General features: G+C 42.2%; 1 long non-coding RNA gene across 1 annotated transcript; it reads right to left on the reverse strand.

Annotated features, from left to right (window-relative positions):
* Positions 1–24,973: 24,973 nt before the first annotated feature.
* Positions 24,974–32,151, reverse strand: LOC115828404 (uncharacterized). Its single transcript, XR_004025950.1, has 6 exons — positions 31,655–32,151; positions 31,380–31,455; positions 30,819–30,941; positions 29,528–30,411; positions 26,204–26,277; positions 24,974–25,646 (listed from the first exon to the last, which is right to left on the reverse strand). It is a non-coding gene; the product is annotated as an uncharacterized LOC115828404 (long non-coding RNA).
* Positions 32,152–72,089: the final 39,938 nt, after the last annotated feature.

The raw sequence follows: 72,089 nt of genomic DNA on the forward strand, positions 1-72,089 counted from the left end.
GGGCAAACACAATAAAAACAAGAACCTTTCAAATAATTGATGAGAGATTGTTTGCCAGTGTTATCAGTAGCATCATCTGCAGCACTGTTGATTAAAATGGCACAGCCCATACTATTGATGTATTAAACAAAATATACGTACAGTAGGCACACTTAATGATATTGTAGACCATTGCATTAGGGAATACATTCAGCAAGCACTTTTACTTTTAATACTACAATTATATTTAAAAGCAGGTACTTACTTACTTTCACTCAAGAAAAAAGGTTAATGTGGTACTTTTACTAGAGTACATTTTTGTCTGTTTATTTGTACTTTTACTTAAGTACGGTGTTTGAGCACTTCCTTCACCGCTGAACTTTGGTCATGTTACTGCCGTAGCCACGTGAATAACGGGGAAGATGAAGACCCGTAGTTATGAGTCGCAAACGAATCACTCATTCCTACACTGAGCCTGCACAGCGGTTATGTGACAGGTGAGCGGAGGACACAGAGCCGAAAGACCCCTTTGTGAACGAAGCTGAACGTGCAGCCAAATAGTAAAAAAAAAAAAAACGTTCTAAGTCGTAATCATGCGACGGCGGATGTTACTGACGTAGATCTGCCGTGGTGAAACTACAATGTTCCGAAGATGGACCGCTAAAAGTAATCTTAAGATACTTCGCCCCGTGCGTTCTTGTCCTGTTTTTCACGGCATATAGATTTACACAACCTGGTACCAAGGTTGGAATTGAATTAATAAAAAAAGGCATATAGGCTACCAAATACAAAAGTGAATCGAATGGTTGCTCATGCTCACCCTTCTATCCACTCACATTTGTCGACATGAATCCCAGTATGATTGTAGGAAAATAATTGTTACATTTATGCAAGATAGGCATAACATGTTAGGCTTACAAATCTACATATCATCGCTCTTAAGTTTCAAACACGTTGAATCTGGCTATAAACGTTTCATATCCCTTATCAGTCATGTTGATCTGATCCATTTTTAGAAAATAGAATTTAATTTGTTTTGCCATTACTAGTGTTTGTATTTCAGTGCCAAGACTTACTTTTCATCCGAAATAGCTGGAAAATTGTACGTAAATTATTTAAGTTCATGTTGTGAATTTGAATTGTTTTCTGTTAAGAATTTAAGTAAGAATGCACGGGCAAGACGCGGTTTGCGCGAGAAGCCCTTTTATAGTCAGAAATCGTTAGAAACTGTATAGAAACTGTTATATTTTGGAGAGCGTCTTTTGACCGACACCTGGGGGCGGCACAGGTGTCCGATGGGCGTGACTGACTTTTGGGTGATGAGACTTGTGAGGACTTAGACCCAGTTAAAAGATTTTACTGTATCAACAGCTCCAATGATCAGAGCTATAGTATGGGTGTAATTGTGCAGAGATTTCCAGACGTCTTTAAAGGATTTGGTACTCTAGTCTAAAGAAAGAGTTGGACAGAATGGTGTCTCTAGGAGTGAAAAAGAAAGTGGAAGAGCCCACAGAATGGGTGAATTCAATGGTCTGTGTCACAAAAGCAAATGGTGATCTCCACGTGTGCATGGACCCAAAAGATTTAAATTAGGGCTGAACGATTTGGGGAAATGATCTAATTGCGATTTTTCTGACAGATATTGTGATTGTGATTTGATTTGCGATATGATTGCTTAAAGTCAAGCTTCGGTTCAATATTCACTGTGTAGTATATTTAAAACATGTGATGGAGCATTACCACACGAGATACCATCAAAATGTTAACTACTCTAGATTCTCTATATTCTAATATAAGGATGAGAACTTAAAGATATGAATTGCTTCCAACATGTGTTTATTACATTTTTGTAATTGGCATAAAACATAGAACAATGAGCGGAGGAGGCCATTGTTCCGCACCACGAATGTAACGCTTTCCTTAGGTTTCACGTGTTTGTTGCTGGTGGGCGTATACGCAGTCGCCTTGGGTCACTTCTGATTGGTGAACATGACTGGTACACGAGGAGCACGGCGATCGTGATTGGTGAGCATGACTGTCACACAAGGTGTACGGCATGAATTTGTAAAATCATTAACACGACAGTTTAAACCCTGGGTCAGACGCGCTGAACAATGAATAGCATGAATTGCAGCCTTTGCCATTTTGCTAATGGCATTGTTTCAAATCGCGATTTGTACATCAAACATAATGCAAACATGATCATATTCCTACAAGTGAAGAACACAAAGTACAGCACAAAGTCACTGTGCCATGGGCCATATTATTGAGTGCATAGACGGTGTGTGTGTTTATGAAGACAACACTGTGCTATTGTAACGGGGTTAATCAGTTCTGTTACTGAATGTTAAATCCTGCATAAATGGGCTCAGTGACTTTTATGCTGTATTAGATACGTTGTGGGGAGCCCCCAGCAGGCAGTTACACTATTGCCGCGGTAGTTAGGGCAAATAGCGGGTCTACAATAAAAGTTATTGAAATCATATTTTAATCATCTTATAACATTTTCTGTATATAATTCTATATAAGTAAAATGTATAAACTACACTAGAAATCGCGTTTTGGTGACGATTTAAAATCAATTGTAACTTTTAATTACTTTTATCAGTTGACCTTAAAACTCCTTGATTACAATTTTAATTTGATGTAAATATATTTCATTTAGGCAGACCAAATTGTTTATGCCTTACTGATCCTTCTTGTGCAGGTAATCAATGTTGTTCACTATTGTATGTCTCATGTACATTTTAACTTTCATTCATTGTGTTATGACTAGTCAATATAACGGCATTCCCATGCCTTTAGATGCAGTATCTTTTTATGGCCACTAGAGTGTAGTGTTTATCTTTAAATGAGAATTGTTTTACGTTAACGCTATTGAAAATGGATTGAGTTGTAATTTATATGCTGTATTGTCAGGACGTACAACGGCGCTGGACACAAGTGCGGACAACTGAGAGATTTTAATGATAAATGAAACAAACAGAAAGAGCCTCAACATAAACAGGGTTAACAGGAGGCTAGAAGAAAGAGTACAAACGGGTTAACAGATAGTCTTGGAACTTTGGCACACGAAACACAAGACGGCTCAGTAGACACGGGGAAAGCGTAGACTTCGCACTGACTAATCCGACGGAGATGTTTAAATAGTGAGGTGTACAATCGAACTAAAGTGAGGACAGGCGTGCAGGAGGAGAGTGATCAGACCGGTGGTTAGTAAACCGGCAACGCTGGGCGTGGAATGGCTCGAGGGAGGAGGCGAGGTTGTTACATGTATATTGCATATGTATCATCTTGATTTAATATTTGACTTTTCTAGATATATATGTTATCTCTCTATACAATCACAATATAGTAATATTATAATAAAAGATGTTTTATTGGGAGTTTTTCAATAACCAAGGCAATAATAATAATAATAATAAGTTTATTTAGAGCCCAATATCGCTATTTATAGTCTCAAAGGGATTTATAATCAATTAGTATTTGGCATATCAAACTTAACATAAACTACATACACCATTGCTATATACCCATGTGCTCTAGTTAACAGCAAAATGGTTAACAAACATGCTTACACCTTTCCCCAGTAAATAAACTGTAAACAACAAACACACACACACACAACACAATACTGAACAGTGTTTCTTTCTCAAACGTAAAACTCTTTAGCAAGACTCTTTGGATGAAACTGCAAAAGACAAAGCTCTGCAAAGGGTCCTAACAAATCTTAAGAAGAACTTTGCAGAACACTACAACTTTTAACATCTGAGTTCAATACTGTTGTACGCTCAGTCAAACGGCAGAGCCGAATAAGGAGTTCATATTGTCAAACAGCTGCTGAAGGAGGTGACAGACAGTAAATCAGATCCTTCTTTAGCTCTGTTAAGTTACCGAGCTTCACCTGTGGGACATGGTGTGTCTCCTGCTGAACTTTTTTGAGTCATAAATTCCGCACCACCCACACAACAAAAATCCCCCCACCACGCAAGAGGCAAAAAGCAAATGATGACTTTCTCTCTCTCTCTCTCTCTCCCTGTGGACTTGCAATCTTTATTCTCACTTAAGTCCTGTTATACATGTTATTGTCTTCTACATTTAACTGAAGGCTATTGTTTCTGTACATCAATTAGTATCATTCCAATAATGTGTTTTGAAGTCCAGTCATTGAGGGAAAAAAAAAGAATTATTTGTGTGTTTATTTTTCCCTCAACATTTCTGACACACTCAGCGGAATGTACGTGGTTGTTTTGTAGGGCTTTCTACAGGTCAGTATGATCAGTTTGAAGAGAAGCTGTCAGATCTCGGCTCTTGTTTATTCTTGCAGCAAGGAGACAAGTCACACAACGACACAATCCAGCATCACAGTAGTGAGTTGTCTAATCTTTGTATTCTAGGGTTGACCTTTTTATGAACTAGAAAGCAAGCTGTATAATACGGGAGGGGCTTATTGGATTTCATGTTCCTCATATGAAAATACAGAAATAGGAACTTGTCTATGACACCCCATAACATTTTTGCTGACTATTTGTTAATCACAAGGCATTTTCCTGTTATGGTCACACTAGCTCTGTCCTTATTTGACATACACCAGACCTTAGCTCAGCAATTATCTAACCGTTTTCATTTAGCCTCTATCCAATGGGCACATGTAAGCATGAGATAAAGCAGTTTTCTTACAGAAGGAATAACACATTTTTCCAACGGGAACCCAAAAGGAAAGGGCCACACAGGTTCATAACAACTCAAGAGACCGGAGACGTGATTCCACCAAATGATAAATTTTATTACAATTTTATTTAAAACAAACAAATGGTCATCCCACCAATTAGTGGGGCAGTACACCTGCGGCACTGAACCTTACACACCAAACACAAGTATCTTCACACACTATCACACAAACAAACAAAAAACCAGGCGCAGGGCTGGGGCTTACCGTCTCAGTAAGGGGCAAATTGAAGGGGGAAGGGGTCCTGAGGCTAAACACCACACGTGAATACAACGCAATCCAAATCAACACCCTAAGTGCTCCACAATAAAGGGGGCCAGTGACGGGGCTCCACTACCTAGGGACTGGTCTGTCACCTGCTTGGGCCCAACAGCCCCAGTCCAACTAAAGAAAAGAAGAAAATGAAAAAAAGACAGCAGTTGTCAAAACAACGCCGTGTGTTAGACCACAATAAACAATGGGTAACTGTAACTAAATAACACACTAAATACACTAAACCAGGGGGTCAAACTCATTTTACTTCAGGGGCCACATATAGCCCAATTTGATCTTAAGTGGGCCGGATCAGTACTAATCTCAGATGGAGAGAGGTAATTGTTTAATGTGTTTGGGTGAGATCACTGTGAATGACTGGGGACGTTACTTTGTGACTCCTCCTTTAATTATTTGTCAGGGTGCACTGTCCATATTATTATCAAGACGCCGACGGGAATGTTCTTCAGGTTATCTGCTTCAACGAAGACGCAGTCCTCCGTATTAAAACTCTAGTGTATTTCCAGTCAGTTTTCTTCGCCGTTAGGCTAGACAGTTGTCAGTAAACTGAACAGTAAATGGAAGCGCCGGCAACCCCACACTGATGTACTGTTCACCATAAAGCAAAATAAAACTAAAACTAGACGAACAGGACGGGTAACACAATAACACAAAAGGAACAAATGTAAACCCTCTGTTCGAATAACCAAATACAAACAAAATGGAGAAAATAAATAGAAACAAAGCAAACAAAATAAGGATAACCAGCGATTGCTTGGCCACGTGCACGCCGGGATAACCAAAGTACAATCAATAATAATAATAATAATAATAATAATAATAATAATAATAATAAACAATAAAACACAGAAGACAAGAAAATAAATTCACCATAAAACCAACCAAACCAAAGAAAATGAAACACAAGTAACCAACGGGTTACATATCCATATTGATTGCTTGTATACAAACAAACTCAACAGCACAAACAGAACAGAGGAAAACAATCAGCAATTGCACCCAATATGACTGAAGGCTTTCTAGGTGTTGTCCTTTTTGGTAGCTTATTTCCAGTTTAAATTTTCATCAGTCTCTGCAATTTACACTGTACAGTTAATTATAACTTGCACATGTCCGGCGCCCAAAAATATCACACTGTGTGTTTGAGGAATTTAAGCAAAATTTTCACAACATTTCACACCTTTTTGTCAAACTCTATCGGTACAATTTTTAATTCTTAAATGAGTAAATGATTATGTTTTCTCTCTCTCTCTCTCTCTCTCTCTCTCTCTCTCTCTCTCTCTCTCTTTCTCTCTCTCTAGACTTAATCTCGGTAATCTCACTGAACAGTCCTGTTCATCTATAGCCTCAGTTCTACAGTCAGTAAACTGCCCCCTGAGAACTGGACCTGAGTAACAATGACCTTCAGGATTCAGGAATGAAGTTTCTCTGTGTGGGACCGAAGAATCCACACTGTAAACTGGACATACTGAGGTAAGTATTAGCCAGGAACGTAAATACAGTGTTTAGAATAACTATGTTAATATTTCAATGAGACCAGCTTGTTGTATGGTTAGTAAAGTACTGTTGTGTGTGTGAAACATACTGATCATAAAAGCAGACGAATTTCCCCCAGTATCTGTAAGGCTAATGTTAGTAACTGGTCTGTGAGTTTAGTTAATGTGACAGTTTAGCAAAGTCAACACTTATGGGAAAACAGAGTGGGACCTTTACAATGAATCACACTTCATGGCTTCAGCTCTGAGTTCAAACCCCTCGCACCTGAGAGAACTGGATCTGAGCTACAATCACCCAGGAGACTCAGGAGTGAAGCGTCTCTCTACACAGATGAATCAACACTGTCGACTTAAGTCAGTGGAGTGTGTGTGTGTGTGTGTGTGTGTGTGTGCGGTCTGAGTGTGTGTGTGTGGTCTGTGTGTGTGTTTATGTGTGAGACTCATCCGCTGTGTGATGTGTGTTTTTGTAGAGTGGACCATGGTGGAGAATTCATGATCAAACCAGGATTAAATGGATGTGAGTACATGCACATGCACACACACACACACTCTCTCTCTCTCTCATACACACACACACACACACACACACACACACAAACACTCAGTTTGGTTCACCCATGGAAAAGAGACTATTTATCTAAATTCCTATAAAATACAACTTTTATTTGTTCCATTTGATGAAAACAGAGACATAATAATATAATATGAGAGAAAATAAGATTTTTACTTAAATTCTATTTTTGATTTAAATTTATTGTATGTGAACGAAAGAAAGACAGAAAGTGAGTGAATAAAATAAGTAAAGTGGAAAGCTGGTCAGAAAGGGGTTCAGGAAACGAGAGTTCAGATACAGATTCAGATTCAGACAACTTTATTGGTCCCATGAGGGGCAATTCATTTGCAGCTTACCCAGTCTACACTTATAATAACACACACACACAATATTCAAAAATACCACATGTTTACACCCCCAGTTCCTCCCAAACCATTACCCCAAATCTCATAAAAAGAGACAGAGTGAGACAATCTGTAACACACACTAAAGACAGGACGAGAGACGGAAAGACAGACGACACCATCTTACCTGAGATTTATTATGAAATAAGTATAATATTTCATAATATAATAGTAATATAGCAACATAATACTCTCCATTTAGTATAAAACACACACGCACATACACAGAGTTGAGAGTGTGTGATATGTTTTCTCCTCTAATTTCTTTTCTTCTCTGTAGATGCCTCACACTGGACCCAAACACAGCAAACACACTCCGCTCTCTGTCTGAAGGGGAACAGAAAGGTGACACGTGTGGGACACACTCGAAGCAGTTTCATAATATAAAAAATATAAAGCTATATATAAAAATATACACCTAAATATAAATATTACCACAACTTGAAGTTGTCTGTCAATAAATATCAATAAATAAAAATGTGTACAAGGCAGAATCAGTCTAGGAACCTTCGGATTACCAGACAATTGCTGTACCTCCTGAAGCACTGTAACCTCAGCAAAAAAAATATTAATCGGAATGCAAATACAAAGTACTCTATGTCAAATGCTTTTTTGACAGCTGACCAATCACAAGTGGAGTAGTGAGACCTGTCGCCTATCATAACAACCACTAAAAATGGAGAAGGTAGCGGTGGAGAAGTTTACTGAGCGCAGTGAACTGTACGACATGACAGTCAAACTGCATCATAACATTCATCATAAAGAGGCTGTTTGGAGTCAAATTGATCAGATCCTAGGAGTGTCTGGTAAGTGTTTTTGTTTACTGCCTGTCATTGGCAAAACTAGTCTGTTAGCTGTTGTTGTTATGGCAACAAAAGACGCTCTGAACTGCTTTTTGGAATAAACGCTGCCAACGTTTCTTTCTACCTGAAAAAATGCTCTGGCCAGCGTTTTTCAACAAAAAAGACCCTATGTGTGAACACACTCTTAGACATTTCTACACTTACTATGCAACACACACTGTAGTCAAGCCTCTCAAAATACAACACACACGCGTGAGCCCAGTCTCTAGGCGTAACGTAGTGTTTTCCCTGCATGCCTCCAGACGTGTTTGTGCAACGTTACGATACACAACCAATCACCAGCATTATTAGATCTTGGTACAAGCATTCTGCATGCCTATTGGCACACTGACGCTGATAAGATTTACTTCTTAGGTATCGAAATTTGATTCCGAATGACAACGCATTTCTCAATACTCGATAGCATCAGAGCAATTCGGTCGGTGCCATAAAAGTATCGAAGTTTGTTACCCGGCCCTACACACACACTCTCTCTCTCCCTCTGCCTCCCTCTCTCTTTCTCTTTCTCTCCTCCTCTCCCTCCCTCTCTCTCTCTTATACACACAGTCTCTCTCTTTTGCACACACAGTCTCTCTCTCTTTTTCTCTCTCTCACACATACACACACAGTCTCTCTCTCTCCCTCTCTGACACACTCACACACATACACACACACACACACAAACAAACAAGCTCTCTCTCCCCTACTAATCCTCCCTGCCTCTTTTTCTCACACACGTCCCCTCTCTCTCTTGCGCTAACACACACACACACACACACACACACTCATGTATACACTGTCTCTCTCTAACACGCATACACGTAAACACACACACATACACACACACACACACTTTCTTCCTTTCTCTCTCTCCCTCCCTTACATACACAATCTCTCTCTCTCTCTCATTCTCACACACACACACACACATTTTCTCTCTCATACACACACCCCCTCTCACATATATGCACTCTCTCCCTCTGTCTCTTTCTGTCTCTTACACAGACAATCTCTCTCATTCTCTCTCTCTCGCTCTCTCTCTCTCACACACACACACCTATGTACTCACTGCCTCTCTCTAACACAATCTGTTTTAATGAGATATAGATGAGTATGACTGATGACATATTTAGTACTGAATATTTCCTGACTGAGCTGATGAATTCTGGTTTATAAATGATTCTCTATCAGTTTACCTGCCCTGCTCCGTCACATACTGACATGAACTAACCAGTACCAGTGAGGAACCATTGGGCTTAGTGCAGTTAACCAGTATGGAGTTCTTTTAGTTGTTTTTGAGCAAATGGAAAAAAACTCAGTCTGTATAGACTGACAGACCATGACTCATCCAGTCTTCTTTCTCTCCTCTTCTCCTCTCACACTCTCCCTCTTTTCTCTCTTTCTCCTAAAGACTGACAAACTCTTTCTCTCTTCTCATTACTCAGCACTGATGTTTACAGTCTGACATGTTTTTATTTATCACTATTTTCCATATTCCACTAAAACCTGTGTATTTCACATTGTGTGTAAGAGACAGTGTGATTATTTAATATTATGTCTGAATCTGATCTTCAGTGTGTTCTGAGCTGCGACCATGTCAACAAGTAAAGCGAAGTAATCACTTCAGAAAAACGCAGCAAATCATTAATAAATGGTGGTGCATTTTACACTGTACAATAAGGCTCCCTTTTGGCAGTTATAAATGTTAGGATCTAATAAATAAATGGTCATAAAAATGAGATGGAGCTGAAAGTTTAACACGCTGACTGATAAAAAAAGAACATAAAGTCAACTAAGAGCAAGATCTGAGATTTACCAGAATAGATAGATGAAAAGTGCAGCAATAACTTTATCTTGCCAAATAGTGAGCCCACATCGAGATATGAAAAGTAACCCTAACCCTAAACTTGTTTATAAGTGTTGTATATAATTGTAATGATTTATAAAGTATTTACTGTGCTGTTCTCGCTACGTGTTTTATACAACTTGTATGTCAACGTGGGTTAAACAGCCAGCCAAACTCGGTTTTCGTGAGCCAGGAAGTGAGCGCCTTGCTCCTTTATTAACGTTCTTCAGGTGAGGCAGGTGAAAGTTTACAAGTGAAACTGCGATAAATAAAAACAGAAAAGACTTAGAACGTCTCTTAACTAGTTACCGTATGGCACAACTGACTACAAAACAGAATTACAAGCAAATGGTACATTAACGTGGTCATACATTAGTATACAAAGTTATCGTAAATTAGCATCGCTGCGACAACTGAATCGATTACTATCAATCTGCACACCATGTATCTAACAGTGCATATAGAAGAAACTCTAAGTTACTTATGCTTGTTAAATAAAGTACAAAACAACCAAACTTACAGACATTGCTTTCGAGGGTATTAAGAAAGTTCAAAACACAGGGGAAGCCTACACACGCGCACATCTATGCTCCATAGCAACATAGCACTTCCCTCTCTCACGATTCACAGCAAGTCTCTTACAACGTGTCAAAATAAAAGTCATTCGTGGATTTAATGTAGTGTGTCCATTTGAACAGCCACTGCATGAACTATAACCAATCATCATTGGCAACATACAAACCTCCTTCACCAACTTAAATCAGAGGGCAGAACATTTACAACCTAATTAATAACCTAATTAGAAACCATTTGCGAATCCTTTATAAGGGTAGTCTTATTGTAAAGTCATACCGGAAGTCCTGCATGCTTTATGCCAACACGGGAAGCATGAAGTGTTTCGAATGTGGGGATACTGGGCACAAAAGGCTCACCCACCTGCCCCCGTAAGGCTCAGATTAACGGAGACGCTCCTACAGGTCACAGTGTGGACGCATCAGGGCCCAGTCAAAATGATCCAGAAGCCGCTGATGTTCACACAGAGTGTGAGGTTGTTTTGAGCCCAGAGTGGCTTTTTCCCTTTCCCCTCGCATCATGTCCGTCACGGTTCTTTGGGTTTAAGGTTGACATAACTCTGCTGCTGCTGTCTGGAAGCTCCACAGCTGAGGAATCCTCTGAATGGATGAAGACAGGAGAAAAAAAACAAGCGAAATGATCAATTCAAGTAAAAAGAAAAGATCTGATCTACAGCCATCCTGAATGTTATTCTAACATTACTATGCATATAACACTGTTGAATCTGCAAATGATAACTTATGATGGTAAAAGATCACTCCTTATTCATTGATTTATCAGGGAATAGCTCACGCCGATATATATCTGTCGTGCTCTATAAGCTGTCAACTTGGCATGACATAGGGAAAATAGTATTACGGTAAGTTTTTTCACAGCTGTGAATTTCGCATGGGTGCAAAATTCACACTGATGTTGCGAAATTGATGCAAATTCATAGGCGCCTGCAAAATTGAGATGGCGAATTTTCAACTTTATGCAAATGAGCACCGCAGGAGAACCGGTTAGCCTTAGGATTTTGGTGCTTCACATCAACATGATCTAGAAGTTGATACATTCACAGTGATAGCACACTAAGGTGGGGATCACACTAAAAATAACTAGCAGGCAGACATTTCTCTCGTTGCTATGCACTCACGTTCTTATCATTTCAAATGATCAGTTTCTATTAAGAATCTTACTGCTTTGATTGGTCAAAATGCCAGAAATGTTCCTAGTACTAAACACTAAAATGCCACTGAGGAGCCTTGTGTTTATGCTCTAAAAGTTGAACTAAATTCTACTTGGATCAGCTTACTATTTTTAAACAGTTAATATTCTAATTGAGGCAAATACAGGATCTATGGACAAGGCTTAGGCGGCCATGGGTAGGACAGGTATTCCATTCATTACTTAATTCAAAGACCACAGGAACTGCTATTTTGATTTCTAAAAAGCTTCAGTTTACACCTGAAAATAATCCCTGATCATAATGGACAGTTCATCATTGTTTCCGGCAGACTCTTTCATATACCAGTCATATTAATATGTGTATATGCCTCTAAATTTGATGATGCCAAATTTATGACCACACTTCTATCGTCTGTCCCAAATATAAATACACATTATTTAATTCTTGGACGCGATATAAACTGGCCTCAGCTAGGAAACAGTACAAGCAACTGAGGAATTTATATGCTTTAGCAACTCAGATGAGACTAGTAAAATGATCTCCTCTTCTGCTCACCGCAACAGGCAACGCAGAAAGACAGAAGAGGATATAACTGATAAAATATCTGATATTGATAAGCAATATGCAATAAATCCTACTCCAGATTTGTCAGCTTATAGCAGCAGTTAACCCTGGAAGAAATATATGACAGCATTAGGGAATTCACATGAGATTCGGCCTTAGACCGTGTGTTAGGTTTTTCCTCGTTTACTGCGGGCAGCCTTGGTCTAAAGGTTGGAGAACCGGGCTTGTGACCTGAGGGTTGCTGGTTTGATTCCCAGGCCCAACATCCATGGCTGCGTGCCCTTGAGCAAGGCACTTAACCCTAATCCTCCCTGGGTGCAGAGGAATGCTGCCCACTGCTCTTGCGTCTGTTGTGTGTTCACTACTGGTGTGTTGCATGGGTTAAATGCAGAGACAAATTCACTGTTCACAGTGTGTGCGTGCAATCATGGAAACTTAACTTCATATCCGTATTAGATAGATAGCGTGCATGCTTTCTCTCTAATTTCCTCCGTCAACACACCTCAACACTGGGATTTCTCTTCAGTGCACAGCTGCGTGCACACACACACATACACATTTCCTCTCTCACTCTGGCATCCACTCCTCATCTAATCCTACACTGTATAACTTACACATTGCCTCACTACCTCTTATTGTCATTTGTGCCTTGATCATTCTATTTGCTGCTGATTATTGGTTGTACCATATCAGTACTGGTTGATACGTAGTGTTGATTATTTTGTTAATTTTAGTGGTTTAATAATAAAGTATTAAACACCAAAATTAATGGTTAATAATTTTATGAGACAGATTTATATGAGACTGAATTATATGAGACAGATTTGATAATCCTATTACACATGCATCTTTTGGTGCCCCCGTGTTAGGATTGCTATTGTACCTACACTATGAACTATTATTTTGAATGGTTCCACAGACCAGGTTTTTTATTTTAGCAAGGGGCAGAACTAAGGGTGAGGCTCCTAGCATGCCACATTGTCAAAGCTGTTTATTTACCTTACCACAATTAAAAAGCGAGTAATATACATCAAATTAACCCTCTGGAGTCGGCCATCCCACAGGTGGCATGAAACAGATATTTCACCAAACCTCTTCGAAAGCTCTGTGAGTTCTTGTCTCAGAAACATAAAACACACATCCTCCGAAACTTTCAGCTGTCTACTCTACAATGTACATTGTTAGAAAGTGGATTTATTTTGTAGAACTGTGTGAGGGAAATAAAAACAACAACAATCACCTCTCAGTTTCTGAGTCAGAAAGCAGCTCCCCAGATAGCAAGCATACATTTGCCCGACGTTGGAACCACGGCTTGACAAACGCGACATGACATTGATTACTGACTTTGGGCCAATGTCATTTTGGCCGTCGGGGTACCTATTTCTGGTTAGCAAGACACTGGCTTATATCCAAAGGCCGACGTATTTAGTTGTTATCCATTTGATGAATACACAGTAATGTAGACTACGCAAATTAATAATGAACAGATCATCATGTCATGTTATCCTGTGCAATGGCTAATTCTAGAAGACATGCCTATTCGTGAGCTGTAAGGTCTATACCAACATAATAGGGTTATGCCATAACAAGAGGAAATTATTGCTGATAACCAATTTATTAATTGATAAACATGTCTTAACCAACTGAAACAGATAGGCTACAAGTTAATATAGATATCATCAATATTTACTGAAGTGTATAAATAAACGAATGGATGAATAAAAGAATAAATAAGGAGAGAGAGACAGAGAGAGAGAGAGAGAGAGAGAGAGAGAGAGAGAGCAAGTAGTCTTCAGTAACAGTAATGTCTTCAGGGACCGGATTATAGTGGAAAAATACAAAAATAGGATAGATCAATGTATAGGCTATAGGCTACATATTCAAAGACCAATGGAAAAAGACTTGCATGTAGGCTGGTTGCCATGTGTGCTCGAATTTCTTCCTACTTACTCGGAATCGCTCAAACTGAAATACACCGGCGTTTGACCACCTGTGGAGAAAAGGAGATACACAGCCATTTAGTGACAGATCGAGTGCGAGGCGCGTTACGTGAGCATATTCCCATTCAAGAGCATATCACTGTGGAAACTATGAGGTAAGAAAGTTTTTAATTCTTTCATTGATTGTTTAGTCAGTTGTTTCATTTCCGCTGACCGTTAGGCCTGCAATGTTTAAACTGGTTATGCAGTATGAAAATGCATTGGCGGCACTGACTTGTCTTTGTAAACGAAATGTTACTCCACGTATAGTCGTGGCAAATGTAAATGCAATTAAATGAATGTTCATTTTAATTTCGAAGCAAAATGATTCAAATAAATTTGAGGATTGCTCTGCACTTTGTATATTTCCTTGGTAGTGTATGTGACACCTACAGCGTGAGCCAGAACTCACACTGTGTGAAAAGTGGTTTATCTGGAAATATCCGGACAAAGTAAACTTCCACCAAACCTGCTGTTTGCCGGAGGTATTCGGATCCCTGCAGGACTTTGTTATGGGGACTTGCAAACTCACGCAAATGTCTGAATACAGCTGTTAGACGGAGGTTTTCAGGCATCCGCGTGACCACAGTCGTTAGCTGATGGCTTGGCCTTTCAAATGCCAATAACAGTCAGGGTTCTGGATGGTACAGGGTGACGCCACCCGCAAAGCAACACATTAGAGAGACAGAGAGACATACGGGGAAAACACACCAGACAGGGGAGGAAACAGCACCACACACAGGCAGGGGGAGAAAAACAACAGCACACAAGATAATACCCATTTATGACTCATGGCCATAACACCAGATGTAAACAGACCAAATGGGGAACAAGTAGTAAGTTTGTGTGGGACAATGTGGGACATGTTACCAATGCTGAGAGATAACGTAAAACTTAGATATAATGTCAGTCTAACTGAACAAGAAACACTTGTATTGACAGACATCCAACATGCATTGGCCATTACAGGCCCATCAAAGGCAACTGCGGCAGGCATCATACAGCTCAAGTCTTTCAAGTTAAACCCCCTGACCAAACCCAACTATAAGAATAAATAAGGCTCAAAATAAAATATTACATAAAATAAAACAATTTCAATGCAAATCTTTGTATCAAGCCAAAATCTCTATTGGATGAGTAGCATGGTCAGAAGGGATAAAAGAACTTTTTGACCATGATGTCGGCTGACAGCGCTTACCTTCATATCTGTAAAGTTTTACTAAGTTTGGGTTTTGTGTCGTGGCAAAGAAATTCGTCGGCCCCACAGCTGCACAGTTTGATTGACAGCCGCCACAGCCTCTTGTTAACCGCCTTCAATGCTCTCTTCTCAGCCATTTGGTGTAAGCAAGGCTTTTAAAAAAAACTTGGCTATGTTGCATTTTACTGCTTTTGATGTAGCAGTATCAAATAGATTAGAAACTAGGCCGCAACGGCATAAGCGGCTCATGTGCCGGGCGGGTAAAAGAATGGATCCATTTTTTTTTTTTTTTATTTCTGACAGTTAAAAACCAAACGACCAATGAAAGTGCGGGACATTATCTCAAATTGACGGATGTGGGACAAAGGGTACAGGAGTTTTGTTTAAAAGTTTAAAGGGTACAGGAGTTTTTGTTGTTGTGGTTGTTGTTGTTGTTGTTCCTCGCTTGTTTGGAATGTTTCTCCTCAGTACGAGGACGCGCCCCGTTTTCAAACCACCCACTCAGAGGGATTACAGAAGTTGTACTCCGTATTCTGTTGATAGTGTGCATTTTGAAGATAACCCTAACACTTGAGCTTTCGAACAGACAGCGGAGTGGAGAGGCTATTCATGCGCCGGGAAGATCCGATTATTCCAGCGCCGAGTCTGAACGAAAACAAACAACTGGTGTTCCCGTTAAATGCATTTTTTAAGAAGATGTCTGAACAGCAGTAAACGTTCATGGAGAATGTTATTCGGAGGTTGGACAGGATGGAGTCCCATCAAAGAGGCGCAAGAGGGGTCTGCCTAAAAAAGAAGACGAGCGGGAAATAACTCTGTTTTGGTAAGTTTATTTCTCTAGCCTTCTGGCTTTTGTCTTTGACTGCCGCACATTCTGACGCATTCACATTTCTTTATCTGATTTATCCCTTGATGTGGTTGAATTTAACTCTTCTACTAATTTTGCTTCTATAGGAAGCTGTGCGGAGAATGCATAATGCTGAAAACAACACGCACAGATATGATCCACAGACAAGGTAAGACAACGTGTCTTGTTGGTAGGCTATATCATGGCGATTGTTTCATAACAGTGCCTGGAATTCTAAACAAACTTTTAATCAATCTTCCTTTCTTCTCCACTTTTTTTTTCTCTCTCTCTAGCATCCCGCAAGACCTATTGAGACTATTCGAAAGAGTTACAGGATGAACCAAGAGGGGAATCTAGAGAACAAAGAGACGTGTTTTGCAGCTGCACAAGGCCAGAGTTGGTGTTCTTCAAACTGAGGAAGAGGCTGCCATATGGAAGACCGCATCAGTAGATATAACTTCCGAAGAGGAGGTCTGCACTGTGTGAGGTGCTACAGAATTGGCTGGACAAAGACCAAAAATATGTTGTGAATCACAATAATATAAACCATATGAAATCATGTCTGGGGACACACAATGGACCAATTGGGAAGAGTTTTAGAGGGGCAAGACATTGCTCCACCAATCCAAAGTAAGATTTTTGACCAATTGCAGGATACCTGGTGGCCCAAGGTGTGAAGTGCAAATGTTCCCTTGCAAGCACCCCCAAGGGATTATTCACCATGGCAACTAAGGGCTCTAGGCAGACCCCCAAGCCTGGTACATATTCAGGAGTATCCCATGCCGTGTAACAAAGCTGCAGACTGCCAGATACAGACGATTATCTGTGGAGTATCCGGGAATAAACAGGAGTATTCCAGTCTGGATACACCTCTTTTCACGCGGTGTCATTTAATTATGCTTATATGGCAGCTGCTTACTTATTAAAGTATTTATTTATTGTAAACAAACTTCTACACAGACTGGCCTACTACACTTTCGTCAATGTAGCTCAGAAACTGGCCTAGCTCTTCCTGTTTTTTTGCACTAATTTGTCAATCACACCTGATAGCAACGACATGTTTTTCTCATAGATATAGAAACTTTTGTTTCTATTATCTGTGGTTTTTCCCATTCTAAGCATCCAGTGTTTGGGGTTAGGTGGACAAAGCGGTAGGTGGACACAGGCCCCTATAACCATACTCTGTATATCAAGACCTAAGAGTGATGATTATCTAAAATGTTAAGTGGCACGATCGTGTGGGGGGTCTCAGATTTGCTAGCCAGGTTCAGACTACACGATTTTGAGCCGTCCTTGAGCCATCCCAGACACCCCAACATTTTGAAACATGTTTGAAATTATCGGCACAAAATCAGAACTGGTCTTGTAGTTTAAGGGATCTACGGCAAGACCTAGAAAGGCGATGAGCAATAGCCAGTCAGAGCGCGAGGGGAAGCCAGGAGGACAAGGCAGAGGGTTGCAAGGTATGACATCTACAGATAAAAACAGAGATGTCCTTTAAAAATTCTTTATAAAATGTTAATTGTTGAAGATGCATGATATACACAAATGTTTAAACTTTAAAAACCACTAAAGTAGTGGGTGACCAATAGTGTGGATTAGGGGTGCAACGGTACACAGGAGTCACGGTTCAGTTCGCACCACGGTTTGGACATCACGGTTCGGTACGAGGTCGGTACAGCGGGAAAAGAGCAACAAAAACCTCAAAATGCATAAGGCTAGGTTTCTGTCATTTATTTTGAACAGACAGTAGTTCAAGTTACAGTTTGTTCCACCTAGTGTTGTATAGTCCCCCCTGAGGTAGCTGGCACCGCCTGTTGTGCATTACATGTGCCATAGAATGGAAATCAAGATTTTCCTTGTCCTTTCGAATTCTCTGAGATGAATGTGCTTTGGAAACTTGTCAACGTATGAAAACATGAATTTTCCTCCTTCAGCCGTTAGATCGATTTGAAGAAAACAAAGCTTTCTACAGCCCGCTCTGACCTTCTGTGTGTTTGCCACGTCACAACTGTACATGTCTGCCTACAGCAGTCGTAGGCCTTTGACAACCAGCATTGCCTTAAGAAATGCAGTTTACTTCTTCCTACAATGTACCAGTAAACAAGGACATAAGACGTCGTATGTTTGCACCACAACTAGATCCCAAATCTTAGAGAGAAGGGAAGAAACCAACTATGAGACAGTGAAATGAGAGACTCGCACTTGTGAAATTGGTTCCACTCTGTTGGGCATAGGAAACAGTGCTGGGGGTGGTTCTGATGGGGGGAAGAATGGAAAGAATGGAGAGGGAAGGACGAGAAGAAAAGCAATCTGTTTTTCTTCATGACTGAGTGCATGAAGTGGTTAAAACATAAAAAAAACACTGGTGGGGGAAAATAACCCCACACCCACTCTGGTCTCCTTATGTCTCTGGCTACAGCATGAGATCCTGTTGAACAGAAGAAACAGCAGCAGTCTTAGCCGACAAAGGGCACACTGATAACTGGGAGTGTGTGAGGCAACAGCGAGTGTGCAAGGGTCAGAGAAGCAGGGTACAAAAGCCCACTTGGAAAAAGGAAGCAAAAAAAAAAAAAGAAGAAGATGGAGTGTGGTTCTCTGGGTAATTGCTTAGTGTAAGGAATCTTTTGTTATTCCAAACTCTCCCCGGCTTGGTTTGGGACGAATCTAATTTCCATTTTTGCCCCAAGAACTAATATCACAATATTTGGAATGAGATTAAAAGCAAAGGCAAATGAAAATATACAAAAAAAGTGTCTCTCATACCACAGATCATTTTGTGGCAGAAAATATTTTAGCAGTGGAATGGTTGAATTTGCTTGTGTCATGGTGGCAGCGAAATATCTGCTGACGGTATTTTATACAGGAGTTGAGTTGAGGTAAATTAACGAGTTCAGCGCTCAGTGAGGGCACGAATGTAGTGTGGTCAGTGGCTATACTCAATACAGCTGATGTTTTTCTCTTCAAAACGTTGAGGTGTACTTTCCACGGCATCTTGCCCAAACGTATCATCTGTCTATTTCTCATCCCCATTGAATTTCACATTATAAACTTTACATCCGATATGGGCTGTCTAAAACAGCTGTGAACGATTCCAGAGATTTGCTGTAACAAAGAAGTGAAGGCAGAAGCTTATCCTTGAACTCAGCAAATAAAGTAACTGCTGCATTCTCCACTCCCATGATCAGGCAGGAGGGATGAAACACATCGCAGCTCTCCCGACGCCAAGCCAGACAAAGTGAATGTCGAAAGAATAAACAAAAACAAACACAAAAACCGAGCCTGGCTGATATTCTGCAACTGATGAAAAGTTAAAAGTTATTCTGTGGCTGAAAATGCTGAAATAATCAAGAATTTGTTTAAAAGAAACCGCTATCTCTCAAACGCTATCTCACGGGTTCTCAAAAGACTTCCATTCCTCACCAGACATGCAAACATGCCTCAAACACTGTCAAGTTTAATAAACCAATCAATGATCTAACGAGTTAAGGTCCCATTTGTTTTTTAAAAACTGAAATCTGGTAGATCGACAGAATGACTGTGCATGTACTGATGATTCATGTGTGATCTCACTCCGGACTGCAAGCTCAAATTTTTAGTCATTACTTATGAGCAAGACAAGTAATATTTCATGGGATACTAATTAAAATAGATTGCATATCTTATTTCAGGAAGCAATGCCTGTGTTGGAGGTATAAGCACTGACTTGTGGACTTCATAGAAAAAAACCCAAAAAACCCCTCAGTGTATGGAACATAATGACTGACCTGGTCCAAATGAGGTGATGGACGGGTGGGTTGGCATTGGTATGACAGTCAACACTAACCACCATCACATCTGGAGCACCTGAAACAAGTAACATTAGAACATGCTCCATGAACATTCTAGAACCAGCCAGTTAAGTTCTCTGCCCACCCAGTTCCTATGTCATTCAAAACAATGAAAAGAAGCACTTGGAAAGAACATTTTTGATTTTGTGTTTACCATTGTTTGTATTTAATGAAAGCCTCTGTATATGGATTAGCCTTAACAAAAGGTAGTCAGTCTATGTCAAGTAACACCTTGTAAAATGAAAATAAAGAATGCAATGTAAGTATAAAAGTTAATGTTACTATCCCAAAGCATTATGGGTAATATAGTTCCCTTATGCGTCACAGACTTACAAGTTTACTCCGTATCCTTCAATAAATTTAATTAGAACACTCATTCACTTACTCATTATCTAAGCTGCTTATCCTAGTTAGGGTCACAGGGGGTGCTGGAGCCTATCCCAGTGCTCATAGGCAGGGAAACAACCTGGAGAGGTCGCCAGTCCATTGCAGAGCAGACACACAAACAAAAACAAAAACAAACACACCTAGGGGCAATTACGTGTCTCCAACTCACCTAAGCTGCATGTCTTTGGAAACGGGAGCTCCTGGAGGAAACCCACAGGGAGAACATACAAACACAGACCCTGGCCACGCAACCGAACTCAGAACCTTCTTGCTGTGAGGTGGCGCTACCTGCTGCGCCACCGTGCCGCCCTCTAATTAGAACAATCAATCATATTATCATTTATAAGAACTAAACACTAATATCTAAATAAAGCCACACAGTACGTTCTCAAAGTAAGAGTTACAACATTGGTTGACAAACTCGGCTTCAGGTAATGTGTGAACATTCCCAGCCTAAATGAGTTCTGACATCAGGTGAAATCATTGCCTCAGGACTCCTAACAGCCACATTGTCAAAGCTGTTTATTTACCATACCACATCTAAAAAACAAGTATCAAATTAAAGATCTCATTCCCTTCTTATCAGTGATAAGCACAGGATTGCATCATACCTATTTCTGAGAGAACATACAAGAAAATGGGGCTACATTTTGCCTCATGAACTCATTTGGCTCAGGCATCCTAGTGTAATGGTAGCCAGCAGGTACATTGCAGTGCAGTGAGTAAACCTCACTCCCCGACACCTTAAGAGACGTGCTAGCACCCACGGGTTTTAGCCTATTTGCTAGCATGCCGCCACCGGTGTTGGGGTAGTTACTCAAAGAAAGTAATTAAAGTTCCCAATTACTTATTTCAGTTGCAAAAGTAATTACACCACTCATTACTTTACTTTTGAGTTATTATTCCCCAGTTTACCACATAAAAATACAAGGTCAAATATCATAGTCCTTTCATTACTTTATTTTCAATGCAATAGTTTTGCTTTGTGCTGAAGAGCACCCCAGTGTAGCGGGTTGAAAAAAGAAAAGTATACAAAATTAAAATATGTATTTAAAATACTGTGAGCTACAGACCTCAAACTACTATTTTAAATGATTCCAAGCAAGTCCTTAAAAACATACCCAAGAATGCATGTCCAATGGAGAGAGGAGGTGACAAGCAGGGTAGCTGGCATAGACACTGAGGTTTTGGCTGTTATTTTGTGCTAACCTCTGACCTTTGAGTTATTTTAGGGAGTTATTGTATATGATTTCAAGCAAGTCCTTGAACATATGCACAAGAAAACATATGTATTGGACACATGTATTGGGGTCCAGTGCTGACACTGCTGCCCATGTTGGTGGTTGGCCTGGCCCCACCCAAGCCTGGACCAGGGAGAGGGCAAGGTCTTGGCTCTGATTCATTTTTAATAAATATTAAGGAATAACTGCAATTCCTTGACTCTGTTCGGGCGTCTCTTTTTTGGGCTTGGATGTCACCTTCTTCTTGGACACTTTAGGTGGTGCAGCAGCGACAGCCACTTGTGCCATTTTGAACTCACTGGTTCTCTCGCTTGAAATCCATTCGACCTTTTGATAGAGTCAAAGTTTCCATTGCTCTTGACAGGTGATGCAGTAGTTCCTCTCCGGTCCCATTTGCAGCTGCCTTGATGATCTCAGTATAGACATCTGTGAAACAGCTGCAAAGGAATTACAGAAACAGGAACAATAAGTGTACCTATATACATTAGATAAATGATAAGCAACAGAAAACAAACAAGACTTCATATCAGTCATCCACATTATTCTCACAGTAAAGTAACGACACAAATCAATGACATGTTCAGTTGGTTAAGACCCCAACCTGAGGGGGCGCCGAACCGGAGCCAGTGACTCGACTTCCTTTGGTGCTCCAAGAGAGTGGTATCCCCCAATGCACCAACATCTCCCTTAAGTTTTCTGGCCTCTGGCTGAGCTCGCCGCTGAGTTCACATCTGAGTTCTGCCTGCATCTGCCCACTCCAGTATTTTCTCTTGGAGTAGGGCAACTGCAATGAGATGCGAGTGCCAACTTTGAAGGAATGTTTCGTACTCGACTTTGTTTCCTTGGCTGGTGCTGTGGAGCCCCGTAGGGCTGGAAGTGGTGGAGCCCCAGGATGACGGCAAGCAGCTCTTGGCGGGTGATGCAGTAGTTCCTCTTTGGTCCAATCTGCAGCAGCCTTGATAAACTCAGTATAGACATCAGTGAAACTTTGTCACCTTTTTAGGTCCTTCAGCATCTGGAGAGACAATAGTGCAATTCTTTCATTCTGGAATGTTCTGCTTTATCCATTTCAACGCTTCAGGTTCTGCAGATTATACACTGCGATGTCAAAAAACCCTGTATCTGAGAGGCATGCAGGTCCATGATGATGATGAGGTCTGCCCCGGACACAGAGTATGTTGGCCACCAGGGTTTAGGACCTGGTAAGTGCACATGGTATATTCTGCTAAGATGGTTTGCTTCATATCATCCATCCTTCATCCACATAGTGACTGCCACTCTACTCTACTGGGTAAAGACCCCAAGCTGAGGGGGAGCTGAACCGGGGCCCAACAGAGGGCCCCAGTGAATTGACTTTCTCTGGCACTCCCAGAGACTGGTACCCTACGACAAGAGATTCAACAGGAGCTACGTATTTGAACAACTACAAACTACATGCTGCAAACTTTTATTTTAAATGATCAAGCAAGTCCTTCAAAATATACACAAGAATACATTACAGAATGAAAAGTAAAGGGAATTATTTACCTGGTTTTACACACCGCCTGTGAACAGGCCTTTGGAACCGGCTTCCGCAGGGTCAGCAGCATCTCCTTGAATGACTGGACTTGGAACGGAGCTGTGAGTCTGTCTGTTCCAGATTCAGCCTTGTCTTCAGGCATTCTAAGAACCTGATGACATTCTTTTTGCAGTTAAGAACAGGGGGAGCACTCATGTCTGTGCGCTGAAGGCTGGTCAGTTAATCTCAGGTCTCTGTGCCCTGTGTACTTTTTAAAGTCCACAAGGAGCTTGGCATCATCATGAAACTTCTCACACAGGCCCACCTCTTTCATCTTGCTCTGCACGGAGTGGATCATGTCTGGAGGAAACCTGTAAAAAACAAAACAGCAAAAAAAAAGAATGACATTATAAAGAAGAAAACATTGTTTGTAGTCCAAAATCATACATCTGTTATGTCCAAGTTGAATGTGTGTTAACAACACAAAATAAAAATAAAGAAAAGTAAAATAAAATAAAACCAAACCAACAAACAGCTGAAATGGAACTATTTACAAAGCCTTGTGAGGAAAAGTTCACAGGGAGGGGGGAGGGGCATAAAAAGAGGAGCCCTTTCCATGGTGTCCTTTCCTTTCAATGAACAATGAACAACAAGGAATTACAAAACCACGAAGAAGAAATGTAACTATATACATTAAATAAATGATAAACAACAGAAGACAAAGTTACACTTAGAGATACATACATTTATTTCCAAACAAATATAATGACATACATACAATACATTCTGCGGTGGGGTACGCCGAACAGGGGTGCGGGTTGCCCAAAAACACAAAAAATGGCTCCGCTACAAATAGCACTATGGTGCAAGTTGTTTATTTACAGTTCACAAATCCAGTCCAAATCAAAGTGAAAAAAGTGAGTGTCCAAAAACTCAAATATGTATATATACAGTTAAAGAAAAATATTTACAAGTAAAAAAAAAAAAAAAATATATATATATATATATATATACACACACACACACACACACACACACACACACACACACACAGAACAAAGAATTTGATAAACAAACCGCTACTTTCAGTTCTTCCGCACTCAACACAACACCCACAGCTACTCTCTGTTACTCTCTCCTTACTCCCTCAACATTCCTTCTTTTAATTGAAAATAATAATCATTTCATTGCACAGACAAAATCACCACTACCTTTATACACTTCATATTTATATGATCACAATTTCAAACATCCCCATAATTTCAATACATCATCACATTTTCAACTCCTTCGCTGCTTTTGTGGTACCTTCCCATACTATACTGCACATGCGCACCTCAGGTCAACCTCAATAAACTAGTCCGTGTTGCTCCAGCTCGGTTTGGTCCTCCCCTGCACCGGTAGTTGTACCCTGCTATGGCACAGACTGACAAACACATGGAGAGAGGAAACCATGGAGGGAGACAAGACAATGAACACGAACACAAAAAGACATTTAAACCAAGCACTAAGTACAATACAGACGGGAACAAACATGATAGACAGTAACTGTAAAGACAACGACAGCCGAAACGATAACGTGAATTGGAAATGTTAGTGTGCATGAAACCGGGTAATCTGCTGCTTGCTTCGAGTGTGTACCCTCGAAGCTAGCGCGATATTTTAGTGAAATGTGCGTTAGTGATATGTATGTAAAGATGTACCGGCAACGGGTCACAAACACGAATGAATGAATGAATGAATGCTGTGGAACTATGGGGTAAGGTGGGGAAAAGGATGCCACTCGAGGCCTTAGACAGAGCTCTCTGTCACACATTCCCTAATTCAATAACAACTGGGAAAGTGATGTCCAAAGAATAAGACACAGGGTGAACTATACACAGAAATACCGCCTACTCCTCCTGGACCTAAACAAAAAAGACAAGGAAAGCTTTTGTGAACAATGAAGCTACTGAAATGAATATGAGACAAAGTAATAAATATTTGTCATTAATTTGTCATTATTTTTTCTGTGAAAAGAAACCATATGTATCTGTATGTCCCCTAACTATTTCTTGTATTCTTGCGTAAGGACGTGCTTGAAATCGCCCTCTGGCCCTTCCTGGCCGAACCGGAGCTGGGCCCCCCGGGGAGACAGCTTGCGCTAACTCTCTTCACAGCCAAACACGCTCTGGCTGGTGGAGGTGGAGCTCCGCCTGCGTCTCTGCCCACTCCAGTATTTCCCCTTGGAGTAGGTCAGCTGGAGGAACACAGTGGAATTTACAGTTACATACGGTTTATTTTCAAAGAGAACTGATGACAAATGAATGACATACATACAATATTTTCCTTAATTCCAGTAGGGGAAATTCATGCCAATACATAAGAAACATTGACAATCAATTATACATTTTTTATAAAAAAAAATACATTAAAAAACCACAATAGAACTATTTACAAAGCCTTGTGACGAACAAAGAACCTAAGACACAAGTTGAACTATATACAGAAATACTGCCTCCTCCTCCTGGCTGAGCACATCAGCCTGACATCATAATCACACTGCGTAATCACTACTGTGTCTGTAGGATCATACTCCTTTAGACAGGCTCCACCAGGTCCCACAGGGTGAAAACCCCTGCTTTAGACGAGTGTCCCACTCGTCCTGGGTACACCGCTCATCTTCTGAGTTCCTACTGCCGCATTCCCCATCCCACAACTCACCATGTACATTCTGTACAGAAATCAGCTGCTGCTATAAATATGAGATCAGAAACGTGTTCTCCAAAGCTTACAGTTCCCCAAAACAATACTTACCTGTCATGTGCTCGATGTCTCCTTTAAGTGTCCCGGCCAGGAAGATGCCTCCCTAATCCATGTTCCTTCTCTGTCTATGGGAGTAAAGAAACACTCAATAATTACATGCATTAATACAGGCTAGTTATTTTTCAGTGACAGATATAACTACTTTTTTTAGCGGTTGCTAAACTAAGTCCTGAACAGTTCGCCCATCTCCAGTGCTTCACTCAACAAAGTAACAGCCTAACTGCACCTGCGTATGTGACTCAGTCCAATTTAGCTGGTTTGCTGTGGGAGGTGAGTCTCTCTTGGTGTGTGAGAGAAGTACCAGCATGTGACTGCAACCACAGAAAAGTGTATGCCATTAGCGGTAGTCATGTTACTTTAGTCAGCAATAAAGTGTGTAGATAAGCTCAGGTTGCAGTATAGTAGTTACTGAAAGGGAAGGGAGCCGGGATAAGAGCTAAATTAATCCAGCTCTGACCTAAGAAACCGAGGATAGAGACGCATTTTAGAGATGACCTTTTTTTTTTTTTTTTTTTGCCTGTGGAGGCAAGTGTGCTGGGAATGGGGAATGAGGAGTTCACATGTGAAGAAATGTGATGGAGTTCCACCAGATTCTCACATACTTTAAACATGGACAGGAAAATAAGCCAAGGTATTACAAAAACAAAAACAGGAATAACTGTAACATGTAAATGTAAATTGTACAAATGTAAAATGTAAAAGAAAAAAAGAAAGAAAAGAAAAACATGATTGGAACTATTTCCAAAGCCTTGTGATGAACAAAGAATTTACGATACATGCTGCACTATATACAGGAATCAAACAATATTGAGGAGTTTCCATATGCTATTAGTAGCCAAATTAAACTGGCTAGGGTTTACCTGATCCATACGGTGAGCAGTTACAGAGCATTTTGTGGTTATGGAGAGTCTTAATGGAAAGGAAGACAATTTGTAACAATTCGTCTTACTTAAAATCTAAGAGGAAAAGCATGAACGCAAAAGAAAGGTACGGGCAGATCTGATATCTGCTGCCAACAGACGCTGCCGCTTGGCCTTAGCAAAATACCTGAAAGCGACACAGAAAAACAGAAAATCTCTCTCTTTGGCTCACTATAACACGAGTAAAAAGAGACAGATAGATAGACAGATCAAATTAAATCGTATCCGACTTGGACGAGTATATATATATGATCCAATGTTTGTGAAACTGCTGTGAATTCTACGTATCCGAGGCCTCTGCACGTCAACTGCTCTCCTGGCCGCGCGCTCAATTAACAGGCACACGTCACTTCCTCCCTATTTAAATGTAAAGGCGCAATAAGAGTCCCACCCCCCAAAACCCCCGTCTATAACAGGCAACTGACAAACACGTACAGCATTTTAAATAAGTGCCTTCAGGTAATGTCTATACAGAAATCCTCAGTCCTTGAGACTCCTCAGTATTGTTTGTGATTTCTGTATATAATTCACTTTATGTCTTACAGGGCTTTGGAAATAGTTCCATTTCATGTTTTTTTTTTTTTTTTTTGTTAACTATTCTTATGACAGGGATGAACTGAACCTGAAATGCTTATATAATGCATATAGCCGGTACGAATGCTGCTAAATTTATGTGGGTTACAATCATATTAAAAGTGAAAACCGTTTTGCCAAATGGGATGAAATGAAATAAAACCAAAAGTAAGAAAAGAAAAAACACACCCTGTTAGCCATATCTGCATATAGTCACATTTGAGGAAGTAGTACACTCATCAGTCTGGTGCTTTGGTGCTGCCGGTTTGATTCATTTCATTTGTTGATTTGTTGTCATTGCATCAAAATAAGCATACGTAGCAACACTCGCCACCTACAACTCCTCTAAAGGTAAGCCATGCGTTTAATTCACTTTATGATGCCAACGCATTTATTTGGTAGAGTATATAGGAAACAGACCTTTCCAATTGTGTTTTGTCGACTTTTTAAAAAATCGATTCTATTTTGCACAAAAGTGCAATGGAAACCACACCTGCACTGACTCTGAATTGCTGAACAAGTCTGATGTCTTATGGACAAACTGTTCACTTTCACTAAAGTGTTCTGATTTTGGTCTGTTGGAGGTGGAAAAATCCAGTTACATAATTAGCATTTCCCATTCTTCAGACATACTCCACTTATTTGTGGATGGGAAATCTTTGAGATGAAGAAATTTGAAATTTGACAAGATTTGCAGCTTTCATTATAGCACCCACCGAGTGGGGTGCTATGTGAAATATTTAGAGACAACAGTGTTCACAATTCTGCTGTGTGATGAATGGTTACAATGACAGGGTGTATGTTCTTGCCAAAGAAAACAGAAACAGAGACCATTAAATGCACCGCACAGTCAAAGAAACACTTTGATAACAGGAGCCTAATTAGGGAAATAAAAGAGCTTTTATCTAAATTTAGATATTGTATTATTTTCCATGTTTCATTTAACAAGTTTGTGTATTTTTGTATTGACACTTAAGTAAAATGTCACATCAACAAAAAATGATCTATGCTTGCATATGAAGCTGGATTTCATTGTTTCAAATTTCAAATTGAAACAATGTACATAAGAATGTATTTTGCTTTGACCTAATCAACCACTGAACTTAATCAGCTTTTCCATCCATGGTTTTTCCCAAACACGGAAGAGCAGGTAAATTTCTCAAATAAACGTGTGTGTCTTTTCTAGATACACTAATTTTTTCTGCACATTTTTTTATAAACATAGAGCATGCTCTGCTATCAGGTATCTTTTTTCACTGCATTATTATATTTAATCTAGCAAGACTGAAGCTCACTTCAAAAAATATCTAAACATTAGTCATGAAAAACTTTGTAACTGGATAGTATTTGTAAAACTCCCTGCTGGACTTAGTGAGACTGCATCACTCTTTGGACTTATGGACTCGCACGCATGCGCCTGTTTGTAGAGAGTTCCCGACACAAGCAGTGTTGCTCATTACCTCTGTCGAGCTAATATAAACTCAAGTTGTGTATGTGTGGTTTTCTGTAAATATAAGTGATAATATATTCAGTGATAATTACAAGCAAACAGGGTATTGAAGTACTATAGTAGCTTATAGTAGTTTCAGATTTCAGCCACTAGGTGGCAGTCTATGACCACAAATGGAACAGACAAAGTAACATCCAAGCACGACCATGTAACTTATGATGGTGCCAACAGGACGGAGGAAGACATGTTTGGGCAAATTAGCCTAACTGGCGCCATAACTACAATTACTTTTGTAAGGTCGACAGTAAACAAATGCCGTACAAAAAGGAAAGCATACGTGCATAGAAATACACTTCTACAAATTCTTATTACTAGTTAAGCGTCCTCCTTCGTCCAACAAGTTTGTCACTGGTTTCACCATTGTCTGGCATCTTTGGGAGCTCTATCAGTTTGGAAACGCGATCTCCACCTCCACTGTACCGATCTTGCTGTTGTCACTAGGGATGATTCTTGGGACGCGCCCAACAGGCCAAAGTGCCCTACGGAGCTGTGGGTTCACCACCATAACTACAGTGTTCACAGCTAAGTCTGGAGCTGCATTTCGCCATTTCTGCCGTGGTTGGAGACTGGGGAGGTACTTGCATGCAAACTGACCCCAGAAATGATCAGCAAGTACCCGGCTGTGTTTCCAACAGCGAAGTCCCAGCAGGTCACTAGAGCCGTACACAGCTTGAGGGAGAGAAGCATCTAGCCGCCCCATCAACAGCAGATTAGGGGTGATGGGATCAAGGTCCATGAGGTCTGATGACGCATAGCTTTCTTAGCACTCTCCACCTGATTTGTGATCTTGGATTTGTCTCTTTAATTGTGTCTCCATAATCCCTGCAGAACCTGCTGCAATATTTGAGTACATCAGCAGCCCTGATCTCCAAGTCACCTTGAATGATCCGTTTGTAGTACCCAGCGAGCTGGTTCCTCCGTCGCTGCAGTACTGCTATCGTCATCTCTGCCTCATCACCCTCATCTGTGATCTCATCCTCTGGTTGGGAGAATATGTAGTCGAGAACAAAGGAGGCCATCTCTGCCCTCAGAGAATCATCAGGAGCATACACCACTGCCTGGAACTCTCACCGAACGTACTGTAATCTGCCGGGGTTATATTGTTGGGGATTAACTGGATCAGAAGTTGGCTGCCTGGTTGTGAACAGCAGGCATCAGAACAGCTATCCCAGCGGTGCATCCAAAATGTTGTACCCCTGTTAAAACAAGGGAAAATAGTGAGCGGAGGGAGAAGATGCGACTCACTTCCTCTCTATGAACTTCAAAACAAACAAACAAACAAACAAACACATATATACACACACATTAACGGTGGCATATGGTGGCAAATTCAGTCTAAAGCTTATTGAGGAGATCATTAAAACAACACACAGTCATACACTCTTAACTAATTCCTTTATTTTGGAATACTAATAGATAACAGGGACACCTTTCCATATCAATCTACTATTTACAAGACAATATAAACAAAGATTAGAAACTCAGACACCACTGAATGTCTACTCCTTGCCCTATTCTATTACAAAAATTATTAATCTTAAAAATTCAAATATTCAGGTATTAAAATGCATTAATGTATTATATGTATTAAAATAATACAAACCTGTTAAAACAGGGGAAAATAGTGAGCAGAGGGAGAAGATGCAACTCGCTTTCTTAGACGTTCTCCTTCTCTGCCCGAGAACGCGCACAGCTTTCGGTTAATCTGTGTCTCTCCCTCGTGCAGCTAACACACAACAGAATGAACAGCGCATTATATAACCAGCCTACTACAAGATAATTACGCTACTGTACTACTTGGGTTGAGTCAGCTTAATTTGCTCCTGTGGGGCGTCTCCTGGTTTAAAGAAACAAAACTGTCCATCAACGACAAGGATATATCATCATCTCATCTCATTATCTAAACCGCTTATCCTGATTAGGGTCGCGGGAGGTGCTGGAGCCTATCCCAGCGCACATAGGGCGAAAGGCGGGGAAACACCCTGGACAGGTCGCCAGTCCATCACAGGGCAGACACACAGACAAACACACTCACACACACATTCATACCTAAGGGCAATTTAGTGTCTCCAATTCACCTAACAGCGCTACCCACTGCGCCACCCACCAACAAGGATATATGTATCCCTTAAATAGGAAATAAAACAACATTTGCCATTCCTACCGTGATTTGTTCTCCCCACACATATGGTTTTTATATGGTCCTTAAGTTCGTCTGGGTGCACAAAGAGTCCGCGTGGCTGAAACAAAGTAAAAAGATGTAAGGATACGACAATGTGTATGGGAAAAGAAAAGACATTTAAACAGGATTAAAGATTTTCTTGCTTTACACGTGCAGTTTTTGACGATGGCGTCTTGTCTTTCAGAGGGGAGTATGTTCCCCGTAACGAGAAACATTAAATGGAAAATTAGTAAAAATGATACCCATCTGTCACACACATCGGTATGTCAATCTGTTTCAGAGTCTTCGGCACATTCTGTTTTCTGAATCATCCAAAATGAGGACTTCCAGTGATTCCGTATCACCCCTCTCCCCCGGAGATTCTGTATGCCGCACCTCTGGCCCCACCACCTTCTGTAACAATCAGCTATCCAAACAGCGATTACTACCAACAAATACACGGGCTAAAATTGATTCTCTTTAAGATATGATTGACGTTTCTTTTTAATTGCAGCAAATTCAGATTGGTAAATAAAATAAAAGTACAACACAGAAGATGCCGTTTTGAAGTCTACTGTCAATAACCCACCATCCAACACAAACATACATCCAACGCCTATCATTCACACACAAACCAAATACAGTTCTTAAAGTTCCGGTGGTAAAACACTAGCTGCGCTTTATGCATCCGTGCACCTCTTGCTTACCATGTAGAAAGTCATTCAGAAAGAGCGTGTAATTCAAACGAAATACGAAAAAAGGGCAACCAAAAATTACACCAAAAAAAAAAAAAAAAAAAGAAAGGGGCCCAAAAAACCAACAAACAGCAAAAAAAAAAGAACACTCACCGGTTTGGCAGACTAGGGATCGGAAGACAATACCCCGTGCTCAGACATGAATCTTCGGTGAGTGTAGCTTTAAGAAAACCTTCCCAAAAGGGTGATTTAATTCTTTTTCACTTTCATTTATTTCAAGTACACTTTCCGATCTCGGTGTTCAGGTCCCCCGCAGACTCCCTGAGTTTCTTTTCGCCTCTATCCACTTCCCTGCCACACCCGTGTTTCCTTTTAAAAGCATTTGAAAAGTTCCCGGGTGGCGCGTCAGCTGACCGCTTTGACAGCCAGCTGATTCCCACAAACAAAGCAAAATGAAAATGCAACGACAGACCGGAATAAATTAAAACAGCCATAATACACGTAGAGGATGGAATGTTCTATTATATGGATTCCATTCATAGTGGTCAGCCCTTATACTGTTAACCTCGAATTAAAAAGGAATCCTAAAACCCATATGTGGCGGTGCTACACTTCGGCCCCTCCACCTCTGCCCCCTCCACGTCTGGCCCCTCCAGCTCTGCACCCCGCACGTCTGCCGCCTCCACTATTGCTCCCCGCAAGTCAAGCCGAAAAGCAGAAGCAGAGACCTATATTTCATAAAAGTAGAGTTAGGTGAGAGTTACAAATTCTTCTATAATTCTTCTACTGTGTTTTTGTGTCAGAGTGGAGGTGGTCTGTGATCACCACGGCAAACCACGGTTTCCAGGGCAGAGGGACTCCAGACCCACAAAAACACGGGGGAAAATGACACTGGGTACATGTTTTTTTACACCGACAAGAAGGGCAGAGGAAAGTGCATCGACGCGCATGACAGCCACTGCGAGTGCCACCCAACCAAGACAACCATGGGACCGCTCATCAATCACTCCACCAAGCGCGCCAACGTGCGACCCAGACTGTTCACGGTCGAGCAGGGCGGGCAGGAAACGGACATTATACTTTTCGTCGCCATGAGGGACATCAGGGTGGATGAGGAACTTTTACTTGACTACGGCGTGTCAAGAGGCTCATTTGCTGGGGAGGGGCTGGACTTCAATTGGCTGTAAGATCACAGGACCAACACTACTGACACGTATTAAATGCACACACATAGCACTGATGTCATTCATTGCCCTTCTCCGTCTTTAAGCATCTTTTCAAACTGTGTCTGTATTATACAATGTGTTAAAAAAGTGTCAGCAATAAATGTACACTCTTTCTATCACTGTTTCTTTTTCTTGTTTTGTTGATAAGCAGATGCCTATTTCCAGTAATGGGCACTCATTCACACTTCATCTACAGAATTAATCATTCAATTATCTTGAAATTCCCTGAAGCTCAGAATGAGAGTTAAGGTTAGGGTTAGGGTTCAGTGTGTTTGCACAGTTTATAGAAACATGTGCAACATGTGACGTGATTCCATTTCTTAGAAAACGTTCAAGAAAATAGGGCTACATTGTCCCTCACCTGCCCTGGGTGCTTAACTGAAGTATTTACAAACCCAGAGCAACAAAACACTACATTTTAACCCTCTTTTGAGGAGGGTAAACGGCTCTGAGGGTAAACCCAGGCTTAAGATGTCGTGGAATGGGCATGTGTAGCTGGAAAGAGCCATGGAGGAGGTGCTGGAGGATGATGGAGGCTGGGGAAACTGCAAATGGCTCATTAAATCAAGTTACGGTTCCTTTGAGCGTTCTACCCCGGTCTATGGATAACTGTGGCAATTCTAGAGCTATAAGGAGGTGACCCGCAAACTGTCTGAGGCTGACAACGGCAAGATGTCCCGTTAAGAGAAGACCCACAGGGTTTTGGAAGAGGACAAAGAAAGGGAGAGAATCTATTTAGGGTTCAATTCAATAGTGTTGTATGTCTGTATAATTTTATAGAGGATGAAAGTAGGAATTGGGAAGACCGTGGCCTTATGGTTAGGGAAGCGGGCTTGTGACCGAAAGGCAGTTTTGGGGAGGGGCAGAGGGGCAGGGGCTGCTGGTGTTTGTAGCGCTCTGCTTCTTTCTGCCTGCCTTGTCTAGGAACACAAGGATAAGGATAAGGACACCTGGCGCACTAACCAAAAGTGTGCCAGGTGTAGAAATCATGTTTGTGGATGTTGTGGGAGAGGTGTCCTGTATATAGTATATAGTATATAGTTGTATATAGTTTCTGTATAGTTTTTTTTTTTTCTTGTCACCTTTCTTGTGCCTAACAAGGCTTTGTAAATAGTTCCATTCCTAGTTTTTGTTTATTTGTTTGTCTGCTGTTTATAAATGGGACGCAGCTATAGCTCTGATCAGCAGCTCAATGGAATTTCACTAGTGCTTTCAAACACCGCAGAAAAAAAAAAGAGTTTTTCTCTGTCCTGGATAGAGTATATAGTATATAGTTGTATCTAGTTTCTGTATGTAGTTAACCTTTCTTGTTTGTTTGTTTTTTGTTGTTTATAAATGGGTATCTAGCATATAGTTTATAATAGTTTCTGTAAATAGTTGTATATAGTTTCTGTATATAGTGGATTCAGGGCTTGGGACATCTGGGAGGTCAGGAACCCCAAAACATGTGAGTGAGTATGCCTCCAATGAAGCCTGATCTGAATGTGCAGAAGCTTATATTTCATAAAAGTAGAGTTAGGTGAGAGTTACAAATTCTTCTATAATTCTTCTACTGTGTTTTTGTGTCAGAGTGGAGGTGGTCTGTGATCACCACGGCAAACCACGGTTTCCAGGGCAGAGGGACTCCAGACCCACAAAAACACGGGGGAAAATGACACTGGGTACATGTTTTTTTACACCGACAAGAAGGGCAGAGGAAAGTGCATCGACGCGCATGACAGCCACTGCGAGTGCCACCCAACCAAGACAACCATGGGACCGCTCATCAATCACTCCACCAAGCGCGCCAACGTGCGACCCAGACTGTTCACGGTCGAGCAGGGCGGGCAGGAAACGGACATTATACTTTTCGTCGCCATGAGGGACATCAGGGTGGATGAGGAACTTTTACTTGACTACGGCGTGTCAAGAGGCTCATTTGCTGGGGAGGGGCTGGACTTCAATTGGCTGTAAGATCACAGGACCAACACTACTGACACGTATTAAATGCACACACATAGCACTGATGTCATTCATTGCCCTTCTCCGTCTTTAAGCATCTTTTCAAACTGTGTCTGTATTATACAATGTGTTAAAAAAGTGTCAGCAATAAATGTACACTCTTTCTATCACTGTTTCTTTTTCTTGTTTTGTTGATAAGCAGATGCCTATTTCCAGTAATGGGCACTCATTCACACTTCATCTACAGAATTAATCATTCAATTATCTTGAAATTCCCTGAAGCTCAGAATGAGAGTTAAGGTTAGGGTTAGGGTTCAGTGTGTTTGCACAGTTTATAGAAACATGTGCAACATGTGACGTGATTCCATTTCTTAGAAAACGTTCAAGAAAATAGGGCTACATTGTCCCTCACCTGCCCTGGGTGCTTAACTGAAGTATTTACAAACCCAGAGCAACAAAACACTACATTTTAACCCTCTTTTGAGGAGGGTAAACGGCTCTGAGGGTAAACCCAGGCTTAAGATGTCGTGGAATGGGCATGTGTAGCTGGAAAGAGCCATGGAGGAGGTGCTGGAGGATGATGGAGGCTGGGGAAACTGCGAATGGCTCATTAAATCAAGTTACGGTTCCTTTGAGCGTTCTACCCCGGTCTATGGATAACTGTGGCAATTCTAGAGCTATAAGGAGGTGACCCGCAAACTGTCTGAGGCTGACAACGGCAAGATGTCCCGTTAAGAGAAGACCCACAGGGTTTTGGAAGAGGACAAAGAAAGGGAGAGAATCTATTTAGGGTTCAATTCAATAGTGTTGTATGTCTGTATAATTTTATAGAGGATGAAAGTAGGAATTGGGAAGACCGTGGCCTTATGGTTAGGGAAGCGGGCTTGTGACCGAAAGGCAGTTTTGGGGAGGGGCAGAGGGGCAGGGGCTGCTGGTGTTTGTAGCGCTCTGCTTCTTTCTGCCTGCCTTGTCTAGGAACACAAGGATAAGGATAAGGACACCTGGCGCACTAACCAAAAGTGTGCCAGGTGTAGAAATCATGTTTGTGGATGTTGTGGGAGAGGTGTCCTGTATATAGTATATAGTATATAGTTGTATATAGTTTCTGTATAGTTTTTTTTTTTTTCTTGTCACCTTTCTTGTGCCTAACAAGGCTTTGTAAATAGTTCCATTCCTAGTTTTTGTTTATTTGTTTGTCTGCTGTTTATAAATGGGACGCAGCTATAGCTCTGATCAGCAGCTCAATGGAATTTCACTAGTGCTTTCAAACACCGCAGAAAAAAAAAAGAGTTTTTCTCTGTCCTGGATAGAGTATATAGTATATAGTTGTATCTAGTTTCTGTATGTAGTTAACCTTTCTTGTTTGTTTGTTTTTTGTTGTTTATAAATGGGTATCTAGCATATAGTTTATAATAGTTTCTGTAAATAGTTGTATATAGTTTCTGTATATAGTGGATTCAGGGCTTGGGACATCTGGGAGGTCAGGAACCCCAAAACATGTGAGTGAGTATGCCTCCAATGAAGCCTGATCTGAATGTGCAGAAGCTTATATTTCATAAAAGTAGAGTTAGGTGAGAGTTACAAATTCTTCTATAATTCTTCTACTGTGTTTTTGTGTCAGAGTGGAGGTGGTCTGTGATCACCACGGCAAACCACGGTTTCCAGGGCAGAGGGACTCCAGACCCACAAAAACACGGGGGAAAATGACACTGGGTACATGTTTTTTTACACCGACAAGAAGGGCAGAGGAAAGTGCATCGACGCGCATGACAGCCACTGCGAGTGCCACCCAACCAAGACAACCATGGGACCGCTCATCAATCACTCCACCAAGCGCGCCAACGTGCGACCCAGACTGTTCACGGTCGAGCAGGGCGGGCAGGAAACGGACATTATACTTTTCGTCGCCATGAGGGACATCAGGGTGGATGAGGAACTTTTACTTGACTACGGCGTGTCAAGAGGCTCATTTGCTGGGGAGGGGCTGGACTTCAATTGGCTGTAAGATCACAGGACCAACACTACTGACACGTATTAAATGCACACACATAGCACTGATGTCATTCATTGCCCTTCTCCGTCTTTAAGCATCTTTTCAAACTGTGTCTGTATTATACAATGTGTTAAAAAAGTGTCAGCAATAAATGTACACTCTTTCTATCACTGTTTCTTTTTCTTGTTTTGTTGATAAGCAGATGCCTATTTCCAGTAATGGGCACTCATTCACACTTCATCTACAGAATTAATCATTCAATTATCTTGAAATTCCCTGAAGCTCAGAATGAGAGTTAAGGTTAGGGTTAGGGTTCAGTGTGTTTGCACAGTTTATAGAAACATGTGCAACATGTGACGTGATTCCATTTCTTAGAAAACGTTCAAGAAAATAGGGCTACATTGTCCCTCACCTGCCCTGGGTGCTTAACTGAAGTATTTACAAACCCAGAGCAACAAAACACTACATTTTAACCCTCTTTTGAGGAGGGTAAACGGCTCTGAGGGTAAACCCAGGCTTAAGATGTCGTGGAATGGGCATGTGTAGCTGGAAAGAGCCATGGAGGAGGTGCTGGAGGATGATGGAGGCTGGGGAAACTGCGAATGGCTCATTAAATCAAGTTACGGTTCCTTTGAGCGTTCTACCCCGGTCTATGGATAACTGTGGCAATTCTAGAGCTATAAGGAGGTGACCCGCAAACTGTCTGAGGCTGACAACGGCAAGATGTCCCGTTAAGAGAAGACCCACAGGGTTTTGGAAGAGGACAAAGAAAGGGAGAGAATCTATTTAGGGTTCAATTCAATAGTGTTGTATGTCTGTATAATTTTATAGAGGATGAAAGTAGGAATTGGGAAGACCGTGGCCTTATGGTTAGGGAAGCGGGCTTGTGACCGAAAGGCAGTTTTGGGGAGGGGCAGAGGGGCAGGGGCTGCTGGTGTTTGTAGCGCTCTGCTTCTTTCTGCCTGCCTTGTCTAGGAACACAAGGATAAGGATAAGGACACCTGGCGCACTAACCAAAAGTGTGCCAGGTGTAGAAATCATGTTTGTGGATGTTGTGGGAGAGGTGTCCTGTATATAGTATATAGTATATAGTTGTATATAGTTTCTGTATAGTTTTTTTTTTTTTCTTGTCACCTTTCTTGTGCCTAACAAGGCTTTGTAAATAGTTCCATTCCTAGTTTTTGTTTATTTGTTTGTCTGCTGTTTATAAATGGGACGCAGCTATAGCTCTGATCAGCAGCTCAATGGAATTTCACTAGTGCTTTCAAACACCGCAGAAAAAAAAAAGAGTTTTTCTCTGTCCTGGATAGAGTATATAGTATATAGTTGTATCTAGTTTCTGTATGTAGTTAACCTTTCTTGTTTGTTTGTTTTTTGTTGTTTATAAATGGGTATCTAGCATATAGTTTATAATAGTTTCTGTAAATAGTTGTATATAGTTTCTGTATATAGTGGATTCAGGGCTTGGGACATCTGGGAGGTCAGGAACCCCAAAACATGTGAGTGAGTATGCCTCCAATGAAGCCTGATCTGAATGTGCAGAAGCTTATATTTCATAAAAGTAGAGTTAGGTGAGAGTTACAAATTCTTCTATAATTCTTCTACTGTGTTTTTGTGTCAGAGTGGAGGTGGTCTGTGATCACCACGGCAAACCACGGTTTCCAGGGCAGAGGGACTCCAGACCCACAAAAACACGGGGGAAAATGACACTGGGTACATGTTTTTTTACACCGACAAGAAGGGCAGAGGAAAGTGCATCGACGCGCATGACAGCCACTGCGAGTGCCACCCAACCAAGACAACCATGGGACCGCTCATCAATCACTCCACCAAGCGCGCCAACGTGCGACCCAGACTGTTCACGGTCGAGCAGGGCGGGCAGGAAACGGACATTATACTTTTCGTCGCCATGAGGGACATCAGGGTGGATGAGGAACTTTTACTTGACTACGGCGTGTCAAGAGGCTCATTTGCTGGGGAGGGGCTGGACTTCAATTGGCTGTAAGATCACAGGACCAACACTACTGACACGTATTAAATGCACACACATAGCACTGATGTCATTCATTGCCCTTCTCCGTCTTTAAGCATCTTTTCAAACTGTGTCTGTATTATACAATGTGTTAAAAAAGTGTCAGCAATAAATGTACACTCTTTCTATCACTGTTTCTTTTTCTTGTTTTGTTGATAAGCAGATGCCTATTTCCAGTAATGGGCACTCATTCACACTTCATCTACAGAATTAATCATTCAATTATCTTGAAATTCCCTGAAGCTCAGAATGAGAGTTAAGGTTAGGGTTAGGGTTCAGTGTGTTTGCACAGTTTATAGAAACATGTGCAACATGTGACGTGATTCCATTTCTTAGAAAACGTTCAAGAAAATAGGGCTACATTGTCCCTCACCTGCCCTGGGTGCTTAACTGAAGTATTTACAAACCCAGAGCAACAAAACACTACATTTTAACCCTCTTTTGAGGAGGGTAAACGGCTCTGAGGGTAAACCCAGGCTTAAGATGTCGTGGAATGGGCATGTGTAGCTGGAAAGAGCCATGGAGGAGGTGCTGGAGGATGATGGAGGCTGGGGAAACTGCGAATGGCTCATTAAATCAAGTTACGGTTCCTTTGAGCGTTCTACCCCGGTCTATGGATAACTGTGGCAATTCTAGAGCTATAAGGAGGTGACCCGCAAACTGTCTGAGGCTGACAACGGCAAGATGTCCCGTTAAGAGAAGACCCACAGGGTTTTGGAAGAGGACAAAGAAAGGGAGAGAATCTATTTAGGGTTCAATTCAATAGTGTTGTATGTCTGTATAATTTTATAGAGGATGAAAGTAGGAATTGGGAAGACCGTGGCCTTATGGTTAGGGAAGCGGGCTTGTGACCGAAAGGCAGTTTTGGGGAGGGGCAGAGGGGCAGGGGCTGCTGGTGTTTGTAGCGCTCTGCTTCTTTCTGCCTGCCTTGTCTAGGAACACAAGGATAAGGATAAGGACACCTGGCGCACTAACCAAAAGTGTGCCAGGTGTAGAAATCATGTTTGTGGATGTTGTGGGAGAGGTGTCCTGTATATAGTATATAGTATATAGTTGTATATAGTTTCTGTATAGTTTTTTTTTTTCTTGTCACCTTTCTTGTGCCTAACAAGGCTTTGTAAATAGTTCCATTCCTAGTTTTTGTTTATTTGTTTGTCTGCTGTTTATAAATGGGACGCAGCTATAGCTCTGATCAGCAGCTCAATGGAATTTCACTAGTGCTTTCAAACACCGCAGAAAAAAAAAAAGAGTTTTTCTCTGTCCTGGATAGAGTATATAGTATATAGTTGTATCTAGTTTCTGTATGTAGTTAACCTTTCTTGTTTGTTTGTTTTTTGTTGTTTATAAATGGGTATCTAGCATATAGTTTATAATAGTTTCTGTAAATAGTTGTATATAGTTTCTGTATATAGTGGATTCAGGGCTTGGGACATCTGGGAGGTCAGGAACCCCAAAACATGTGAGTGAGTATGCCTCCAATGAAGCCTGATCTGAATGTGCAGAAGCTTATATTTCATAAAAGTAGAGTTAGGTGAGAGTTACAAATTCTTCTATAATTCTTCTACTGTGTTTTTGTGTCAGAGTGGAGGTGGTCTGTGATCACCACGGCAAACCACGGTTTCCAGGGCAGAGGGACTCCAGACCCACAAAAACACGGGGGAAAATGACACTGGGTACATGTTTTTTTACACCGACAAGAAGGGCAGAGGAAAGTGCATCGACGCGCATGACAGCCACTGCGAGTGCCACCCAACCAAGACAACCATGGGACCGCTCATCAATCACTCCACCAAGCGCGCCAACGTGCGACCCAGACTGTTCACGGTCGAGCAGGGCGGGCAGGAAACGGACATTATACTTTTCGTCGCCATGAGGGACATCAGGGTGGATGAGGAACTTTTACTTGACTACGGCGTGTCAAGAGGCTCATTTGCTGGGGAGGGGCTGGACTTCAATTGGCTGTAAGATCACAGGACCAACACTACTGACACGTATTAAATGCACACACATAGCACTGATGTCATTCATTGCCCTTCTCTGTCTTTAAGCATCTTTTCAAACTGTGTCTGTATTATACAATGTGTTAAAAAAGTGTCAGCAATAAATGTACACTCTTTCTATCACTGTTTCTTTTTCTTGTTTTGTTGATAAGCAGATGCCTATTTCCAGTAATGGGCACTCATTCACACTTCATCTACAGAATTAATCATTCAATTATCTTGAAATTCCCTGAAGCTCAGAATGAGAGTTAAGGTTAGGGTTAGGGTTCAGTGTGTTTGCACAGTTTATAGAAACATGTGCAACATGTGACGTGATTCCATTTCTTAGAAAACGTTCAAGAAAATAGGGCTACATTGTCCCTCACCTGCCCTGGGTGCTTAACTGAAGTATTTACAAACCCAGAGCAACAAAACACTACATTTTAACCCTCTTTTGAGGAGGGTAAACGGCTCTGAGGGTAAACCCAGGCTTAAGATGTCGTGGAATGGGCATGTGTAGCTGGAAAGAGCCATGGAGGAGGTGCTGGAGGATGATGGAGGCTGGGGAAACTGCGAATGGCTCATTAAATCAAGTTACGGTTCCTTTGAGCGTTCTACCCTGGTCTATGGATAACTGTGGCAATTCTAGAGCTAATAAATGCAAAAGTGTGCTGACCCCGCGAGAAGAATAAATAAATTAAAGAGCATTACTGAAATGTAATAGAAAATGACAATGTGGATCAAAGATGGGTGATATGGATCCAACCAATAGGCTGTCCACCGGAAGTGTCCAAGAAGAAGGGGGCATCCTAGCCCGGAAAAGCAGGACCTAGCATCGGCGAGCACAGAGTTGCCAAAGAAGCGCATTTATCAGAGGGGAGAGAAGAGGGAGCCTGAGAAATGGCTTCTCTAACTTGGCAATTTAAACCCAGGCTTAGGATGTCGTGGAATGGGCATAACCAGCTGGAAAGAGCCATGGAGGAGGTGCTGGAGGATGATGGAGGTGGTGTGCATTTGTCAGATCCTAAACCCACCCGGCCTGGGGGCGGGGAGGGGCCCACCAGCACATCTTCATCATCAACAACACAGTGCCTGTACAAAATCATGAGTTTGAATAGCAGGCCTCTGGCTCCTGAAAAGCACAAATTCATGCGACCTTAACAACAATGACGTTGTCACTGTAGTCACACTTACTTGTAGTCATTAAACCCTGTATCTAATTGATTTGTCATTATTTTTCAGTGAAAATAAACTGTATGTACCCGTATGTCCCTAAATGTTGTTTGTTTTATGTTGTTCATTAACCTATTGCATATATCTACATTTATACATTCTAGGTGTGATTGCCAGAAGCACTGAGCATAATTTGAGTGGCACAGTGCGGGCACAAAAAGAAGCCTAGCAAAAAGAAGGCGGCGTCAAAGCCCAGAGAAGCGGGTCCTCCACTGTAAGAGGTGCAAAGCATTTAAACTCAGCCGTAAGGTGACATTTAGGTAACTCAAAGAGTTTGAGCCTGGAACAAGGAGGCAAAAGAAGTAAGACGCCTACATTCAGGCATTCACCAAAGGAAAGCCACAACATAAGAAACCGCAGCCCCAGTTGCTCCTGCTGCACCAGCTAAAGAATCCAAAGAAGAAGGCGGCCTCAAAGCCCAGCGCTGACCCCGCAAGGGGCAGGCATGCTTTTCTCAGACCAACCCATCTGGGCATCAAAGCCTAGAAAAGCGGGACCTAGCATTGGCGAGCTCTTTCGAAGGTGGTGTGCATTTATCAGATCCTAAACCCACCCGCAGGCCTTCTTGTAAAGAAGAACAAGTCTCGTGTCAAGCTCGCAATCAAGAACCTTGTCACCCTTCACCAAAGGAAAGCCACATATTCAACTACATGCCTCAATGGCAGAAGAAAGCACAGCCCCTGCTGCATCAGCTAAAGAATCCCAAGAAAGAGGTCAAGAAGAAGGCAGCCTCAAAGCTCAGCCCTGACCCCACAAGGGGCATGCGTGCATTTATCAGACCCTAAACCCATCTGGGCATCAAAGCCCAGAAAAGCGGGACCTTGCATTGGCGAGCTCCTTCCCCTATCCCTAACAGGACAAAAAAGACACGAGTCGTGCTCCGATGTCTGTCAGGTCGGTGGCCAACATGCTCTGTGTCTGGGGCCAAACATATCACTATGGACCTGCATGCTTCTCAGATACAGGTTTTTTGGGGGTTTTTTTTGACATCCCTGTGGACAACTTGTATGCAAAACCTGCAGAGCTCAAATAGATAAAGCAGGAGAATTGCAAAGGAACAAAGGAAGACATCCGAACACCATTCTGGAATCTTTCGCAGTGACACGTGTGAAAGATTCAGGAAGCTGTGTTGCCTAAATAGTTAAAATTGGAACCATCAGTAGTTCTGGCTCTGGAAATATCGATGTCCTTGGTGGAAATAGAATCACGAAAAGCACGTCTCCCTGGAAGCACTTTGTTCAGCTGTGCAATGCACTGGAGCATATGCACAAACAAAAAGAAAAACCCATTGTTCTCTTTTCCCTTTAACACTAGAAGCGCCGAGCGCCGGTCATTTGACCGCTGTGATATCTTGCTAGAAGCGCCGTACTGGTTTGACCCACTTATACCTAGAAGCGCTGAGCAGCAGCGACAGCATGCAAGTGACTTTTGCCTGAAACTCCTTCTCCACCTGCGAAAAGGAGACAGTGCCAAATCGGCAGATGTTCAGGGAACAAAACTTATATCTGCCAGACATGTAAGCCAAATGTAATGTAAGCCTTCCAGTGGTGATAAAGGCACTTGCAAATCAGCCTGCGTCGGGGTTGGCGAGGGGTTGGGATCACACCTAGGGCTATTGTTCTAGACTGTCGGTCGAATATCGGCGCAATATTCCCTACTTGAACAGGCTGTGCACAAGGAGTTACAGCATCTCGACACATAGGATACTAAATAGCTCAAAAAGTACTTTATGTATGTATTTTACGTAGCACATTTTTCTTGTATAGAGTATCTTGCATATCTTGTATGATTCCTTTTTTCTTAAGTATTTCCTGTAAATAAACAACACAGCTGTCGATTTTCCAAAAAGAAGGTTTTTTCCGTGCTTTAATTCAGTTTCAACAAATGGTAAAATACACCTCCTGTCATGCTACGCCATTTATTCTAAAAGCCTACTCACCTAACACAGTTTTGTTGACAAAACACCATTGCGACATACATATTTTGTGGAAAAAAAAAAAAAATCATGTCCAAACTGTGCCTACATTTTCTATTACATGTGTGGAATTAGATTTAGCTGATCGGTGGTAGGCAACTTGTGGTATGAACTAGTTTTGGCCAAATCATTCAAATGTCGGAAACTAATGATAGACTATGGCACTCTATTGGGAGGGGGTGGGGAGGTGTTACTCCTAGGCTACTTGGCAGGCTAGATGTTCGGCTACTCATAGCCCACTGAATGCCTTGAAGAGACAGACAGGCTCGGAACTGAAACGCTTTAGCCTTACTCTCCAGCGCCATTCAAAGCATTCTCACACTCTAAACTCTTGGACCGTACCCTTACAAGGAATGAATGACGAGGTACAACGACATGATCATTGTCAGTCGACAACTGAATGTCGATAAAGCCGGGCTGCGCAAGTGTAGTCTAACTTGCAGCATCTGTGACATTCCTTATAATAAATTAATTCTCCAAGGCAGAAGAAGGCCGTGTTATAAGTAGGTAAAACCAGCACGGCGTTACTGGTAGGAAGTCACAGCAGTCAAATGGCCGGTGCTCGGTGCTTCAAGGTATAATTAGGTCAAACCGGCACGGCGCCTCTAGTGTTAAAATAAACTCCACACCTCACCTGGCAACGGTCCCTACACAGATAGTCTTAGTGGTGGACAAAAAAAAACAAAACAAAACAAAGAGGACGAAGTAAAGACAGCAAAGCAGCATAGAAAACAGAGAAAACCAACCCATTTCTTTTGGAAAAAAAAAAGGAAGACGTCCGAACGCCGTTCTGATTTGATTGACATAGAAGACACAAAGCCATGTAAAAAAAAAAAAAAAGACAAAAATCATCGTTACTGTGGGCAAAATGCTTGAGAAAAGTGATCCAGAGAATTCGTCTCGTAGGATACACTGTGGTTTTGGCTTAGTTTTTTTGCAGTGGCTGCTGAACCATTTTAACGTAGCCCCAGTCAAAGGGGTTTTTATATTCAATAGGTCTATTATAAAGAAGGGAGAAGAGAACAAAAAGGATTAAGAAGAGAAGAGATAAGACACTGATTCCAAAGGAATCCCTACCACATATCTGAAATGCGTATTCCCCTGCCCGTCTTTACGTGGTGCTTTGAAATGAAACATGCCCTAGAAAACTCCAAGAGAGACAGGACCCTCTTTCTCAGAGGGCAAGCACGAAGTCTGCACACTAACGTCCAAGGATCAAGAAACTCAGCATGTGGAAGTGTCTGGGGACGCCAAAGCGATCTCCCGAGTTTCATCTCTAAAAAGTTTAGTATTTTGAAGAAAGTCGAAAAAAAAAAAGCAAAAATACAATGCTGGACACAGAAGAACTACCTATGTGGTAAAATTGTGAGAGAAAAGTTGTTTTGACAATCATTTAAGTTTTCCTCGCAAAGTTGATTCATCTAAATAAAAGCGCAGAGCTTCATTTAGAGGCTCTGCATGTTTCAAAAGGAATTCATAAAAGAAGAAAAATTGTGTAGTCGAAAGGATAAGAAACCCCTCTCACTCCACGTCGGCTGACAGCAGAGTATGCGTCACTGCATGCTCTAGGAGCGCAGCGCAGTCCGCCTTGACAATGTGGCATGCTAGGAGGTCTGAGGCAATGATTTCACCTGACGTCAGAATTCACTTAAGCTGGGAATGTTCACACATAGGTTGACAGACTCAGCTTAAATTCATTTAAATAATAATAATAATAATAATAATAATAACAATAATAACAATAACAACAACAATCAGTAAAATACTACATTAGCTCTCTTTTGAGGAGGAGGCACCATGACCTCTTCATCAGAGGAGGAGGAATACAATCTTTTATTTGTCGTTCTTTCCTCTTCATCATCATTTTCTTCACTCTCCACTCCAAACCATTCTGCAATGTCCTCCTCCTCCAGTACTAGTGCTGGTGCCACTGGCACAAGTGCATCAGGCACCTGTGCCAGTGGATTCAGCTCTGGTGCTGGAGCAGCTGGCACCTCCTCCTCTTCAGTGAGCAGCAAATCTGCCTCACTGTTCTCAAAACAATAGTTCATGGTATTTAATAGTTGATGACAAAAATGAGCTTCAAAATAGTAAGCAAAAACAACAATTAAACAATGAAAAGCAACAAACTGACAACTCACTTCATGCTCCAGACTTCCAGTGTCAAACTGGAAAAGAAAGCAAAAGGTAAACACTTAATATCATCGTATTTTCTATATACTCACACTGTGCCAAGAATCAAAAGCACTGTCCTCACTCTCTGGAATCTGCTCTTTGACACAGAACTAAGCTGAAAAAAAGGAAAAATACAATGCTGGACACAGAAGAAATACCCGTGTGTTAAAACTGTAAGAGAAATGCAAATAAAATGACTTGATGTAAGATTGCTCAACAAAACTTTTGTGAACTTAAATGTCATTTTTATTTGATCAGTTTAATGGCTGATTTTGTAGAGCAATTATTGTTTCTTTAAGCAATCCAAGTATTCTGCTGGCAAAATTCTTCTTGCAATACCGCTGCAACAGACCTCAGTATCACTTTTGTGAATTAAAATGCAATTTGAATTCTGACATTGGGATGTATGTTACTGAGATCCATAACTTTGTGTTTGTCTTTTGTTGTTCATCATTCATGTAATGTATATAGTTACATGTATTCTTCCTGTTTTTGCAATTCCCTGTTGTCTCATTTTTCTGCCCATGTTTAAAATCTGTAATAAAGTATTATCATGACTTTTCATGACTCAGCCAAGTCTGTAGCCTTCTGAATTTGTAGTGTAAACTTTTCCTCCCCCTCTTTGTTTCCCCTCCCCCAACACAAAGGTGCCTTTGTTGCTTAACACTGGAAGCGCCACGCCGGTTTGACCTACTTATAGCTCGGCTAGACGGTCAAAAGACCGCCGAGTCATTCAATTAAGTTTCAGTGATTGCACACACACAATGTGAACAGTGAGTAGTGAATTTGTCCTCTGCATTTAACCCATCCAACACACCAGTAGTGAACACACAACAGACGCAGGAGGAGTGGGCAGCATTCCTCTGCACCCAGGGAGCATTAGGGTTAAGTGCCTTGCTCAAGGGCACACAGCTGTGGATGTTGGGCCTGGGAATTGAACTGGCAACCTCTCCACTTGAAATGGGAACACAAAACAGTGAGGTACAACATTCCGTGCTTGAACAGGTTGTGCAAAAGGGGTTACAGCATCCCCACACACAGGATACTAAATAGCTCGAAAAGTACTTTGTTATCTATTTATTTATTTTATACATTTTTCACTGTATACACCATCTTGTATAATGTATAATTCATTCTTTCTTAAGTATTTACTGTAAATAAACTACACAGCTGTTGATTTACCAAAAAGAAGGGTTTTTTTTCGTGCTGTAATTTAGTTTCAATAAATGGTAAAAAAATTTGGCCATCTTATGCTACGCTATTTACTCTAAAAGCCTACACACCCGACACAGCTTTGTTTACGAAAATCCATTGCGACATACATATTTTGTAAAAACAACATTCATGCACATTTATTAATTTCCAAGCATTTTCTATTACATGTGTGGAATTACATTTAGCGGAGACTCATGATAGATGGTGGTAGGCTACTCGTGGTATGAACTAGTTTTGGCCAAATCATTCTAATATGGGAGACTAACAATAGACTATGGCACTCTACTGGGAGGGGGTTGGGAGGTGTTACTCGTAGGTTACTTGGCAGGCTAGGTGTTAGGCTTCTCATAGCCCACTGAATGCCTTGAAAAGTCATAGTGTTTGCTTCTACAATGGCATAGAATGATCTGTTAGTTGTGGTAGATAATTCATTTATTAAAATGCAAGTGGAAAGCTTGATATGCTCGGCTGGGCTTATTATGTGGTATAAGCAATAATTTCATGGAGACAGACGAGTTCGGAACTGAAACGCTTTAGTCTACTTCTCCAGCGCCACCCAAAGCGACCGTTTTCCAAGAGGGAGGTGGTCTGTGATTACCACGGCAAACAAGTTTCTAGGGCAGAGGGACTCCAGACCCACAAAAACACGGGGGAAAATGACACTGGGTACATGTCATCTTACACCGACAAGAAGGGCAGAGGAAAGTGCACTGACGCGTATGACAGCCACTGCGAGTGCCACCCAACCGAGACAACCATGGGACGGCCCGTCAATCACTCCACCAAGCGCGCCAACGTGTGACCCAGCTTCTTCACGGTCAAGCAGGGCAGGCAGGAAACTGACATTATACTTTTTATCGCCATGAGGGACATCAGGGTGGATGAGGAACTTTTATTTGACTACAGCGTGTCAAGAGGCTCATTTGCTGGGGAGGGGCTTGACATGAATCGGCTGTAAGATCACAGGACCAACACTACTGACACGTATTAAATGCACACACATGGCACTGATGTCATTCATTGGACTTCTCCGTTTTTAAGCATCTTTTCAAACAGTATCTGTATTATACAACGTGTTAAAAAAGTGTCAGCAATAAACATAGAAAGAGTTTATCACTGTTTCTTCTTCTTGTTTTGTTGATGAACAGATGTCTATTTCCAGTAATGGGCACTCATTCACACTTCATCTTCAGCATTAATCATTCAATTATCTTGAAATTCCCTGAAGCTCAGAATGAGAGTTAAGGTTAGGGTTCAGTGTGTTTGCACAGTTTGCAGCTGGAAAGAGCCATGGAAGAGGTGCTTGAGGATGATGGAGGCTAGGGAAACTGCGAATGGCTGATCAAATCAGTTACGGTGTAACGATCAGTTGTCAAACAGCAATCATTACCAAAAAACAACCGGGTTAAAATTGATTCTCTTTTAAGACGAGACTGACGTTTCCTTTTTTGTTAACTGCGACAATTTCGATTTGTTAAATAAAATAAATAGGCAACGCAGAAGAGGCCGTAATTTAAATGTATTAGCTTGATCAAACTATTCAACACAAACATACACCCAACACCTCTTATTCACACCCACAAACCAAATGCCAGTCTTAAAGTTCCCTCGTCTCCGTGCTCGTCGCGCAATCAATGTAGAAAGTCATTCAACAAAATAAAAGCAATAATCCAACGTAATACGAAAAAACAGTCCCCCAAAAAAATCAACGAACAGCAAAAAAAGATAATCCACCGTGTAACCAGCAAAAAAGGAAAAGAAAAAAAAGAACAATCTCACCGCTCCGGCAGGACAGGGATCTGAAGAGATTACCTGCGCTCAGCCCTGAATTGCGGTGTTTGTAAGTTTATAAGGAAACGTCCACGCAGTTCCTTTTTCAGTTTAATTAATTTTAAGTGCACTTTAAATGTTCAGGTCCCCCGCAGACTCCCTGACTTTCTTTTCGCTCTCTCTCCTGCCACACCCGTGTCTCCTTTTAAAAGTATTTCGAAAGTTCCCGGGTTGGCGAGTCAGCTGACAGGTGGGTCAGCTGACCGGTCTGACGGCCAGCTGATTTCCCTAAACACGGCAAACGAAAACAAAACAACAGACTGGTAAAAAATTAAAACAACCATAATACATCTTGGGGATGGAATGTTACCTTATAGGGATTCCCTTTATTGGTGGTCAACCGTCATCCTGTTAACCTTGAATTTAAAAAAGGAATCCTAAAACCCATATGTGGCGGTACTACATAGACCCCTCCTCCAGCCGGAGGCTTCTAAGGTCAGACCCCATAAAATCTTTTAAGATTAACCACATTTACGGTGTCTTGTTTATTAGATGGGTTATTCCATCCTATCCTGTAATTTAATGGTCCTAATTTTTTAACAATAGTAGCTGGCCCTTCACACCTAGGCGCTAGCTTGGCGGAGAATTTTTCATTGGCCTTGGAGAAAGGGTGAGACCTGACCCAGACTAAGTCACCCTGCTGAAAGTGCGCATCTTTCCTGCGGGAATTATAATACCTAGCTTGTCGGGCCTGGTGCTCCCCCACTCTCCTTTTAACCTCCTCCGCCATCTTCTGCTGTCTTTCCACCAGGTGATATGCAGCGTACTGATCGGGAGACGGTGGTTTGTGTATCAGCCTCTCCAGTGGGCCTTGAAGTTTCCTGCCCAGGGCAAGCTCAGCAGGAGCCCTGCCTGTGGTCTCCTGTTGGGCAGTATTGAGGGCAAAGCGGAACTCCGGTATCCACTGGTCCCAGGTGTTATGGTACCGGCCGACAAATGATGCAATCATGGTTTCTAATGTCCGGTTGATGCGTTCGGTCAGGTTTGTTTGAGGGTGGTAACTGGTGGTAAGTTTCTGAACTACCCCCCATGTCTTGCAGAGATCAGTTAAGAGGGTAGCAGTAAACTGCAGACCTCTGTCTGACACCAGGTACTGTGGCACCCCCCAGCGGGTGAAGATTTCCTCCCTGAGGATCTTGATGAGACGAGGTGTTTTGCTGTCTCTCAAAGGGAACATTTCCACCCACTTGGAGAAATAGTCGACCACCACAAGGAGGTAAGAGTTGGCCCATAAGGTCAATTCCCAGCATCTCCCTTGGTGCTCTGATTTCTGTGCTCTGCAGTAGACCTGATGGCTTGGTGTTATCTGCCTTGTACTGCTGACAGGTTAGGCAGGCCTTGGTGTGTTCCCACACATCTTTGCGGATTCTTGGCCACCAGGCAACCTCCAGAACCCGCAACAAAGTCTTCAGCCGACCAAGATGACCGCCCAAGGGATTGTCATGAAAGTACCGAAGGAACTCAGGGACCAGAGACTGGGGAACAACCAACTGGCACTTTTCTCCTTGGTCTCGTAATGGGACTCTTCGGTACAGCACCCCCTGGTGGATGACGAAGCCAATGCGGTTGGGAGGAGCTGATGACTGCAAACTATTCTTTCTTAGGTCACACACCTGTTGATCCTTATCCTGTTCCTGGGCAATTTCTGCTAAGGTGGTAGGAAGCTCGGAGTGGACTTTAGTGGAGATGGCCAGACATGGTGATGGATGAATGGAGAGAGGTTCAAAGGCTCTGGACAGTGCGTCAGGAGCAGAGTTGAGGCATCCTTTCCGGTAGTGGACTTTGAAATTGAACTGCTGCAGTCGAAGTGTCCACCTCGTTAGACGAGAGGTGGTCTTTGGGCAGTTGAAAGCCCAGGACAGTGCAGCGTGGTCAGTGAAGACATTGAACTCCACCCCCTCCAGATAGTGTCTCCACTTTTCCACAGCCCAGACCACTGCCAGGCACTCTTTTTCAGAGGTGGAATAATTCCGCTCTGTGCTTCGGAGTCCCCTGGAGGCGTAAGCTATCACCCGCTCACCCTCTGGTAGGTTTTGGGAGAGGATTGCTCCGAGACCCACTTCACTGGCATCAGTGAATACCTGGAAGGGCAGGGATGGATTGGGCTGTGCAAGCACTGGAGGGTTCATCAAAGCCTGCTTCAAGGAGTCCATGCTGGCTTGACACTCACTGGTCCAGTTCCACTCCACTACCTTCCTCTTGAGATGGTTTAGAGGGGCCGCAAGATCAGCAAAGTGAGGGATGAATTTGTGGTACCAGCCTGCGAGTCCCAGGAAACGCTGTAAGGCCTTCACATCCTGAGGTACAGGGAAGTCCAACACAGCCTGTGTCTTGGATGGATCAACCTCCACACCTCTGTTGGAGACAATGTGGCCCCGAAATTTCAACTCCCTCTTAAAAAAGTGGCATTTTTTCATGTTGAGACTGAGGTTGGCTGCCTGTAGCCTCTGAAAGACAGATGCCAGATCATGAAGATGCTGCTCTTGGGAGTGAAAATACACAATAATGTCGTCTATGTTGACAAAACATATTTCTCCCCTTAACTCTCCCAAGACCTTCTCCATTAACCGTTGGGACGTCGCAGCTGCATTCCGTAGTCCAAATGGCATGCATTTAACCTGGAAGAGGCCAAGAGATGTTATAAAGGCTGTTTTTGGCTTGCTCTCTTCTGTCATAGCCACCTGCCAGTAACCAGACTGCAAATCCAATGAACTGAACCAGGAGGCGCCTTCCAGTGATTCAAGGATGTCATGGATGATTGGCATTGGATAGGCATCTGGTAAGGTCTTCGCATTTACTCGCCTGTAGTCGACACAGAATCTGTAGGATCCATCAGGTTTGTTAACAAGGACCACAGGAGAGGACCAGGCTGACTGAGAAGGTTCAATGACGTTATCTTGAAGCATTTTCTCAACATGCTCTTCTATGACTCTCTTCTTCAGAGGGGACACGCGATATGCCTTGGATCTTACAGGCATTTCATCCTGTAAGAAGATGGTGTGCTTTTCCACAGCTGTCTTCCCCAGTATATTGGAGGTGACGGAGGGCCAATCTCTCATGAGCTGTTGGAGCTCCTCAGGACAGTCCATATCATAGGACGGCAAGGACTCAGTGTTTGTGGTAGAGACCCAGCAAGGTAGAGGTTCCCCTGGAGGTAGGGCATATTAGAGGTGAACGCCTTTCTGAGAGGTGAGGTTGGGAGTTTTGTTCCACAAGTTGGTATTGACAGTTTGTTGCAAAAATGAATAATAGGTGTATCCTTTATCAGTTTTCACCCCACAGCTGTTCTTGGCGAGATTGAGGATGACGGCGGTCTTGGAGAGGAAGTCCAGTCCGAGGATCAATGGAAAAGCAAGATGGCGGCCCTCCATTACATAGGTTTCAATTGCACGTGGTCTGCCATGCCAATCAAAACAGAGACTTTTCTTACCCAGAGCTTGGTGAACTGTACCATCTGCCATGACAAACCTCTGTCTCTCCGCAGGTAGGAAGGCTTCCTCTGCGAGTGCCATCTGCTTCCACAAGCTCTCCTTCATCAGGGTGAACGTACTGCCTGCGTCTACCACCGCTTCTCCTTGGATTCCTCTGATGGTAATGGGAACTAATAGGAGATTAGGTTCTTTATTTCTGTAGCCCTGGTGTTGCACTACAGTGACCTCTGCACTACCCTCTGAGATGGTTTCTTGCCTGGTTTACCTGTACTTGCCTGTACCTTCTGCCAGTACTCCTTAGCTCCAGAGCAATCCTTCTCGACCATGGAACCCACCCTCACCAGCTGTGTCACTGTTGTCACCGTTCCATCTGGCATCCAGCTACCTTTGGGTTGATGTTGTTCAGAATGCGCCTCACTATCTCCTCCTCTGGCATGTCTCGCTTCCATTTGAGACACAGCGCCCGATAATCATAGGCAAAGTCTCTAAGACTCTGCTCAGGTTTCTGCACCATGGCCCTCAGTTTCTCTTCCACTTCACTCATATAGTCAGTGGGGAGGAAAGCAGACATAAAAGCATTTTTGAATGAGACCCAATCATGAACATGGCCTTTTTCAGCCTTCCACCAACTGAGGGCTGGCCCCTTTAAAACCGTGGACAGTGCACCTAAAAGCTCATGGTCGGAAAGTGGTCTTAGATCGAGGAAGTTTTCACACTGCTCTATAAAGTTAAGGACATCACAAGTTTCAATAGTGGAGCCAAATGTTGGAAATTCCAGACGGACAGGAGGCTTGGAGTAGTATGGAGAAGCACCAGGCAGACTAAATGGTGTTGTGGGAGCTATGGAGATAATCCACCGTGTAACCAGCAAAAAAGGAAAAGAAAAAAAAGAACAATCTCACCGCTCCGGCAGGACAGGGATCTGAAGAGATTACCTGCGCTCAGCCCTGAATTGCGGTGTTTGTAAGTTTATAAGGAAACGTCCACGCAGTTCCTTTTTCAGTTTAATTAATTTTAAGTGCACTTTAAATGTTCAGGTCCCCCGCATACTCCCTGACTTTCTTTTCGCTCCCTCTCCTGCCACACCCGTGTCTCCTTTTAAAAGTATTTCGAAAGTTCCCGGGTTGGCGAGTCAGCTGACAGGTGGGTCAGCTGACCGGTTTGACGGCCAGCTGATTTCCCCAAACACAGCAAACGAAAACAAAACAACAGACTGGTAAAAAATTAAAACAACCATAATACATCTTGGGGATGGAATGTTACCTTATAGGGATTCCCTTTATTGGTGGTCAACCGTCATCCTGTTAACCTTGAATTTAAAAAAGGAATCCTAAAACTAATAAATGCAAAAGTGTGTTGACACCGCAAGAGGGATTAATCAATTAAGACAGGAGAATTACTGAAATGTACTAGAAAATGACAATGTGGATCAAAGATGGGTGATATGGATCCAACCAACTTAGCTGTCCACCGGAAGTGTCCAAGAAGAAGGTGGCACCCTAGCCCGGATAAGCAGGACCTAGCATCGGCGAGCTCAGAGTTGCCAAAGAGGTGAGGGGAGAGAAGATGGAGCCTGAGAAATGGCTTCTCCAATACCTCTTTTCCACTGCCGCGGTGCCGGTGCCGGTGCCTAATCGAGCACCGGGGCTGCACTTTTCCACTGACAAAATACTGGTGCCAGTGCCACAGAATTGCTGGTCCTAAAAGTTGGAACCGCTGACGTCAGAGGCTATGTGAATAAAAACCACGCGAGAACCAATCAGTTCAGTGTTTGATGTGTTTGCTATGGGACGTTCTCTAGAGAGGCGGGAGTAACAAAAAAAGTCTGACCAAGACTGCGGTTGAATCAAGTCTTTGTGTCGCATGAAAACATGTATACGATTAAAAGATGTATGGGGCGATAACTTGTGTCTACATCAACACGGGCTGTTGTTTACATGTTACATGAACGTAGTCGGACCCAGAATGGTAGAAAAAACACTCACTCTCTCGGCTCTGGCTGGTGCGAATACACCAATGCAGACCATCATTTGAACACTCTTTTAAACTTTTGAGCCAGGTGACAGGCTTACTATTTTCAGAATTTCGCCCCAGAGCGAAAAGTTTGGGCAAAATTCGTGAGGTGTTTCGCTGTGTGGAAGCCTAGCATAAAAGTAAAAAGCAAGCAGACGCGTTCTGTCCAACGTTATTTTTTCCCCACGGAATTTACCCAAACTTTCGCCACATAGCGTTCGGTTCCCAAACCCGTGGAAATGCGGGCCCGTTCTCAAAAGGCACCAAGGCAGCACTGGCTCCGCCCCGGCACCGGCACCAGCACCAGCACCAGCACCAGCACCATCCTAGTGGAAAAGCACTATAACTTGGCAATTTAAACCCAGGCTTAAGATGTCATGGAATGGGCATAAGTAGCTGCGAAGAGCCATGGAGGAGGTGCTGGAGGATGATGGAGGTGGCGTGCATTTGTCAACTACTAAACCCACCCGGTTTAGCATCATCTTCATCAACAACTGGAGGAACATTGTCACTGCCTTATTTGTAGTCATTAAACCCCATCTGGGCATCAAAGCCTAGAAAAGCAGGACCTAGCATTGGCAAGCTCTTTTGAAGGTGGTGTAGGAACACAATATCAGATTGTAGGACACAAGCTTGCATGTTCCCTGCAAGATGCACTGGAGTGCAACACTTCATTCTTGTGGTGACTGACAGATTGCCAGATGTGGAGATGATGCCAGTGTTGTCTTTCTGTAAGACCACTGACTGCCAGGACATTATGTTTCCGGCCTGGGCGTCAACAACCTGGCAATTCTGGAAAAGATCCGTAAGAACCAGAGGCAGGGCCAACCGAACGCTATGGCAGAAGAAAGCACAGCCCAAGCCGCCCCTGCTGCACCAAGAAGCCCAAAAAGGAGGCGGCCTCAAAGCCCAAAAAAAGCGAGTCCTCCTCGCTCTCATATACAGGGGGCAGGAGCAAAATAAACATTGCAACATATTCAACTACATGCCTCATTTATCAGATCCTAAACCCACTTGCAGGCCTTCTTGTGGACAAGAACAAGTCTCGTGTCAAGCTCGCCATCAAGAACCTTGTTACCCTTCAACAAAGGAAAGCCATATATTCAACTACATGCCTCAATGGCAGAAGAAAGCACTGCCCCAGTCGCTCCTGCCGCACCAGCTAAAGAAGCCCAAGTAAGAGGTCAAAAAGAAGGCAGCCTCAAAGCCCAGTGCTGACCCCGCGAGGGCATGCATGCATTTATCAGACCCTAAACCCATCTGGACATCAAAGCCCAGAAAAGCGGGACTTAGCACTGGCGAGCTCCTTCCCCCATCCCTGACAGGACAAAAAAGACAAGAGTCATGCTCCGGTTTCTGTCAGGTCGGTTGCCAACATGCTCTGTGTCTGGGGCCAAACATATCATCACTATGGACCTGCATGCTTCTCAGATACAGGGTTTTTTGACATCCCTGTGGACAACCTGTACGCAGAACCTGCAGAGCTCAAATAGGTAAAGCAGGAGAATTGCAAAGGAACAAAGGAAGAAGTCCGAACACCATTCTGACTTGATTGACGTGTTCAACTAAATACAAAATGGCAGAAGAAAATGCAGCCACAGTTGCCCCTGCTGCACAAATTGTCATTTGTGTGTATCTTAGGGCTATACATCTTTCTGGAACGAATGCATCTCCCCTGGGGTGAGAGGATGCATGCTCATTGAGCTGGCTTTAAGGGGAAGACTGCAGCTGGAGTCATGTGGCATGAGAAGGAAGAGTCTCTTCACCAGAAGGGATTTTAATGTGTGTGTTTGAATATCAGTTAATGCCAGAGTAAAACCTGTAATGGTACCCACTAAAGCTGCACTACCAGCTTAGGAATGTGCCTGAGCGTTTGGCCAAGAACTTGGTTGAGAAGGGTCTCCTCACCACAGAAAAGCAGAACTTCCTCCTCTTTGACATGACCACACACCTGCTTACCAAAATAGCACGGTAAAACAGTGACGTGCGAAAAGTTCAGGAAGCTGTGTTGCGTAAATAGTTATTGGTAGTTCCGGCTCTGGAACTAACGATGTCCTTGGTGGAAATAGAATTACTCTCCAAAATGCGCGTCCCCCTGAAAGCACTCTGTTCAGCTGCACAGTGCACTGGAGCATATGCATACACAAAAAGAAAAAACCACTGTTCTCTTTTCCCTTTAAAATAAGAAAACAGAGAAAACCAACCCATGGCTTTTGGGAAAAAAAGGAAGATGTCAGTTCTGACTTGATTGACATAGAAGACACAAAGCCATGTAAAAAAAAAATAAATAAATAAAAAAGGCAAAAAATGCTTACTGTTTGCAAAATGCTTGAGAAAAATGATCGAAAGAATTCGTCACACTTTGCGTTTCTGGCTTAGCTTTGTTGCAGTGGCCACCAAACCATTTAACATAGCCCCAGTCAAGGGGGTTTTTATATTCAATAGGTCTATTATAAAGAAGGGAGAAGAGAAGGAAAAGGATGAAGAGAAGAGATAAGACATTGATTCCAAAGGAGTACCAAAATGAAATCATGACCACCGGTCCTTGCCCATTCGGCTAGGCATCTACCGATGCTCTTGGTGGAAATATAACTACCCTCTACCACATATCTGAAATGCGCATCCCCCTGCCCGTTTTTACGTGGTGCTTTGAACTGAAACATGAAAACTCCAAGAGAGACATGACCCTCTCTCAGCGGGCAAGCACAACGGTGGCACCCGAACGTCCAAGGATCAAGAAACTCAGCATGTGGAAGTGTCAGTGTGATCATGGACAAGTTGGAATTTTGTTCTGCTTCCACTGCCAAAGTGAGTGGGATTCGGGATTCCTCGTTGAGCAATTGGGAATTAAATATTTAGGAACCGAGCCCCATCCGATTCAGCATTGGCTCCTTGTTGCCACCCAAGTGACTCCCAACTTTACCGTCTGAATTTCTCATTTCAAATGTTAATCTTGCAGTCATATTCTAAGTGAATGGAATTCGGGATTCTATGTTTAGTAAATGTGAATTAAAATTTTAAGAACTGAGCCCACTTAGAAGCATTCTGGAGCCCCTTCTTCGCCACAGATACATTTTCCCTCACCAGCCCTGAGCATTTATCTGAAGCTTGAGTCCGTCAACTTATGTGTGAACCTTCCCAGTCTGAGTGAATTCTGATGTCAGGTGATATCATTGCTTCAGACCTCCTTGCATGTGTAATTTTTATTTCAAAGTTAGTGAATATAGGTTGACTGTTGGTTGACTGCAAAGCTAGTGGACATCTCTTTGTAGGTATGTGTTTGTCTTATTCAGCAAAGGAATTTTTCTCAGGTTATGGGCCTCATTAACATGTCTATATAGTGAAAACGTCAATGGAAACACTTGCAGAGCCATTTTGAAAAATAATTTGGCACGCCTTGGGGATCTTAGTAGCTTCAGGTAGACTTTCCAAAGCCTAGAGAAGGCTTTGTAAATCTCCCATATTTCTTTATGTCTTTTGACCATGTATTTTCAAGAAAATCCCTAAAATCTGCTTGTGGTCAACCCATGTGCTGCTCCTGAACACGAGGTGAGGCTAAAAATCATTGAAAAATTCCTGAAAATCCACAGAATTGTCCGATTGCTCCGTGGATGGTATCAATAAGCTCACGAGGACAAGCCGGATGCAGCAACGTTTGATTGCGCAAAATTGGACCACCGTGTTCCATCACAGCGTACTCCAGCAGAGGATGCCAACCACCTCAGGAGCAGAAAAGAGACTTTCTCTGAAGGAGGGACTGCTCATCTGCTTGCCCACGTTCAAGAGACTGGCCGGTCACCTCCAGCAGAGTAATCCGGAGACCAGCAGCTCCACTGACAACTTGGTTGCCCTGGCAAGTCAGCTCGTCGTTAACTTGCCAGGCCAAAAGGAGGGAGCGTCAGGCAGACACTGTGCAGCTTTCAGAAAGAAAAGGACATTTGTTAACCTTAAGTGCTCCTTAGTAATTAAAGTTGCAGCTGTGTAAACTCTCTCCCTCTTTTCACTCTTCCTTATCTCTTTCTATCATTCTCACTCAGCCTCTCTATCCCCATCCCCTTTGATCTCAGTTCTCTCTTTTATGGCCTCCCTGTGTTTAGAACTGTTACGACCTCGGCTCAAAGGGCGCAACAAAAACAAATAATTTAACGCAAAATAAATATTTCAAATAAAACCCTAAGTAACCATGGACGATCAGCAAAGTCAGTGGTGTAATGTACATGCATGGGCGCAAATGGTGTATGTAATAATGCACAAAGGAAACCAACAAGAAACCACCTAAACACAACGAGGTGGCGCCTACCTCTAACCAAACAAACGAACCGAAAAAATAAAAACAAATAATCCCAGGCGACCTTTTACAGGTGCGCAGGCGCTCTCACCCAAACAGAAACAAAAACAAATGACGAACATTAGGGTTGTCACACCCTCCCCCGTGGAACAGGGGTCCCTCCATGGAACTCTAATCCCTCTACATCCGGGTATCGTCTTCCTGTGCTCCCAGATGTCCTATGGAGCAATAATAATAATAAAAAATAATACATACAGCAAGACAAAACAAGCAAAAAGAAAAAACACCACCATTAAGCCTTAAACACTTAAAGCATGAGATGGCGCATCGGCAACAACATTTTCGGATCCCTTGATGTGTTCAATATCAAGACAATAGGACTGCAGAACTAACAACCATCTTATTAAGCGCTAATTTGGACACTGTAGAGAGTTAAGGAAAGTCAGTGGATTATGATCTGTATAAACTACTAAGGGCATGCTAGAACACTGCAAAGTGTTGTAATGCCCATACAAGAGCTAAAGCTTCCTTTTCGACGACGGAATAATTCCGCAGTACCCTTCGCAAACTCACGCTTCGCAAGGTTTATTGTAAAGGCACCTGCGAATAACCCTTCAGTAAACCCAATTTTGTGACAAACTTCAATGGAAACCGATCTGGTCGACGCAGTCTTCTACTCGCGGAAGCGGACAGCAGTCTGGTTTGGGAACACTGTTAAGTTTGCTAAAGTCCGTGAGGAACCTTACAGTTTTGTCTGGCTTCTCAACTAAAATACACGGAGATGCTCAATGGGATGTAGAAGGCACAGCAATGTTGTTCGCCAACATGTACTCTATTTCAGAGTCGAGCAACTTTCTTCTATCCGGAGACACACAATAAAAACGCTGTTTAATTGGTTTCGCTTCACCCACCTCTATGTCATGTTCTATTCAATTAGGTCAGCATGGTGAGCTAAAGGTAAATGGCCAAGCAGAGCATCCAGGTTTGCCAAAGCCTCTGAGCTTTTTAGCCGTCCCCGCAAAACACCTTCACCCGGCGCAAAGCCTTCCTCCTCTTCACCGAGAGTGCTCAAACCAGACCTTGACACTAGCAGCTGACAGGGCCGCATTACTACTTTCTTACTCCGGACTGACTTTAGACTGATAATAAGGTTTCATTAAATTGCCATGACAAAGTTGTGTGGACTTCCTACGTAAAGGTGTGGAAACAGTCTCTCCCTGAAACCACCAAGTTCTTTGGAGGCTCTGGTGGATCGCCATTCTCTCGCAAAGCTGCCAAAAGACCTTTTACACGATGACCAAAAACTAAATCATTGGGACTAAATCCAATGCTCTCTTGAACTACCTCTCGAGTGGCTAACATCAACCAGCATGAAACCTCTCAAGTGCTCCTTGACTTTGGGCATGGTATGCTGTAGATTGATGATGTTTTATTCGCAGCAGCTTTAAAACTTGTGCAAACAAATGTGAGGTAAGATTGGAACCCCGATCGCTTTATATCACCTTAGGTATGCCAAAGAACGTGGCAAAGGACCTACGCAGCCCACTATCAAATGTTCAAAAGGCTCTCTGATGGCAGAAACAGGATGCAAAGGAAAAGGTTTCAATGTTTGATTTGTGTTGGAGCCAAAATTTGGTGTTATTTATTTGATAATTTGGATGTTTCATTTGTTTTGACCAATATGGAGACACGCCCATGCGTTCAGACAGGTGACTGCAGCACCTGCTCTGTTAAGCTTTTAATTTAGAATAGAACTCGTGTCTCTAGAGGAGGCAGCCATATGGTTTTTGAACGCAGCAAGCGCGACCATTTGGAATTTTCACAAACAACAAAAGGCCTCAAACAACACACGCACCTCCATCTTGTATGGTAGGAATGTTTTCATAACCGGATTCATTATCACTTCATCAGAAATAATAAAACAAGACCAAACACCAATAAAACTCTGCCGTGGATCAATTCAAGATACGCGCTTGTGCGCGTCAACCTAGGCTCAATTTAGAACGCTCTTTCAATTTGGCTTACTCGTTATCTGACAAGTATGGCACGACTTAATATAGGTGGACACATCCCTTTTCAACCATGGCCAAAAGAAATACCTCAAAACACGATCGTATGTTTTCCTCACGCGCAAAAGTCCACACTGATCATGAGAAACCTGCAATACAGATTTAGCAGGCACAACAATTTGGACAATTGGTTCTCCAACAAAGATCTCACCATGGGGAACCCACTTACACATCAAAACCCCTTGCTGTACAAAATAACCTCAGGCAATGCTAGGCATGTCGACCCTTGACAGAGCAGTACCAAACATCTCTGGCAGGGACGAATCCTCTCGTTGTTCCTTGCCTAAATCTTCAAGAGAAAAAGGAAAAGGGAGGTTAGAAAGATCAGGCACAGGCAGCACATTGTCTTTACAGTGTAGCATCCAAGTCCGACTCCAAACCCACAGCAGCACGACTTAAGGCGCGGGTTACCACGCACACAGCATTGGCATCTTCAGCCTCAGCCCCCTGAACTGTGATAGCATGGCTCTCAGGAGAAGAAACAATTGGATAAGATGAAATAGCCCACACGCGATCACCTGCAAGCCCGTTACCCAAGATCACCTGCACACCCTCGATTGGCATAGCTGGACACACTCCCAGCACAACTTCTCCCTGAACCAAATCAGATTTTATGTTGATTCTGTGGAGAGGAACAGATAAAGTATTCAAACCCATTCCCTGTGTTAAGGATCCAAACTTTTAGGCTTCATCTGATTCTCACATTGCATCTCAGCATCAGTGAATGGAACTGGCGCAGCTAAGGCGGCAGATTTAACATGCGCACTGACACCAGAGCGTTTTATTTTCTGTTTCAGCGCAGGACAGTCTTTTTTCCAATGTCCCTTTTTCCTGCAATAATTACAGACCGAATCAAAATTTGGATTAAAACCATGATAAGTTTTTGGGAAAGTAGATCGTGAAACCCTTCCAACTGAACCCTGTCTGTAAATCAAATCAGAATTGCGCCACTCAGCAAAACTACCAGTATGCGTTAACATGAAATCATCAGCTAACGTAGCAGCTTCTTCCAGAGATTTCACGTTATGTTAATTAATGAATGTGGCTATACGATCTGGTACAGAATTTTTAAACGGCTCCAGGACAATCAAATTACACAGCTCGTCAAAGGTTTTAACTGCTTGAGCAGAACACCAGCAAGTAACGCGTTTATTCAGATCTCTCATAAACTCTAAGTGCATCTGTGCATTTTCCTTTTTACATGACCGAAATCGTTGCCGGTAGGCTTCAGGTACAAGCCCACACGCTTTCAACCCAGCGGACTTAACCGTAATGTAACTCAAACAGTCTGTACTACTTAAAGAAGAATAGGCCTCCTGTGCCTTTCCAGTGAGTACGTAAACCTCTAGTCCCTCAAATGGCTGACCTCCCAGATGGTCGACTCAGACTCAACCAGCACCCCTTAAGGTCTACCGGTGTAGACTTATTCGGCCCATACATGGTAAAGGTAGGACGGCCACAGGGGAAAAGATGGGGCATTGTATTCAAGTGCCTAATCACCAGGTGCATTAACCTTGACTTACTGCCTAGTATGGACATTGCCTCATTCCTTCTAGCACTCCACCGCTAGAAGAAGGAAGCCCTATGAACTATCCCTCAAGGAACAGTTGGCAAAGCAGTGCATCACCTTCGAATTTAATCCACCTCTTGCCCCACACTTTGGTGGTGCATGGGAGGGAGAGACTAAATCTGTTAAGGCATCACTCCAAGTCGTCCTCGAGGTCCATGTCATTCCAAAGGAAGTACTGATGACAGTCCTCATTGAAATTGAGGGAATCCTTAATTCTAAGCCAACAGGCTAAGACGGTGTGTCTCTGTTCACAGCAGCTGTTTTCTGATAGATGAACAGAGATCCTCAGTGAATTCAGCTACAAACTCATAGGACAAGACTGCACACAACTTTTGGGTTATCTGCGGCAGGTCCAAGGCATTATGACTGGTGAGTGATGTTGTTTGAACACTCGCTGCGTTCGGATACCAGAGGGAGTCCAGATCTCTCTCTTCAAGGCACACCAGCTAAAAAACGTGGTAAGACCATGGCACAGGGTTCAGTGTTGAGTGTGGATGAAGGTTCACAATTAGCAGGAAGTGTAGTGAGCAGTCTGCCCACTCCAACTCTGACAAAACTGTGGTAGAACTTTGAGTAATATCATGTAGTGAAGTGTGCTGTTAATATAAAATATTTAGTTTAAAATAGTGTTTTCTCGATTAAATTTTGAAGATGTTCAAATGGAAATTTACAGAGTTGGTGTTATTTTTATCTGCGTTATTACTTTTTCATTTTAAGTCATGCTTGATTGTAAAGGGTTTTGTGTTTAATTATGGAGCTTTAGTGCATGAACGTTCAACATCCACTGAGATACAAGTCAGACGCAATGGCTAACATGTCTGACTACAGATCAGAAGATTCTAAATTCAACTCGTGGCTGGCTTGACGTTCTGCAGACAGCCTGTGGCCTAGAGATTAGGGACAAGTTTCAAAGCCCTGGCTTAATCTGGCTTCGACTCAAAGGCGCTCTTCTTACAAGGGAATGGGTCATCGGATCACTACAACAGGGAGATAACAGCCTTGTATTGAATTTAAATATATTTTACACCAAGCAAATAAAAATGTTTAAGCTTACAAATCCAAGCGCACTCCAAATGTATGAATATGAAGAGGAACGAGAAAAGCCAACTCCGGAAGGGGAAGAAGAGAATCTTCCAATTCCGGCAGGTAAAAAAGCAGAGAGTCCCGACACCCCATGACTTTCAAGTCAGCTTCGCAGATGCTGACAACACAGAGGGCTCAGCAGTGGACCCCCTCCTTCCCCCATAGACCCCCATCTGCCTGGAGACAATCTTCAACTGAATCAAGGTATTTTTGAGCAAGCTACTCATGCAAAGTGGGGCAAATAAGTTTTTGCCCCTATCTGCTGCATTCCTCGTCGCTGATGGACAGTTTTGTTTCTTTAAACCTTAGGTGCAATCTCATCAAGCCCAGGAGAGACCTCAGGGGAGCAAATTTAACTGACTCTAAACTGTTCACCTGGCTCAAGGTAATTTTAAGGAAGGTAGTCATGAAATTTGGGGCAAATAAGTTTTTGCCCCATCTGGCGTGTTCCTCGTCATTGATGGACAGGTTTTCAACTGAATCAATCCAAGTAGTATAGTAGAAACATCAAATTTCCTTCCAGTAACACTCGTTTGATGGCTCAAGGTTTTAGTCAAAGTAACGTATCTGCGTTCCCATCTCTCATTTACATTAACCATCACCTGAACAACATCCTTTAGTGCTACAACATCCTTTAGTAACTATTCAACAGTCTTACGCTGCCTCTCACAAGTCCACATGTGTTTGGCAATTCGCCCAGACAATCGTTTTACTTCACGCGCAAGCATAATACAATTATCTTGTAAACAGTCCTTTAGACAATTGCTGATCAGCTACCATTGTATCCGAATGCTCGTCAAGGTCTGCAAATCAGCGTAATAAATATAGTTGCTAGCCATGCTATCGACCTGCCCCCCCCCCCCCCCTTTTTGTAAGTTTGTCATTAAAACAGGTAAGATTTAATAAGATTTAGTTGTTCTTACCCATCACGCTATCCCCCCACAAATTCAGCCATTTTTCCAATGCACCGACCTCTGCACTTGTAGTGTCGTCCTCGGGACGTTTATGTTTAGAGCTCTCCCCGGGTGCTTCAACACCGGCGGACACAGGCCCTTCCAACAAATGGCCTGGGGAGTTTCTTTCACCACTCTGCAGCGCTGACTCGAATCCCAGCTGTGTGATCGGTATGGATTCGACGAGATTCTGCAATTCTGCTGAAAAACGCAAATCCCAGCATTAGCAGTGGCGTGCTGTCAGGGCAAGCTTGCCTAACTTTCCTATGTTAAAATAAATGTCAAAGGATATATCTCTTAAGAGTGAGACTTTTCTACATATATGTACAATACACAATCTTCTGCTGTCTATTTTAATACCCAAACAATAACAAAAAAAAAAGAACACAAACATACAAATTTCAAAACTTCACAGAGAAAACAATATATTCACTCCTACTATAGCCCATACTCGAACCAGGAGATGAAACACATGAACAATGGGCTACATAAATACAAAAGTGAACAAAAAACAGAATGTTACGATTTTCACATTTACAACATGACACCACTTAGACCTACTTTTTATTCCACACTGTACACAACCGTCTCATTATCACTGCATGTGGCATCGTCGGTTTTCCCTTGCTGCAGCTCCTTAGCATTGCCGGTCTCCTCTGGCACAGTGGACCAGCCTTTTGGAAAAACTGCACCACACTTTTCTAGAGAGAAAACACCGCATTATGACAATCTAAGCTGCCGTGACTTCTCCCGCTGCGGTGCTGCTGCGGCCGGCACTGAGCAACTGCTTGCCAGCAAATTGTCGAGTGCTAATGGGTGTGCCATTAACTTCAAGAAGGATTTACGATGTTATTTGTAATGGTTAATGCAGGGGTTACAAATTACCCTTACAAATGGCATCGTGAATCCCTCTTGATGTTAAACTTAAAGTTAATTTGATTTGAGCTTTGTCTGAGTTTCCTACCTATTTTTACAGCACATATGATTCATTTTTTATGCTTGTTGAAAGGAGACTGATGAAGCATTGAGTGTTAACTATCCCAAGCCTGTTCAGTCCTGATTTTGGTTCTTTCGATGTCCATCCGCTGCCCTTGATGTGACCATCTGTTAAAGTCCTAAGCAATTATTTGAGAAATACATTTGCTTTAGTCTATCTTTTTTGTCTTTGTTGAAAACAAAAAACAATTTGAATGTTTTCTGTTGCATCATCTTTGGTTGATGTCAAACAATGTGGGCAGACAATAAAGTGAAAATCTGTGGATTTCATACTGACATCAGGAAAAAAAAAGTATTGAGTAATGTCTGTTAAATGCAACTGAGGCAACGATTTGCATTAAGATTTTCAGTAGACTTTAACTAAATAAATCATTTTTTAAACTAAAATTATATCCTTAGAGTAAACTTGTATAAGATACATACTGTCAATTGGAATTCCGTAAATCACACTTAAAAATTACATTTCAGGAGTAGGACAATTAAGTAGTTTCGACTCAAATATGGCCAGTTGATAAGAGATTAAACCAAGTTCGCTCTACTGATTTATTAAAATGTTGAACAGAAAAATTTGAGTACATCACAAAAAGAAAGGAAAAAATGTTCAACGTACTCACAAAGCTGATGCAAATACTTGCCTCAATTTTCTTAAACAGAGCAAAGCTCCACTTTCTTACAGCACATAAAGAAACAGTGGCCATATTTCTGCAATGATTTTGTCCACTGGCATGAAACTCTGTACACATGCTTGCCAGGAGGCCTGGCTGGCACACGCCAAGTTTAGGGAAAATTTGGCCACCTTGGGGTGCAATACTAAAAAACAGGTTTAAACACCAATCTGTCCATGTGCTTACTTTGTAATGATATTTTGCTCCAATGCAAATGACAACGCACAAGGAAAAGTAAACTTTTCAACCAATTCTTTATAGATCATTACATGTCAGGTCCTAACTGACCCTAAACCTACATTTGAGAACTAGTCCTGGATCGCTGATCAAATTTGGTACATATCATCTACAGAGCATTATGACAAAAAGTTATTCAAATCATTTTCCCAGGGCAAATGATATGGCCACTGTTGTCCAAAATGTCAGCAGTGCTTGGTTGGAGTCATGTCAAGCTTGATGTACTTCATTGCCGGGGAGAATATTGGGTACTCAACAAATGTCATGTAATTTGGCCACATGTGGACGCTACACCACAAAAACAGGGAAATAAAATTCAAATGCCAATGAGTTTGGAACCAAAGCACATGCTTCAACCACATTTCTTGTGCATCATCACAGTAAAGGGTCCTAGCTGGGAAATTATGAACCCGCTGTGTTGGCCGTTTTGATTTTCGGCCATCTTGGCATTATCGTTTTTGCAGGCCATAGAAGCCCTGGTTGGATTTTGGTACCCTGACAGACCACACTCCAGGGTGTCCAAGCACCAAATCTGACCTCAATCCATCATTCTCTGTAGTGGCACCAACAGGCCAAATTTCAGAGTACATTTTTGCTTACAACTTTTGAACCGTTTGTCCTAGAGTTGTGATCCCTATTTCCCCTGAATCTCTGGGTCATGATGCGAACTAGGACTTTTGTGAACTAGTCCTAGACCATTGACCATATAACCATCATCTGGCATGAATCATCAGTTTCGGTGCACAAACTTGCTTCAAGATGGCGATTGGCTGTGGGACGTATATAGTTAGAAAGTGAATTTATTTTGTAGAACTATGTGAGGGAAATAAGAAGAACAACATGCACATTTCAGTCTGAGTCAGAAAGCAGCTCTTGATGGCCCACCCATTTGCAAATAGATCTATAGATATGATAACGGCAGAGTAATTCACGAGTCGCTATTGGGTCAGTACGAGGCGAGAAAACACTTGGAAACGCCCAATTTGAATCCTGTATTATGATTGTTGACTGCTGTCTGTTTGGTCGGTCCCCTTGTTTTTTTTTAATTGCCGTTTTCAATCGGTTATTTTCCCATTGAAAATGAATGGGGAAAGTCCTTGGTGGTACGATGACGGATTGCACACAGCGGCAATAGTTGGAATCAAGGGTATTTTTCCTCCGTGCTAAGGGGAAGGTATCGGGCTCCTGTAGCGTAATATTGTGAAATCTTGCAAATTAAAAGCGACACTTGGACACTTGGAAATGAGAGACAAACACATTGACTTCTTTAAAAGAAAACATGATGCCCTTAATCATCAAAGATCCACTATAACTAAACACACAACCCCGCCATGTCAAAGTCGGGCCATTACAGGCCCATCAGAGGCAACTGTCCTTAAGCAAAGCAGCAGGCATCATGCAGCTCAAGTCTTTCAAGTTATACTCCTGACCAAATCCAACTAAGAATAAATAAGGCTCAAAATAAAATATTATATAAAACAATTTCAATGCAAATCTTTATATCATAGCAAAATCTCTATTGGATGAGTAGCATGGTCAGATGGGATAAAAGATCTTTTTCTTTCCTTTTTGCCATGATGTCGGCTGATAGTGTTTACCTTCATATCTACAAAGTTTTTCTAAGTTTGGTTTTTCTGCACAGCCACTTGTTGACCGCCCTCAATGTTCTCTTCTCAGCCACTGGGTGTAAGCAAGGCTTTTAGAAAAACTTGGCCATGTTGCATTTTTGCTGCTTTTGACGTAGCGGTATTAAAAAGACTAGAAACTAAGCCGCAATGGCATAAGTGGCTCATCTGCCGGGTGGGTAAAAGAACGCATCCATTTGTTCTTATTTGTCACAGTTGTGACTTATTTGGGACATTATCTCAATGTGCAGGGTGAGGGACAAAGGGTCAAAATGCTGTGTAGTACAATGCAAAGCAGCACGTCTGGTCACCCTACCAAAGAACCAGAAATGTTTACAGGGCACAGTACTTTTTTGTTGTTGTTGTTCCTTGCTTGTTTTTTTGTAATGTTTTTCCTCAGTAGGAGGACGTGCCCCGTTTTCAAACCACCCACTTAGAATCTAAGATTGAGTCCTGTCCAGTCAGTTTTCTGTGCATGCATGGCGTAGAGTGACTGTAACCAATAGCATTGTGTGCAACTGCAGCGCAAAATTTGCTCTGGGGAAGGGGTTACTTGTATGTAGGAGAAGCAAGTCACAGAGGGATTACAGAAGTTGTATTCTGTATCCTCTTGATAGTGCGCATTTTGAAGATGGCTTGCAAAAGAACACTTGAGTTTTCTAACAGACAGTGGAGGGGAGAGGCTACTCGTGCACCGGGAATACCCAATTATTCCAACGCCGAGTCCGAACGAAAACAAACAACTGGTGTCCCTGTTAAATGCATTTTTTAAGATGTCTGAATGGCAGGAGACGTTCATGGAGAATATTATTCGGCGGTTGGACAGGATGGAGTCAGACATCAAAGAGGTGCAAGAGGAGTCTGTCCCAAAAAAGAAGACGAGCGGCATCGCGATTGTTTCATAACAGTACCTGGCATTCTAAATGAACTTGTAATCAATCGTCCTTTCTTCTCCACTTTTTTTCTCTCTCTAGCATCCTGCAAGACCTACTGAGACTATTCGAAAGAGTTACAGGATGAACCAAGAAGGGAATCTAGAGAACAAAGAGGGGGGCAGGATCGCCGCTTGAACGAGGCAAAGGAAGAGAAGAGTAAGTCAAAACAATCAGTTCCCCAGTAGTTTTTAGACTTTTTCTCCATTTGCTGTTTTCAGGAATCTAATTTCTGTTTTCACTGTGTTTTGCAGCTGCACAAGACCAGAGCTAGTGTTCTTTAAACTGAGAAAGAGGCTGCCATATGGAAGACCACATCAGTAGATATGATTTCTGAAGAGGAGGACGCCATCTTGGATGTCTGCACTGTGTTGGGTGCTACAGAATAGACTGGACGAAGAACAAAAATATGTTGTGAATCACCATGCACGAGTTGGTGCGGCTAGATTCACAATGGAGACCACAGAAGCTGGGTTGTTCTTGGGAATGCTCAACATTTAGTGTTTCATTTATGTTCCCAAAAAGCATTTATATTATATACCATCATATTACAGTATACTCTGTTCTATGTTGTACACTGACTGATGTGTGTGTGTGTGTGTGTATATGTATATGTATGTATGTGTGCATATATATATATATATATATATATATATATATATATATATATATATATACGCACACAAATGTTCCCTTGCAAGCACCCCCGAAAGATTATTCACCATGGCAACTAAGGGCTCTAGGCAGACCGCCCAAACCTGGTACATAACCTGGAGCATTCCAGGCCGCATAACAGAGCTGCAAACTCCCGGATATATCCGATTATCTGTGGAGTATCCAGGAATATACAGGTGTCTTTTGAGTTTCCCCAATATGAATTCTCTATTCAGTTCCTATGAACTTGTGTGCACTTTGATTTCTCTTACCTGTCACTCTGGTTCTGTCGCTATCGACGCAGTAACAAAGTAGACGTCTTGAATCGCAGGGGCTAGGCTCGCCACTCTCCTCTCACAGCATATCAGAAAAAAACAAAAAAACATTTGCAACGAAGTACAATCAGTATTACTTCTCACGTATCACCATAATTAAATCTTAACATTCTACAAAAGAAAACTGTGTCTTTACCATCAGAAATACTTAATGTCGACACCAATGTTTGCACTCACACAACTGAAGTTACACGTCGAATAACAGTGCATATCAATCAGCAACTTAACTTCTTGTGCTTGCTCCGCTAGCATACAACATTTCCCATGCAACCGAATTTACGAACAACATTCTGCTATCAACACTTTCAGATGCAAATGAAACTTCAACTGTTTTTTTTCTTACAGATATACAGTTCAGCACTTGCAAATACATGTAAATAGTTCAGGTTCTACAACACTACACATTGTTAAGCAACTTTCACAGCACAGGCTACGGCTAACTCAAAGGAAACAACAGGAGACAAACTCACCGGAGTTAAATCAGCAGTTCAGAAAAACTACAACAAGAGCATTCAGGGGAATTCTTATTCTTTGGTTCCATAAGGAGCATAACTAAACTCAAAATTATCACGTTATTTCAAGCAGACATTCAACCCTTTTTTCTCCGGGAGCGCAAATAATTCGTGTCGAGTCGCAACCGGCTGTAATCACAATAGCACAAAATGGCGGTGTTATGCGCCACCTACAGGAATGAACTGAACCTGAAATGCTTATATAATGCATATAGCCGGTATGAATGCTGCTAAATGTATGTGGGTTACAATCATATTAAAAGTGAAAACCGTTTGGCCAAATGAGATGAAATGAAATAAAACCAAAAGTAAGAAAAGAAAAAACACACCCTCTTAGTGATATCTGCATATAATCATGCAACGTTCTTAATTCTTCTTTTATCTCTACCTCTGCGTTGTGATTCTTTGAATAATCTCTCCGAATCGATAAATTCTGATCACTGCTGTTTATTCACAGTTTCCCCTGACAATAACAAAAACATTTTCAGGACCTTCGCTCACTATCAGACTGGGAAGAAGGGGCGGGGTTTTATTTCCCAAGTCTGCATAGGCACGAGGGGCGGGGTCTCAGGCTCAAAGAGAAAAACACTACATGGCAAGTGGAACGATACATCGAACTGCTACATTCATATTTGGGGAAGCAGTATGCTTATTTGGTAAGAGTAGAGTATATGGTCTCATCAAAATGGTGTTCTAATTACGCGCTCTGTGCAGTGTATGTGTGTGTGTGTGTGAGAGAAAGAGAGAGAGAGAGAGACATGCTAGCTGCTCTGGCAGCCAAATATATTTCACTATGTCATAACCTGAGGGACACTAGCTAAACCTAAATGTAAATATGTTTAACGTTTAATGTTACTATATATATTATACATATAATGTTCCTATTCATATTTGAGTGTAGTGTCTATGTTTATTTTATGTTAGTCCAAATCTGTGGAAATCTATACATAGAATAGATTAGGTCTAGATTTAAACTTAGATTAGATTTAAATTTACATAAGATTTAGACTTAGATTAGATCCATATGACTTGTTCCTTGTATTCCTTATGCTTTGT

This window comes from Chanos chanos, chromosome 15 (genome assembly GCF_902362185.1).
Source record: "Chanos chanos chromosome 15, fChaCha1.1, whole genome shotgun sequence".
NCBI classification, from domain to species: domain Eukaryota; kingdom Metazoa; phylum Chordata; class Actinopteri; order Gonorynchiformes; family Chanidae; genus Chanos; species Chanos chanos.